Raw genomic sequence first — 72,089 nt, forward strand, 5'->3', positions numbered from 1 at the left:
CTTGACTTGACTTGAAAAATAAAAACTCCATAAAAGGGGGAACCAGATGAGTGTACCCCTTCCGGACCAACACTAGTGTGGTCGGATTGCAGAGAGAGCCCTTAATAATAGGGAGTAATAGATAATAATAAATAAAGAAAATGTTGGTTTAAAAATGATAAAAGCAATAGACTTTGCAAAGTATTATAGTAAGAGATTAATTAAAATAAGATTTATTATTTAAAGATTTATCTTAATAGATGAATAAATAAGATTGCACGTGCTTAAGAATTTAATATTTTATTCTGAAGATGGCTAAAATTTGTATCTTGTTTTCCCTGGGAGACAGTATGGAAGTTAATCCATTACAGAGTTTCAGAGATTTGGGGTTGAATTAACTAAAAGATAACTTGTGTACTGCAATGTTGAATAAGAATAAGATTGGGTGACCAAGTTAATAGAACCATATATATTAGTTAAAGGCCATATATATTTTACAATATAAGGGAACTTGGTGATTAAATATATGTTGGTTGGGAAAAATGAATTCAGCATTACTAGATTATTCTGAACAATCTATGTGAATGTAAAAGAAAAATGAGGATGGAAATCTTTAATTTACAACGCATGCCTTGCTGTTGTAGAAAGAAGGATTATTTTTGTTTATTATATAGATAATGGAGGTAGCTATTTTCTGCATTTTGCAAAGAAGAAACTGCTTGCTATTTTCGCAATGAAGAACTTGCTTTACTAAAATAGAATAAGGGAACTGCTGTTTTCAACCAGATGAAACTGACCATTTAAGAAAGATTTGGCTGAAAAGTGAAATTTAGTTAGAGCTGATTGCTCAGACAATTGAGGTCATCGTTTACTAAGATCCAATTTGATTAATGCAGTCTCTTGAGTGTTCAAATTTCAGATGACGTCTGGAACAGTGCCTTGACAAAGGAAAGCAAAGAACTGGAGTCTGTCTAACACTGTGGCAAGAGGCAAAGACAAGGCTGCCGAGAGAAGAAGAGGGAGGGGCTGATGGACTTTCAACCTCCTCCTGAAAGAGGAGCGCACACTCCTGTATGGAGAAAGGCTGACTTATTGCAGGAAAAGGTGAATCTTTCACTTGAGACTTTTCCTGAGGATGAAGAGAACATCCGGAAATGCAAAACTCTGGCAGGATCAAGCAAAAGCCAGATTGAGGAGAAGCAGAGAAACAACAGAGACCATACAACCCAACATCAGGCCTTTGGCTGCCATTACAGACTGACGACACAGTGCAACAGCTAAACAGCTTCAACAGACTGATGATCTACAGAAAAGAACTTCCATCACTTCCCATCGTGTGCACAGGTGCTGCATATCTAATGATCACTACAGAGACTGCTTCAAATTTGGTTAATTAATTTAGGAACTTAATATTGACTATTCACTGGTCTCACAGCAGTTCTTTGAATTCTGTGTCTTAACTAACATTCTTAATCTGCTTTTCATTAGGTACCAGTCCAGCCTTATGCCTTGAAAAAGGAATTTAGACAGAAGTGGATGTTTGACTAATCAATCAGATAAAAATGGAGCTGGATTTGGCATAGAGAGGGGTATTTCATTAACCTACTAGGGAAATATACAACTTAATTATCGATAACAATGCTGAGCTTATATGAAAAAAAAGGGGGCAGACAAGATGTCTAATAGGAAAAATAGAGATGATAAAATAAAAAGTTGGTCACTCCATTTTGTTTAAGGGATATTTTGGGGCTAAATTGAAAAACAATAAATAAAATAATAATAACTACAAAGTTCCAAAATCATGAAAATCACAAAGGCTGTCAATACTGGGGGAAATGAGATAGAAATGTTGATATCCATGGATCCTAGATTATGCAGAGATCTCTTATGCTCTTTTCAAAGAAGCTCATGAGCAATAACAAAAATTATATGACAAAAATTTAAAGCAGAAATTTAAAATTTGTAAAATCATTCAGTTCATGATGTGCTGAGCTTGCACAAAAATAAGAATTGGTTTTAGCCAAATAGGGGGATGTGTGAATGGATGTGAACAAGTATGAATGAGGGTGAGGGATTGTGTGATGTAGGGTGAAAGATGTGTCTGACGAGACACTGGAGCATATCAATTATTTTGCCAAAACAGCTGTATGCAAATATTGAAATGTGGGCCCACAGGGCAAATTATGCCCAGTAAAATAATGACCATGGATGAATTTGGTCAAGTTTCCTGGTCAGCACCTAGGTTATTGTTGTGGCAAGGAAAGAAAAATGCCACACATGCGCAGCGTATTATATGGGAAGGCAAAGCAAGTACAGCTTGCTCTGTCCACCCCACAGCTTACTTTCTTTTCAGCATATCATGATACAGCTGATTCTGTGTCAAAATGAAAAATATTGTTTTTGTGACTGTTAACATGAATAAAGTGGGTTGAGTGTTTTCCAGGTTGAAAGGCCTATGCTACTGAGCAAGATAGGCCTAAGAAATTATCCAATGGTAGTAGGACAATGATAGTTGTATAACAAAGTGAAAACTGAATTTGCAAAATTGTTGAGAATAAATTGGAAATTAATTAAAACTAGTAACAATGCAATTAATGTAATATAAACTACAATCTTTAGTATAAAAGGGGGTATTAACCCAGCTCATTATATTGATAGCAATGGATATGAGAGCCCAGGGGCCAGGACAGCCCTTAACCCACATGACATTTCCACAGGTCACACAAAGAATGATGACTGGCCAGATGGAAAATGAGCATGCAATGATATCACTAACAAAAATCTCTGAAGGTCTTCATTTACAGGCAACAGCAGTTCTATAAAGGCCAGGGAAAGGTTTGCCTCAGCAGCGAGTGAGCAGTTATGATCTCAAAGGAGAATCTTACAGCAGCAACATGGTTGCAGAGTGACACCTGGATCCAAATCTCCCACCTTAAAATACACCAACCAGTGTCAACAACCCTACACTGCATGAAGTGGGGGATTCGGGGCGTGCTAGCAACGATACTCCCTTTCCAACGAAGGAAAGACCATTGCAACGGCTTGCAAAGAGTCACCCTGGTGAAGATGGATTTATCAATAGATTTGCTAATGAAATTATCAAGATACATTGGAGAAGATGTAGGCCAACAAATAAAAGGAGGAAGTGGGAAAAGAATGAAACTTGGAACAGACAATGAAAGAGAATGCAAGAAGAGAAGACAAAGACGGAGAATGTGAGAAGGAAAGACAAAGACAGAGAATGATGCAGACATGTAAAATTGTGTCAGGAAGAACTTTTAATAGTATAAGGATTAGAGAGACAGGATCTTTTTACTTCTTCCCTGAAGTCAAGTATATGTGGAGGAGAAAAGTTTGGTCCTGCAGCACCGCCAGAGTGCTGTTCCATAATCTGGTCATTGGTAATAAAGCAGTGTGACCTACCTTAGTCACCAGATAGTGATACCGAATTATGAAGCTGCACTCTAAGTAAAGACATGAAAGGTGAGACTTAATAAGTCTCAAAGGGGGAAGGTTGAAGATTTTTATTGGTCAAACTAGAGAAAATCAGACAACATGCTTTGCATGCTGAGAAGCGAAGAGAGAGAAGAGAGAGGAAGAAGACGAGAGCGACAAAGAACAGTAAAGTGATTGACCAGCTGCCCCATGCCAAGGGGGACGTCTGGCTGACCTAGGTAAATGAACATACAGTGGTGTATGGGAGCTGAACACGCAGCAACTTCACTGTGTGGGAGTGATCATAGGTCAGTACAGGCCAACGAATGACAGCCACAAGGAAAAATACAATTAATGGCAGATCAAGAATTTGAATGTTATAAAAAGAAGGGGAATATTGATGCAGAGTAGGAAGATTCAAAGGAAAATGTATGGAAAATATGGAAAATACCGCAATGTAAAGAGGACTATTGAGAGATAAAGGAAGGCCCACCACCTATTTTTTATTAAATTGATATTGCATTGGCAGACATATGGTGGATGTGTGGACCAGAATATGGCCTCTTGTCAACATTACCATAAAAATGGTCAGGATTATGTACTAGGGTTATGCTATCACATAAAATGAGTTACATCGCTCTAGAAGAGAGAAAGAAAAAAGCAAACTCAGAAGAGCCTATGAAACAGACCCTTCTGTTTATATTGATTCAATTGGTCAACCTAGAGGAATACCCAATGAGTTTAAAGCTATAGATGAAATCAAAGCAATGTTGGGCTTACATAACAAATAATACTGCACCTGGAGGAACATTTAGTGAAGTTATGGTTAAGTTAAAAATTTTAAGAACAGAAGTTAAAACAAATGCCGGAAGAGACAGTGAAAATTTTTTGATTTGAAATTAGGAGCATGGGGAGCAGGGTTTGCCAAATTGGGAATGTTCTTAGGAATTGCTATAATGGTATGAGGATTATTATTTTGCTGTGTACTACCTTTATTCAAATCCCTAATAATCAAAGCCACAGTTAAACAAATGGAAATGATAAAGTAACAAGGTGATGAAAAAAATGAATCTGATTTAACACGAACGTTATCAGGACTTGCTTTACAAGACAGCATTAAGTTTGCAACTGGCAGATGAGGTTTTAAATACCTCCGATGAAGATTAGGAATGTATCTGTAATCCGAACCTTTGTATTATGATGTTATTTTGTTTCATATGTTACAAATTTGAATTTCTTTTACATTTACTCTGGATTTGCAAACATTCTACATAACTGTGACAGAAGGCTCAACCATTTGTGCGTACATGCTTTAAACAATTATCCTTTTATATTCAGTAGGAAAAGATAAATTAAGGCATCAGGGTCTTTTACTCCTTTCTAGTCAAATGTGAAGGGAGATGTTTGGCCTGATACCCCTTCAGAGTGTCGTGGCATGATTTAGCCCTTTGGTAACAAAACATATTGACTTTGGTTAGTCACTGAGTAGTAGTAACTGAAAAAAAAAAAAAAAAGCTGAATCATGAAACAGCACTATGGGAAAAGTGAGACATAAAACGTCTCAAAGGGGGAAATGAGGAAGATTTTTATTGATTAAAATCAAGTATAATCAATGTGACGATGCCCATTTATACATCAAGTTATTTCACTATTAAAATCATGCATTGCCTCTGTGAATGTGCAGATACACCTAATATGCTTAAGCTGCACATCCCTGGTTCGACCTTAGACACAAGCTATAGGAGGGGGGCCTCCACCTTAACTAAGCTGCACATTCCTGGTTTGACCTTAACGTAAATGGCTAATGACAAGTCAACTGGAGGCACGGCCTAAAATGGGAACATTAACAAGACAAGTAAACTGGAGGCACGGCCAAAAATGAGAACATTAACCATATGTATGAAATGTACAGAACACGCCTTGAAGAAAAATATATAAAAGAGGACACCAATAGAGATCGGGTAGATTCTCCTGCAGGGTTTCTCATTCTTTGTTACTTTGTTAATAAAGTCTTATCTTCTGGCTTCAAAACCCCAAGACTTATGTGATCTTTCAAAGTAGCGAGGGAAAAACCACCTCATGGTCTGCATGGTTTGTTCATGAAATGTGTGTAGATTTTAAGAAAGAAATCAGCTGGAGAATGGAACAGCACTGCAAAAATGCTTTTCGTCTTGTTTCCATCCCAAATATCTAAAAATTCTTAAATCAAGAAGGATTTCCTAAATGAGTAAAAATTATTTTCTTGTTTTTAGAAAAAACAAGTCAAAATTAAGTGAGTTTTTGCTTAGAACAAGCAAAATAATCGGCCAATGGGGTAAGCATAAAAAATCTTATTTTAAAAGGGAAAACAAGAAAAATTTTCTTACCCCATTGGCAGACTATTTTGCTTGTTTTAAGCAAACAATGTTTTCTGAAAATGAGAAAATCATTTTTACTTGTCTAGAATATCCTTCTTGATGAGAGAATTTTTAGATATTTGAGCTGGAAACAAAACAAAAAAATCTAAGTAAGAAAAGCGCTTTTCGCAGTTTGGTAATTTCTTACAAGACTTTTTTTTCAGTTAAATTAATGGCATTGCTTTTAACTTTAAAACACAATGCAATGCATAATTCAAAATGTGGGTAAAAAAAAACAGGTGAAAAATCATTATGAAAAATTCCTTCTTTTACAAACTGTTCTTACAGTTTATGACTGAGATGGAGGATGTGTACTGTCACACTGTAAAATAAATGGCAAAACAAATACAGAATCAGAATCAAAAAAGAGCACAGGCTTCCAGTGCACTGAGACAACAACACAGAGACAATAAATATAAGATAACAATAAATAACATGTTTCATTGAAACATTTTTATTAGAGAAAGGCAAAAAGTGAAAGTGCTGAACATGTACTCAGCCTCAGGCCATTCAAGATGTAGATGAGTTTGTTTCTTCATTAAACAGATTTAGAAAGTATCTGCAATAAATGGGAGCCGTCAAAATGACCCTAAACAGCTGATAAAACATTACAATAACCCACAAGTAATTCACACTCCAGTCCATCAATTAACACCTTGAGAAGCAAAAAGCTGTGTGTTTATAAGACCCTTTTCTAAATGACTCCATTATAGCTTTCCAAAGGGTAAATTTCAACTCTTTTTTTTTTTTTTTTTTTTTTGATAATTATTGACCTAGAGAGTCCAGGCCTACACTCTTAAAAATAAAGGTGCTTCACGATGCCATAGAAGAACCTTTTTTGAAGAACCTTTAACATCTGAAGAACCTTTCTGTTTCACAAAAGGTTCATTGTGGTGAAAGAAAGTTCATAAGATTATAGAATGGTAAGAAAGAGATGGTTAACTTTTGACTGAATGGTTCTTTGTGGAACCAAAAATGGTTCTTATATGGCATCGCTTTGAATTTATAAGAGTGTAGGACTAGTTTGCAAAAGTAGTTTTAACATCTTTTTTCATCTTTTTTACAAACTGTTTGATTGGCAGCAGTGGGTCTAGAGGCAAAGTTGTTCAGAATGAAGAGTTCTATCATAATAATAGTAATAATAATGCATTACATTTGTGTAGAACTTTTTCTAAGCACTCAAAGTGCTTTACATTGTGAGGAGTTGTCTCCTCATCCATCACCAGTGTTCAGCATCCACCTGGATGATTCAACAGCTGCCATAGTGTGCCAAACACCCACCACTCACCAGTTTATATGACATGAATATCGTGTGTCTGTGTGAAAAAACATGCAATATACAGTATTTTATGCCCTTAAAAAATGTGACTTTGCCCCCCAGTGGCCGATTTCTTCCAAACTTCTCACAGACCTTTAGGACCATTAGCCAAACAGGCCCACCAAGTTTTGTTCCGATTGACCTCCGTTAACCTTTTCTAATAGGTGCTCAAACTTCATCGGCCAATGGCGGCAATAGACACGTGTGCCACTTTGGACCAAGACCTTGATTTTAATGTTGATAAGACAAATGGTTGTGTAGTTATAGTCATTTTTATGTTTTTCCCCTCTTATAGCACCACCAAGTGGCTAAGTTTTGCAATTTTTTCATGTGACCTCAGACTGAGCTCTTACATAAGTGTTCTGAGTTTGGCAAACATATGTCATTCCACTCAGGAGTTATAGGCAGTTTTAGTAAAGTGGTCCTTTTTAATGTTTTGACCTCCCTTTATGATGGCTAGTTATTCACTCTTCAGAGAACATTTCTGCACTGGTTTGGTTTGTGCAGACTAATTTGCAAAAAAAAAAAAAAAAAAAAAAAAAAAAAAAAAAAATCTGACACATGCGTGTTTTTACAGCTTGAGTGATTTTGTACTTTTGATCGCTGTAGCACCCACATCAGGCCGATTGGGGTGAGCCTTCATGACCTCATAGACGCAAGTACAACCACCCCTCCAAATTTCAAGTCTCTATGACTTACGGTTTGGTCTGCCTGATCAGTTTTATGTAGAGATTGCTGATCCTTGGCCATTCTAACAATTACAAGGGTTTCAGTGCTACATGCTTGAACCCCTAACAAATCCATCATTCATTTTTTAAGAGTTGAGTAAATGTTCATCATATTTTCATTTTGGGATGAACTATTCCTTTAAGCTATATAAAGATGCGGACATGAACATGTAAAACTGTTTTAAATCTGCCCCTGCCCCAGTATACATAGGTGTTTGTCTGAAACAATTATACCTGTGAGGACAGATACGCTGATTAAATTTCTACTGGCTAAACTGGAATCACACTGCAGTTACACTTACATTTAGTCACCCACAGTCTCAAAGTCTTCAGCATAGCCAGATATAAGCACCAACAAGACCCCATTACACCTTTAGTCAACCAGCACTAAACCAGTGGCACCCAGCTACCTTGCCAAGCCCATATGTAATCCATCAAGACATTATTAAAAGGAAGTGGGCACCACCTTGCAAGACACAGACAAATGGGCAGATTCTGAGTGGAGCAACTATAAATAGCCAGAGGAAGAACTAATTACTGCTTATCAAGTCTCTTGTGTTTCATTCAGGACAGGGTGAAGCATTTGTTTCAGGATTTTGTGGATTTCAACAGTCTGGATTTGCAGGTTTTTTTTTTTTTTTTTTCTTTGAAGTAAAACAATTTGAGGGAAAACATAATAACTGAAAAATTAACCCAAATTTGATGATTTCTCACTATTTTGTTAGCTTATGTCCAACTTTAATGACAGCAGGACTCTCTATAACAATATATACCAATAATATATACAGTGGGTACGGAAAGTATTCAGACCCCCTTAAAATGTTTCACTCTGTTATATTGCAGCCATTTGCTGAAATAATTGAATTGAATTTTTTCCTCATTAATGTACACACAGCACCCCATATTGACAGAAAAACACAGAATTGACATTTTTGCAGATTTATTAAAAAAGAAAAACTGAAATATCACATGGGCCTAAATATTCAGACCCTTTGTTCAGTATTTAGTAGAAGCACCCTTTTGATCTAATATAGCCATGAGTCTTTTGAGGAAAGATGCAACAAGTTTTTCACACCTGGATTTGGGGATCCTCTGCCATTCCTCCTTGCAGATCCTCTCCAGTTCTGTCAGGTTGGATGGTAAACGTTGGCGGACGGCCATTTTTAGGTCTCTCCAGAGATGCTCAATTGGGTTTAAGTCAGGGCTCTGGCTGGGCCATTCAAGAACAGTCACGGAGATGTTGTGAAGCCACTCCTTCGTTCTTTTAGCTGTTGTGCTTAGGGTCATTGTCTTGTTGGAAGTTAAACCTTCGGCCCAGTCTGAGGTCCTGAGCACTCTGGAGAAGGTTTTCGTCCAGGATATCCCTGTACTTGGCCACATTCATCTTTGCCTCGATTGCAACCAGTCGTCCTGTCCCTGCAGCTGAAAAACACCCCCACAGCATGATGCTGCCGCCACCATGCTTCACTGTTGGGACTGTATTGGACAGGTGATGAGCAGTGCCTGGTTTTCTCCACACATACCGTTTAGAATTTAGGCCAAAAAGTTCTATCTTGGTCTTATCAGACCAGAGAATCTTATTTCTCACCATCTTGGAGTCCTTCAGGTGTTTTTTAGCACACTCCATGCGGGCTTTCATGTGTCTTGCACTGAGGAGAGGCTTCCGTCGGGCCACTCTGCCATAAAGCCCCGACTGGTGGAGGGCTGCAGTGATGGTTGACCTTCTACAACTTTCTCCCATCTCCCAACTGCATCTCTGGAGCTCAGCCACAGTGATCTTTGGGTTCTTTACCTCTCTCACCAAGGCTCTTCTCCCCCGATAACTCAGTTTGGCCCGACGGCCAGTTCAAGGAAGGGTTCTGGTCGTCCCAAACGTCTTCTATTTAAAGTTTATGGAGGCCACTGTGCTCTTTGGAACCTTAAGTGCAGTAGAATTTTTTTGTAACCTTAGCCAGATCTGTGACTTGCCACAATTCTGTCTCTGAGCTTTTGCTCTGACATGCACTGTGAGCTGTAAAGTCTTATGTAGACAGGTGCGTGGCTTTCCTAATCAAGTCCAATCAGTATAATCAAACACAGCTGGACTCAAATGAAGGTGTAGAACCATCTCAAGGATGATCAGAAGAAATGAACAGCACCTGAGTTAAATATATGAGTGTCACAGCAAAGGAAAATCTGCAAAAAAAGTCAACAATTCTGTGTTTTCTGTCAATATGGGGTGCTGTGTGTACAATAATGAGGGAAAAAAAATGAAATTAAATGATTTCAGCAAATGGCTGCAATATAACTGTCATAGTTCTGTCAGTTTGTCTCACTGGTTCTCCCATTGTCTCCCCCCATCGATCTGTCCATTTGGTTTAGTCCTTGTTAAGAGTCATCTGTATCACCTGTCACTGTAATCAGCATACCCTTTATAAGTCTGTCTTTGAGTTCAAATTACTGTCGGGCTTTATTCCGTTATTGTTACGTGTGTGGATGTTCCTGCCTGTCCAGTCTGAAAATTATATTAAATATATTGTTTGTTTTGTATCTCGTCTCACGTCTCGTCCTTCCAGCACCAAAATCATAACAGAAAAGACCGACCGAAACAGTTTAACCTGGCACTCTCCCCTGCGTTTGTTTTTCGTCTTTTTTTCCTCAGTGTTTTGTTTTTTGATTTTTCACCATGGACCCAACTGTTCTCCTCATCCTCCTGAGGCAGGGGGAATGCTCTCTTGAGGACCACACCCGTGAGTACCTCTTCCTGGCCGAAAACTCCCATCTTCCGGATAGCAGCCTCTGCAAGTTTTTCTTCATCGGACTTAACACCACCACCAAGGCGCTGCTATTCGGAGAGGGTCCTCAAGAGAGCTTGCCGGATTACATCGAGTGGGTGCTGGCAGCCTGTGGATCGTCATGAACTATCAACATCGTCGAGGAGGACGTCAGCCCCACTCCAGACCCAGAGCCCAGCCAAACATCACCCCGACACGCGGAATACGAGCCTGGATTCACCGCGGACGGAGAGCTTGAGCCCGGAGCAACAGCACTATGGAGCGCCGAGGAACTCAACACTTCCGACCAGGTGCGAGAGCCGGCCATTACATCTGCAACAGTGGAGTGCTGCGTGGAGCAAGAGAGGGCGGTAGAGAGCCCTGCCCACTGCACCACCACTGGGGGTGAGCTTGAGCACAACTCTGGGGACTTAACTGACTTCTTCACTGAAATTTCAAATTGTACTGAACCACTTGCCTGCCTGGACTTCCCACCCACCCATCCTCTTCTGCCTATGTCAGCATCTGCCTGGTCACCGCTGGTTCCGTCCAGCCGTCCTGAATCTCCGCTGGTTCCGTCCAGCCGTCCTGAATCTCCGCTGGTTCCGTCCAGCCGTCCTAAATCTCTGCTGGTTCCGTCCAGTCTTCCAGAGTCACCGCTGATCCCGTCCAGTCTTCCAGAGTCACCGGTAGGTCTGCCCAGCCTTCCAGAATCCTCGCTGTCATCTGTCAGTCCCCTTGCTCACCCTCAGTCCACCACCTGTGCAGTGGGCTCGCCGCAGGTCTGCCAGTTTCCACCGGTGTTATGGCTGGAGGATCCCTCAGCTCCGCCTCCAGCCTCAGAGTCCAGAACTCCACCTCGACCCTCCGACCCTGTGGTTCCACCACGGCTCTCCACTCCCTCGTCTCCAGTGTTGCCCGTCGGCCCACCAGCTCCACCGGGCTTCCTCGTCCCTCCGGCTCCGCCTTGGTCGGTCGTCGTACCGCCATCGCCTGCGGACTCTACTCCTCTGGCTGCGCCTCATCACTCCGAACCATCGGCTCCATTGGGCTCCTCCCTCCCCCCAGCTCCACCTCAGTCCTCTGTCGCTCCGGCTCCACCGCGGACATCCTGATCTCCGCCTCCGCCAGGATCTTCGGCTCCGCCTCGGGCTCCTCCTCCACCATCTCCGCCTCTGTCGGTCGGGTCCCTGGAGTCGTCAACCCTTCCTCCACGGCGCGAGGACGCACCTATTCGGAGGGGGGCGTAATGTCATAGTTCTGTCAGTTTGTCTCATTGGTTCTCCCATTGTCTCACCCCGTCGATCTGTCCATTTGGTTTAGTCCTTGTTAAGAGTCATCTGTATCACCTGTCATTGTAATCAGCACACCCTTTATAAGTCTGTCTTTGAGTTCAGTTTACTGTCAGTCTTTATTCCTTGCTATTGTTACGTGTGTGGATGTTCCTGCCTGTCCAGTCTGAAGATTATATTAAATATATTGTTTGTTTTGTATCTCGTCTCACGTCTCGTCCGTCCAGCACCAAAATCATAACAATAACAAAGAGTGAAACATTTAAATGTTATTAGCATGATTAGCAAGTTGCTAGCATTATGAAAATGTTGTTAGTATGTTTATAATCTAATTAGCAAGTTGCAAAAATGTTTCTTGCATGATTAGCAAGTTGCTAACATGTTTCTAACATGTTAGTAGCATGTGTCTAGCATGATTAGCACATTGCTGGCATGTTTCTACCATGGTTAACAATTTGTTAGCATATTTCTAGCATAATTAGCATGTTGCTATCATGTTTCTAACATAATTAACATGTTACTAACATGATTAGCAAGTTGCTAATTCTTGTTTCTTGTATTATTAGCATATTGTTAGCATGATTAAGAAATTTTCTTTCATTTTTAGTGACATCCAAGTCTTAACCTCTTAAAATCTAAATATTTTACTTTTTGTTGTTGTTGTTCTCAATGTTTCAGAATCCTAGCATGCTAAGAGTATACCTAACATCTACAAAGCCTGACCCAATGCGGTCTCAGACATTATGGCTTTTCTTCCAGCTGGTGTTCAGTTTTCAGCTGACACAACCTCATCTTGAGAATAACAAGCCCTAACCGTGATGTGCTCTTACTGTTATATGTATTTATGTTGATTTTTCAATTTCATTCTAAATATATGAAAGCAAAATTTTGTTTACGTATGCACCAGTAAGCAATGTATGGCTGTGGAAGATTTTTATGGAGGCTTTTATGGTTGTGACAGCTACTTGCTGAAAGCGCTAGCAAACATTAGCAGCGTGACTATGGATGCAAAGTATTTCTATAAAATGCAATCAACATAATTGAGGTGCTGCAGTCTGCAACACCTGGCAGAGCTCAGACAGTCAGTACAATTCTGACCGAGTCCCACACTGAGACGGCGTTTGGACCGATGTGGGCTGAGAGTGGACGAGCTCAACATAATAGTTCACAAGGGCTTACAAGGTCAAAGATGCTACACACACACACACACACACACACACACACACACACACACACACACACTTTGTATTCTCAGTCACCTACTTATGTGAGTGCATTTAAGTGTGGTATAACCAGATTCTTACATTCTCAAAGGGAAATGTTTTTGTCCATGCAAAATGGCACAATGTTAAGAAGTAGGCTGTTGCAATTGTATTTGCCTGTTCACTGCCAAGCAAAATAATCTGCCAATGGGGTAAGAAAAATAATCTTGTTTTCTGTTTGAAATGTTTTTATTTTTTTATTTTTTATTTTTGCTTACCCCATCGGCAGATTATTTTGCTTGTTTTAAGCAAACATAATTACAAGTAATTTTGACCTTTTTTTTCTGAAAACAAGAAAATAATTTGCACTTGTCTAGAAAATCCTTCTTGATTTAGGAATTTTTAGATATTTTGGCTGGAAACAAGACAAAGACAACTAAATATAAAAAGCATTCTTGCAGTTGTGGATATGGCCTATTAAAATGCATTAAAACTCATTTTGATATTTTTGGCAATAAACAATGTCAGGGTGATACAGTTGACCTAGTATGAGTATGATAATGAAGAAACAACTCTAATAAAATAAAATAAAATAAAATATTATTTGTTGTTTAAAACAAGAGAGAAGAAAGAAAAGAAAAAAAAACAAATGAAGAAAGAAAAAAGAATGGGGTGAAAAACTAAACTGATTCACTGCTTATTTGAAAAGTCTTGAAAATTAGTCTTTTGGTGCAACCAATGTGAAAATAATGGGGGAAAAACATAAAACAGCAAATTATATCATAAGGAGTTGATTATTTGAGCATGTTATCAGAAGGCAAGGTAAGTTGACGTTGTAAAATGCAATGATATTTACTAAGCAATAAATAATAACTTATGTCTTTATTAAGTGAATAAATAAATTAAGTTTATTTTTTATATTTAAAAACTAAAATGAAGATGAGGACACTGACATGCATTCAGAGTGAAAGGAAAATATGTTATTGCTTTATACTTAATGGTTATACCACATGACATTTTTAAGTGTAAAAAAATGTTTTACTCACTTAGATTTTGTGTCTTGTTTCCAGCCAAAATATCTGAAAACTCTTAAATCAAGAAGGATTTTCTAGACAAGTAAAAATTATTTGCCTGTTTTTAGTTACGTAATTACGTAATCACATAATTTTGACTTGTTTCGATATTTTGGCTGCAAACAAGACACAAAATCTAAATATAAAAAGCATTTTTGCAGTGCAGATATGGCCATTAAAATAAATATATTAAAATAAAACAAATAAAAACGCAAAACAGGGAAATATATCATAAAGATAAATAAATAAAGGTTTTTTTTTATATTTAAATACTAAAATGAAGATGAGTACACTGACATGCATTCAGTGTGAAAAGAAAATATGTTTTTAATTTTTACTTAATGGTTATACCACATGACATTTTTAAAGGATAACTATTGCCAAAATGCAACCTGGGCTGAATGGGAGTACTAGGGGCATAACTTTGAGCGCATCAAAATCAACATTTTTACAACACTAAGAAGGCTCGACACACCATGAAACTTTGCTCGAAGTATCGCCTGGGTCTCTACACATGAACTCCAGCATTGAGAACATTGTTTGTGTACACAGAGTTTACTACAAAGAAAGGTTTTGAACAACTCACTTTCACTGTTTGAGTTTCCGCTCGCGGCCGTCTTGCCAGTCAAGAAGTGTCCATCTCCGAATGCGAGGAGAGTAAAGATGGATAGCTCCTAAAGCATATTTCCATATAAATGCACGGCTAATTCGTTGTTTTTTCGCAAAAAAATAAAAAAATAAAAATAAAAACAGCCCAGGTTGCATTTTGGCAATAGTTATCCTTTAAGTTTGCGCTACAAAACATGCTTTTTTTTTTTTAGATTTTTTTGTATTGTTTCCAGCCAAAATATCTAAACATTCTTAAATCAAGAGGGATTTTCTAGACAAGTACAAATTATTGTCTTGCTTTCAGAAAAAAAAAAAAAAAAAAAAAAAAAAAAGTCAAAATGAAGTGTGTTTTTGCTTACAACAAGTAAAATAATCTGAAAATGGGGTAAGAAAAAATATCTTATTTCAAACAGAAAACAAGATAATTTTTCTTACCCAATTGCCAGATTATTTTACTTGTTTCAAGCAAAAACACACTTAATTTTGACTTCTGAAATCCTTGATTTAAGAAAAATCGAAGCTAGAAAAGTCCTCCTCTTGAAATGCTATTAAAGCTTGTTTCTAAACCATGTGAAAGGAATGAATAAAAATCTTTTAAAGCTTTTAAAAAGATCTTCCTTCTCGTTATCATGAGAACTTTTCCTGTACTGTAAACACGGCTGACCCAGCCCTCACTAATTGTCCTGATTGTCTGTGGCTGTCATCAGATGTTCTTAACATCAGACATGTGTATTTCTTCCTTTATCTCCATTTGGGTCATGTGGGGGCATCTTGACTTCTTTTTGAAATTCATGACTGTAAAATGCATAGCGGTTGACCTTTCTGAAACGAAGTCTGAGGGGATGTCAGCTTTTGAGAGGACATCTGAAAGGTGTGCTGTCAGGGTGAGTGGCAGGAAGGTAAATAGTCTGGGGATTTTTTTTTTAAAAAGCCTAGAGAAAAGGCTGAAGTGACATAGTCTGCTGTGATTATAACCCTCGGCTGGGATTGCTCAGACATTATCGTGACTACCTGCATGTCAAGAGCGCTGTTGCTGCATTGACTTTACACTGACCCCAGCGATTGTCTGCATGGCCTTTGACCTCCATGTTGACTCACTCATGAAAATGTATTGAATACACTTTACAAAGACACCCACACAGCAGAGTAGGGCAAGGAAAAGGATTTCTGTTCCAGTTCCCTTTAGAGGAACAATCCACAATGAAAATCTGACATAATGAGTGTGAGTTGCTAAAGTCAGCAGTTAAATGAAGAGGCATTCGACGGGACTGTCAGGAACCGCAGTGGAGCATTTTGTCAGTTTGTCAACATAACATAACAGCATCTGCCCCTGGATTGGAAGTGCTTGTGCAATGCTCCCCCCAGTGGATAAAGCTGTTATTAAGGCGAGACACTGCAGGTAAATAGGGTAAAAAATGAACTAATAGTTATGACCTTACTTACTCAGTTGATTGCTTATACTGATAATTGCAAACATTTTTTTGTATTACAAGTTTTCTAAAATGTTAGGTTTAAATATGCAAATAAGGCATTATTTAATCAAATATGTGCAAATTTGCATACATTTCTAGTACAAAAATCTAAACACTGGATGAAGTTTCAAAATTCATGTTGATTTTTTTTTTTTTTTTTTTGACATATTAGAGTCACATGTTTTTACAGAGGAGATTTTCAGAAGAATTCAGAATTCAGAAAAAAATTGGGGGGAATAAAATGTTGTATAAAATCAAGCAAATTATGAACTGTAAAAACCTTCAGGATATAGACAGGAATCAAAATGTAAAGTTTAGTGTGTGTAAGTGCCACTGAAGTGGAGATTTATAGCTCAGTGTAGGAGAAAAAAACTCATTTTGAGATAACAGCCTTTAAAAATGTGGATTGTAATTGAAATCTATTGACACAAATAGATAAAGTGCTATAAAAGAAACATTTAACAGTATTATAGTCTTTTGTGTGCTTTCTTTCCACTAGTCTGAAAAAAAAAAAAACACCAAAAAACTTTTGAAACACCAAAAAGCCCAAAATCTCAAACTGGACAGTTGCATGAAAAAAAAAAAATACATTTTTGCCTGCAGTGTCTCCCCTTAAAATACTGAACATGCTCATTCTGGCAATAGAAATTAAAAATGCTTTACATTTAAAAGGCCAATCAAACTTTGAAAATGCACTAATCAATCAATCAAATCAGTTGGAGTCCATTTTGTTGCCATAAACACATATAGTAATATTTAGTTTAGAAATAATTAATGTACTATTATAGATCTAGGAATCAGGATCAAAGGAGCTGGATAATGTTAAAACTGTTAACTCTTTGTGGCCTATGTCATCTTCATAAATGTAAAGTTACTGATTGTATGCACATTTTTTTCGTATCAATTTAAAACTTTTTATGCATCTGTCTGTTCTGTGAAGTTCACATTTTGTCATTCTTTATTTTAGTATTTTGTTTTTATTATTTCTTTTCTTTTTTTAAGTTTTTAAGGTACTGATTTGTATGCCCAATTTTTTTTTTTTTTTTTTTTTTTTTTATTAATGACTTTTTTATGAATCTCTCTGATCATCATTTAATAGGATAGCTGCTAAAACAAAACAAAAACTTTAGATTTTTTTTGTTTGTTTATTTATTTTTTTAGTAAGGGTTACTACGGTTGACATTTTATGCAATTTTTCTTTTTTAAGTTACTGATTGTATGGTCAATTTTAGTTTTGTTTTTTGTTTTTTTACTTTTTTATGAATCTCTCTGTTCTGTGAAGTTGACATTTTGTGTCATTTTATTTTTATTTAGTTAGTTTTTAAGGTACTGATTGTATGCCCAATTGTACTTTTGTTTTATTATTATTAATGACTTTTTATGCATCTCTCTGTTCTGTGAAGCTGACATTTTGTCATTTTAGTTTTTTTTTTATTATTATTTATTTAGTTTTTAAAGGTACTGATTGTATGCCAATTTTAGATTTTTTTTTTTAATTTAAGACTTTTTCATGAATCTCTCAGATCATCATTTAATAGGAAAGCTGCTAAAACAGCCGTATTGGTGAAAAAACATAATGACTTCAATGTAAGGGTTACCTCCTATTTATTCACTGAAGTTGACATTTTATGTCATTTTTCATTTTATTTTATTTATTTAGTTTTTAAAGGTACTGATTCTATGCTCAATTTTAGTTTTTTTTTTCTTTTTATTAATTTAATATTTTTTATGAATCTCTCTGATCATTATTTAATAGGAAAGCTGCTAACACAAAACAAAAATATTCTTTGAAGTTGATATTTTCTATTTTTCATTTTAGTTAATTTAATTTATTTAGTTTTTTAAAGATGTATTTATTTCTTGTTTGCATTTGAGATTTTATGTGTAATTTTTCATTTTATTTATTTTTTTAATTTATTAATTTAATACTTTTTTATTAATCTCTCTGATCATCATTTAATAGGAAAGCTGCTAAAACAGCCGTTTGATAACAAAAAAAATGACTTGGATGTAAGGGTTACCTCATGTTTATTCTTTGAAGTTGACATTTTATGTCATTTTTCATTTAAGTCATTTATTTATTTTGTAAATAAATATATTAAACTTGTACTTATTTATCCACCTTTTTTCCTGAACAGAAGTCTTGTCTGCCTCACAACAGAAAGATGCTTTTCATTTAGGGTGTTTCTGGTCAAATTAACACACAGGTTAACCCTGAGCACATTTTTATATTTACTTAATTTTTTTAAAGTTTTTAAATTGTTTCCAGTTTCATATAATATATATATAGTTTATATTTAATCGCTGAAACTACACTGAAATGCATTTTAACATTTAAAGGGGCAGTTCACCCAAAAATAAAAATTGTCATGATGCTTTTAGGAAAATGAGTACCCACTTTTTTTGTGCTCAACAGAAGACTATTTAAAGACTGTTGAAAAAGGAAGCTAAATGTATTTATCAAGGGTGCAGGGAACTGCTCAGAAAATTAAGCTTGAAATTTAATAATAATGTGGAACTAATGTATACACCCAATTACAAAGAGGACACCACTCTTCAAATGCAGATACCAATAAACGGTACAGATGTTAAATAACAGCCAGTCTTATGATTTCTTTGCCTCCAATATATAATCAATCACACAGGGTTAAAACCGCAATATGCACAGAGACCAGACACAACAACTGATCAAAATGTCCCTTACATTTTCCTAAAGCATCTGATCATAAACAAAAACAGTATACTACTACCTACTCAGAAGAGACATTTATCTTCGAGTAGTGACGACTATTTTTTGGACAGGTTTCTTACACTCTTAAAAATAAAGGTGCTTCACAATGCCATAGAACTTTGTCTAAATGGCTCCATAAAGAACCTTTAACATCTGAAGAACCTTTGTTTCACAAAAGGTTCTCTGTGGCAAAACAAGCTTTTTCAGATTATAAAAAGGTCAGAAAAAGATGGTTCTTTGAAGAACCTTTGACTGATTGGTTCTTCTATGGCATCGATGTGTACCGTTCAAAGCACCTTTATTTTTAAGGGTGTACACTTCACCCAAAGGTGCCCAATAATATCAAAAGATCTTGAGGGAGGAAGGGAGTAACTTGTAAATTAATTTAGAAGAATGCCCATATTTATGGGAATCAGAGGAAAATCAGCTAATACTGCCTGACCTAAGGCTCATTATCATGAATCTTAAATTGCCCAAACCTATGGTTTGAAGCAATGAACAATTACTCTTAAAAATAAAGGTGCTTTAACAGGTTGTTCACAGCGATTCCACAAAGAGCCATTCAGTCAAATGTTCTTTAAATAACCATCTTTCTTACCTTTTTAGAATCTGAAGACATTTTTCACCACAAAGAACCTTCAGATGTTAAAGGTCCTTTATGGAAGCATTTAGACAAAAAAAATAAAAAGTTCTATGACACCTTTATTTTTAAGTGTAGTTCAATGATTAAATAAATCACAAACATTTGAACTTAAACTATTCATTGCCCCATTTCTTCAACATACCTAGCTTAAACTGGGGAAAACACTTGGCAAACTGGTTCACATCGAGTTACATAACAGTTCAAAGCACTTTTCAGTGGCGCAAGAGCACACCATCTACACTAGAGGGAGACACAATCCACCTTATACCTGCTCTTCTATGACTAGGTAACACTTGGAATGGGTTTTTCAGGTGAGCTTCAGACTTCTCCACAACTTCAACCTTACTAGATTCAAATCATACGTCAAGTAACTTTAACTCAACATGAATACAGACTTCTCATTCACATTTTGCACACGGTAACACTGGAAAGCCAAAACTAGTTGTAGTACTTCTTTTATTTGGTACAACCATTAAGTTGACAAGTTAACTGTCAAAGATGCCAACAGGTATTGCTATTTTTTGCATTTCACATGTAAAGCCCTCTAATACCCAGTCTAAACTTGTACAAAGAACAGTCATGTGCTTAAAGCGAAACACACGCAAACAAGCTCTTAACCTCAAGAAAAGCAAAAAGCTCATGAAATACATTTACCAGCATGTTAAGCACGTCACACATGAGTCCCTACCAGGTTCAGAAGACAGCTAATATCAGACAATGGCAAAGCTGCAGTCTAAATAGCGTACAGATAAGCTGATCAAAGTGTAAAACCACTGCTATGTACAGATCAAAAGCTGCATTTGTTTGTTTGCTGAATATGGACCCATACTGACACCTCAACTTTTTTTTTTTTCCCTCTCATGTGAACTCAAAAGAAAACAAATCTTTGACAAATGTAAAAAAAAAAAAAAAAAACATCAGAATCCCCTATATGTCTAAGTTTTAGTTTTCTTCACAGTTGACCTCTTTGTTTTCTTTGTTTTTTCGAACCTCTTCCAGCTTCTTGTCCTAAAACACAAGCAAAATGTATTAATTTCTTTTAATCGCCATAAATGCCATCTATGAAAACAGTCACCTTTACCTTCTCTTTGAACTTCTCATTCATGGCTGCCATGATGGCCGAACGGTTTTCTTTGTTGGCTTCCATTTTCTGGTTCAGTTTCTCTTCTGCCATCTTGCTGAAATTGTTGTTTTCTTCTAGAGCTTTCTGGAGCACCTCCTTCTCATGCTCACGCTTCTCTGCTAAGTGTTTCAGAACCTCCGCTTCATGAGACTAGAAAAAAGTAGAGTAAAAAACAATTTAATCATCTATGACTCTTTGAAGCTAGAAATATAACACTGTCAGAATAAAAAGTCAATGTAAGTTTATTCCAGAAAATGACTAGATAAAATGTCCGTGCAACAAAACAAGTATAGAAAAGCACCTTGCGTCTCTCTTCTGCAGCGGCTAGTTTTCTCTGGATCTCCTCCAAGGAAAGATCCTTCTTCTTTGCAGGAGAGAGAGGGAACTCGCTCCTGGCTTCGGGAGTCGGACTCGCAAGAATGACCTCAAAAGCTTGTCCTGAGGCACGCTTGTCCAGCTCCTTAATCTGAATATCTGAAAGCAAGCTTTACTTGTTAAATGCAACATTCAGGGCTCATCCAGATCTCATCCAGCACAAATATATCCAGATCTAGTCACATGCGAAAATACAGGTCTTACCACTTGAAGACGCCATTGCTGCAGAAGATTAAAGGATCAACGTTTCCCTGAAAAACCAAATCAGCAATATTAGGGTTTCATGCATTGAATTTAAATAAATACACAAACAAACCATGGAAATAGTAATATTTATTTAAATAACAATAACCCTCTGGGTCTCTTCGTTTAGGAGTCACACTTGGCTCCTTCGCAGTCAAAAGTGACCCGAAGCCTTAAAAACTAACTTTCTTCCTCAGGAAAAACAACGAGATACATTTTTGTTCAATAATATTTTGTGATTATTTAGAATTTTGAGGAGTTTTTAAATGATACCGTGCAACATTTATATATTTTTTTAATTGTTTCCACAATTTTTTTTTTTTCAATAAATGCTACATTTCACATTAAAATAGCTTGATTGCTGAACTTTTTTTTTTTCCAATGACTGCAGTTTTTCGTGTTTCCTATTAATTTCCTGACTGTGAAGGAGCCAAGTTTGACATTTTTTTCAATCATGTCAGTGTGGTTTTTGTTTGTTGTGTGTGCTCACATAGACAATGCAACAAAAATCACCAAGTGTCATCTTATTCCGATGAAGCTACGCTTTAAATTTTCAAAGCATACAATTTTTCGTTCAAAAATGCCAGAAGAGGCCCAGATGGTTAACGTTTTGTCGATTGACGACGCTTTCTGATGTCCCCAACAGGAGGTTGTCACTTTTCTCCGCCCAAAAATTGTAACCATAAACTACAGCCATCAAAGAAAATATTAATTTTACGCCATATTGTGAATTTAGCGCGCAAAGCTTTGCTACAGCTTCGCGGGGAAAAAAAAAACTGGCGCGTATTCTTCAAAAACACACACAGCACCCCTCCCCTAAACACTCCACCACCTGCACGTGTGACAACCACAGACTTGGAAGAAGAAGAAAAAAAGTATACTCTGTCGTTATATACGAAGTACACCATCTTTACTTGTTCCTTTTCTAGAATGAGCCACAATATTGAAATGCCTTTTGCGAAAACAAAGACGCTTTTATCAGAGACATAAAAATAACTGATCCAAACAAAGACAGTCAAGCAGCACCGCGTGCACAGCTCCGCCCTGCTCTTACTACATCGCCATAACTCATGCACACTACCAAAACATTATGCAATCTGACTCTGCAACGCTCTGCTTTAATGCAAATGCTTAATAAGGGCGCATAAACACGGCATTCGTGCAGAACAATTACATTAAGACCAAGTTTTAAACACGGATTCAGATGCATGATTCAGCTTATAGTATTATAAACCAGATATCGTGAATTTTAAATATTTTTAGCAGATTATATCATTAATAACGAGGTTTGATTCGAATGTTTATTTAAATGTGACCTATATTAAGACATAAACCTATAAAAGAAGGTCCGCAGGTAACGTAAACCATACGGGGGTTGGATAAACCTGATGCATTGGCAATAAAAACTCACTGTACACTAGAAACAACTTATATGACACGCACGCCATGAAAACATATAGCTAACACTTCAATAGCCCCACGCATGCAGACGCACCGCTCAAATTAAACAGAAATCGCGTGCATTTTTTAAAAGTATTTATCATAACAATGCAGGCACACCCACCTTCAGACAAAAAGATCCAGGTTTGATAACAAAGCTCGCCTCGCGCCGTTTTCTTCTCACTTCTATGCAAGTCAAGTTCGCGCATAAAAGGATCGAAATTTATGTCGTCACATGATGTTCTTGACGCCCATTGGCTGCGCTCATCTTGGTGGTGGCTTCCGGAAAATGTAGTTCTAACTTAAACAGGGCGCTTAAACAAAACCTCACAGCGGATTAGTTATTTATTGCCATTTTTGCAACTGTTGATATTCAGAATAGCCCATATGTGCTCAAAATAGTTTATTCTGTTGATAATGAGTTGTTTGAGTCAGATGTGTTTTATTGAGACGGTTACATAACAGCGAGTGATGCTACTGAAGATGGTGAACCATGGTGTATTATGTCTACTGTGGTGGTGAATAAAACACATGTAAATGGATGATTAGCCTATATATAAGGAGAATTGTAGATACTATATGCTTAGGTCTGTGAGTTTGTCAGCTGTTTGCAGTTATTTTAAATACTAGGTTAAGTGTAAACATTAAGCCCACCAATATCTAACTTTATTTGTTTTTCACAGATATTGACCAGGTTTATAAGAAAAATCAATTGTTAAAGATTTCTCTCATTTGAAAGTGTATTACAGTCAAAGACGTAAAAATGTCCACATCAAAAGAAATTTACAAAAGTGATTTTATGTCCATTAAAAAAGGAAATGTCAAAATTGTGTTGAAATAAAGTTACATTGTCATTCAGTGTAACACAATATGTATGTAAAAAAAATCAAACAACATGATTATTATTCTGACTTGTACGTATTAAAGTATATAAAAGAACAAGGGAGCATATTAAATTTGATTGTGTTTTAAATGAGTAAAAAATCTTGCTGACAAATGGGCAAAACCTAGGATAGTGTCAAATTTTAAAAATGTAGAATTACAACAAATTAGTATTTGGGGTGAAAGTAATTTGTCCCAAAATTGATTTATTATTTATTATTACACTGAATGACATTTTAGTAGGTGTCTTCTGTAAATTAGGGAAAAAATATGATTTTTATTTTTGGGGGGGGGGGGGGGGAAGCAACATTTTAAATCCATATTACACTTACTGTTTTTATGCTTTGACCCATTAATTAGTTGATGTACACTTTAGAATATAAAATTAAGATATTTTATGAAAAATGTCAAAAGTCTGGCATAGGCTTTGGTATCTAACTTTATGTGTTTTTCATAGATATTGACAAGGTTTATACGAAAAATGAATTGTTAAAATGCAATATTTGTCTCTCATTTGAAAATGTATTAGAGTCAAAGACGTTCCACATCAAAAGAAATTTACAAAAGTGATTTTATTTCCATAGAAAACATTAAATGTAAGGTTTATTATACATTTAAGGTTTCGAATACGTTTTTGGAGAATAAAATGTCAACATTTGGTTGAAATAATGTTACATTGCCATTCAGTGTAAATATGTATGTAAAAAAAAATCTAACAACATGATTATTCTGACTTGTACGTATTAAAAACGAGTAAAAACTGACATATGGGCAAAACCTAGTGGCAAATTAAAGAAATGTAGAATTACAACTATTTTGTATTTGGGTGAAAGTAATTCATCCCAAAATTGATGTATTATTACACTGAATGACATTTCAGTGGTTGTCTTCTATAAATTAGGGGAAAAAATGTATGGTTTTAATATTTTTGGAAAAACAACAACAATTTGTTCAATCAATGTTGAAAACAATTGTGCTGCTTAATATTTATATGGAACCTGTGATATATATTTTTTTTTCTTTGATTGTTTGATTAATACAATTAAAAAATAGAAATCTCTTCTTAAAATATAAGTCTTTACTATTACTTTTTATTCATTTAACACATCCTTGCTGAATAAAAGTAGCAATTCATTTACAATTTACTGACCCCAAACTTTCGAATAGTAGTCTATTCTTTCTATTTTGAATAAACTCTGTTCTTTTTAACTTTTTATTTATCAAAGAATCCTGAAAAAAAATATTACAGGTCCCAAAAAATATTAAGCAACACAACTGTTTCCAACATTGATTAAAAATCAGCTTCACAGAAATAAACTATATTTTAAAGTATATTAAATTAGAAAACTTTAATTTTAAATAGCAATAATTTTTCACAATATTACTCTGTGAAATAATATTCAGTATTTTTTTTTAATCAAATAGAATATTTTTTTTTTAATCAAGGCTGCTTGATGAGCCTAAGAAACTTCTTTAAAAAAAAATGTATACTGTTCACAAACTTTTGGACGGCAGTGTATTATACTGTAAATATTTTTTTTTTCTCAGGTAACCTAAACTGTACATCATTTAGTTACATCAAGGGTTAAATCTAACATAAATAGCACATTAAAGCTAAAAGTTACACACTTTTTTTGTGTGTGTACATTGTACAGGTTTGGTATAAAGAATGTTTTTGCTCAGGTGGCCAAAATGTCCGCCCCATATAGAAAAGTTTGATTAAATATGATTAAATAAACTGATTTATCTTCTGGTAGTATTTCATGTCATGTTACAGACCAAGACTGCCATCAGTTTTTTTTTTTTTTTTTTTTTTTAGATAGATTCTATTTACACTTTGTTGAAATAGCAGGATTTTATTTATAATACTTATTGCAAATAGACACAGTTATCTGCACCTCAGTATTATAGTACATTAAAACAATATGCAGTAATTACGTACTGAGTGTAAATTAACTTACATTTAATTCAATTTATTAAAGGAGTAGTTCACTTCCAGAACAAAAATGTACAGATAATGTACTCACCCCCTTGTCATCCAAGATGTTCATGTTTTTCTTTCTTCAGTTGTAAAGAAATGGTGTTTTTTGAGGAAAACATTTCAGGATTTCTCTCCGTATAATGGACTTCTGTGGTGCCCCTGAGTTTGAACTTCCAAAATGCAGCTTCAAAGGGCTCTAAACGATCACAGCTGAGGAAAGAAGGGTCTTGTCTAACAAATCGATCGGTTATTTTCTTTTAAAAAATTACAATCTATATACTTTTTAACCTCAAATGCTTGTCTTGTCTAGCTCTGTGTGAACTCTGTGTAGAGAATAAAAAGTACATAAATTGTAAATGTTTTTAGAAAATAACAGATTGTTTCGCTAGATAAGACTCTTCTTCCTCAGCTGGGATTGTTTAGAGCCATTTGAAGCTGCATTTAATCAGCATTTTGGAAGTTCAAACTCGGGGGCACCATAGAAGTCCATTATATAGAAATCCTGAAATGTTTTCCTCAAAAAACACCATGAAGAAAGAAAAACTTGAACATCTTGGATGACAAGGGGGTGAGGACATTATCTGTAAATCTTTGTTCTGAAAGTGAACTACTCCTTTAAATGGTACTGCCTTATTGGGACAATAAGCCCTCCCTACCCTTACCCTAACCCTAACCGATAATTTATCTTCAACTTTTCAATTATGTCCTTAATTTTTTTTTTTTTTTTTTTTAACAAATGCTTTTCCAATATGATATGAGATTTGAAAAGGGAGAAAAAAAGTTTGCCACAGAAGGGGGATTCCAACTCGAATCGGTCGCATCAAAAAGAGTAAAACACTGGAGCTGACAATGTATTGCCGTCTTTTGTAGTGTTGACTATTCCAATCACACATTGGTGGGTGGAGTTAATGGTAATAGCCTCAGCTAACAAGGCGGGCTATTTGCACTTTGAGGGGCAAAGGGAAGTGACTCATCATATCACCATGAAATAATTCCTGAATTCAGGGATTTAGAATAATAGCTGTACCTGAGCGTGTTTAAATTTAGTCATCTTGCGCTCACTCATTTGAATCTGGAAGCTATTTTGAGACCATTGCTGCTGTGTTGTTCAAATATGTTTGAAGTGATCTGAAATAAAACACAAGTGGATTGTGAATGTCCATGCTACTGTATGTTCTCAGTGTGGCATCTGTGTCTGGCCTGGAAATCTGAAAATAGCTCCTGGTTGTTCTTAAACTCTTCACACTCTCTGACAGCTGTTACGGAGACGTTTGGGAGAGAAGGATGAAAGTCGAATTTGTAGCTGTTTAAGGTTAGGATATATTTAGCATCTCCTGTTCCCAGAGTCGGTGAATTTCAGTATTGATGCTGTGAATATTTACTGAATATTTGCGCTGGCGTTCAAAAGCTTGGGATCAGTAAGATTTGTAATGTTTTTTAAAGAAGTCTTGTATGCTCATTCAAGTTCCATTTATTTGATCAAAAATACAGAAAAGGTAATATTATGAATTATTATTGCAATTTAGAATAACAGTTTTCTATTTTGATATATTTTAAAATATAATTTATTTCTGTGATGCAAACCTACATTTTCATCAGCCATTACTCCAGCCTTCAGTGTCACATGATCCTTCAGAAATCATTATAATATGTTCATTTATGATCAATGTTTGAAACAGTTGTATTGGAACCTGTGATATTTTTTCAGGACTCTTTAATGAATAAAATGTTAAAAAGAACAGCATTTATTCAAAATAGAAATCTTTTCTAACAATATAAGTCTTTACTATCACTTTTTTTTAATCAATTTAACACATCCTCACTGAATAAAAAGTATTAGTTTCTTTCAAAGAAAGAAATGAAGAAAAAATTGACTGACTCCAAACTTTGAATGGTACACTGCAAAAAATGCTTTTCTTCTTTAGATTTTTTGTCTTGTTTCAAGCCAAAATATCTAAAAATTCTTAAATCAAGAAGTATTTTTCTAGATGAGTAAAAATTATTGTCTTGTTTTCAGAAAAAAAAAAAAACAATTCAAAATTAAGTGCATTTTTGCTAGAAACAGGCAAAATAATCTGCCAACGGGATGAGAAAAATAATATTGTTTTCTGTTGGAAATAAGATTTTTCTGCTTAACCGATCTGCAGATTATTTTGCCTGTTCTAAGCAAAAACTCACTTAATTTTTACTAGTTTTTGTCAAGAAGAAAAAAAGTTTTACTTGTCTATAGAAAAGCCTTCTTGATTTAAGAAATTTTAGATATTTTGTCTGGAAACAAGACAAAAAATCTAAGTAAGAAAAGCATTTTTTGTAGTGTATTTTTACAAAAGACTTCTATTTTAAACAAGTGCTTTTCTTTTTTAAAAATTGTATTCATCAAAGAAACCAGAAATATGTATAGTTTTCAACATTAATAAATCAGATTTCTGATTGGTCATTTCAAACTAAAGACTGCAGTAATGATGCTGAAAATTCAGCTTTGCATCACAGGAATAAAATCAATTTTAAAGTATATTAAAATAGAAAACCACTATTTTAAATTGCAATAATATTTTTCAGTATTACCGTTTTTTCTGTATTTATAAACAGCCTTGATGAGCAGAAAAGACTTCCTTAAAAACATTAAATATCTTAACTTTTGAACAGCTTTTGTAAATCTCTTGATTCTGCTTCTGATTTTGTTCACAGTTCATGTCTGAAGCACAAAGAATGCAGAATAAGTTAAGTGCTAAAGTTAAACTAGAAGTCAAGACCAATTTGTAGTTGTTATGCCCAAATGCCAGTAATTAGTGTACATACATGTGTTTATTATGCTAATTATCCCTAAAATCGTTTTGAGTGGGATATTCAGTGGGTATTCAGCATCTGTCAGTAGCGCTGCACAAGACCCTGCTGCATGGTCCGTCTGAGAAATGCTGATCAATATGTGTGTGTGTGTGTGTGTGTATCCAGGCACAATGGTGGAGGAACAGATGGTGTTGGGGTGCTCCATGCCAAAAAACCACAAGCCCTGTCTGTGTGGGACACAAACAGGCAGGCATAAAGTGAAATGCTGAGATGGTAATCTAGCACCTTGGACATGCAATGGTGACCCCAAACAGCAGATAATACATTGTGAATAATGTATGCACTCATAAAAACATAACATGTATTTATGTAATATAAAACTCTGTGGGACATCATTAAGTTGTCTTGAGAAAGCCAACTTATTGAAATCTACTGCTGAGACTAACATTTAACTCTACAAACTTCAAACTCAGCCCAGCTCTTCAGACTGATCTGACTCCAGTTGCTGTATCTTTTCTAACTGATTGGACTTACGGTTTTCCTAAAAATAACCAATAAAACTGGGAAAAATCCCATAGACTTACATTGAGGGAATGTTCAAATGATCAACACTATTCAAACTCTGACAAACAACTGACAAAACTCCCACAATCCCTTGAGACTCAATCAAACTTCCCTTCTATGTACTATATTTATAATCCATTTAAACTCATTCAAACTAACTTGCTAATCATGCTAACAACATGCTAGTAACTTACTAATCATGCTAACAACATGCTAGTAACTTTACTAATCATGGTACCAACATGCTAGTAACATGCTAATCATGATAGTAAAATGCTAACATGCTAATAAATTGTTAATCATCTTAACATGCTAGTAACATGCTAATTATGTTAGAATCATGCTACCAACATGCTAATCATGCTAGCAACATGCTAGTAACTGGCAAATTATGTTAAAAACATGCTAGCAACATGCTAATAACATGCTAATCATGATAGAAACATGCTAGCAACAAGCTAGTAAAATGCTAATCATGATAAAATCATGTTAGCAACATGATAGTAATATGCTAATTATGTTAGAATCATGCTACAACATGTTAGTAATTTGCAAGTGATGCTAACAATATGCTAGTAACATGCAGAATTCTAGTAACATGTTAATCATGCTGTAAACATGTTAGTAACTTGCAAATTATGCTAACAATATGCTAGTAACATCAAAGACTATAGAATACCAAAGACATGTCACTCATGTAGTTTTGAATGGGGAAAAATGCAACGGTCATCATGGCCGCGAAGCTCCGCCTTCTTAGTGAAAGAGCCAATCGTTGATTAGTAAAGTCAGCGCGTCACTGCAGCTACCGTGAGAAGTCCCGGTTGCTATAGAAACAGTCGGCGCTCTAAGACGTGCGCTCAGTACTGCGCATGCGCACTGGCTCATCCAGCCGGAAAAATAAGCGTTTTTAACGCTATTCAAGCACAAGGAACTATATTTATGAGGCAGTTCTTGTTGGATTTCTTTGGAGATTTCAAATATGAAATTTAATCGTAAGTTTGGCAAACAGTTTTGGAGAATTTGATGTTTCCCCATTCAAAGAGATAGGAGCTGCACTTGTATGCCCGAGAGGCGTTTCAAAGATGGCCGCCGAGTGACATGACTTGTCTTAAAAGGACTTTGGTAACATGCGGCATGCTAGTAACATGCTAATCATGCTAGCAACGTGCTAGTAACTTACTAATCATGCTAACAACATGCTAGTAACTTACTAATCATGGTACCAACATGCTAGTAATATGCTAATCATGATAGTAAAATGCTAATATGCTAATAAATTGTTAATCATGTTAACATGCTAGTAACATGCTAATTATGTTAGAATCATGCTACCAACATGCTAATCATGCTAGCAACATGCTAGTAACTGGCAATTTATGTTAAAAACATGCTATCAACATGCTAATAACATGCTAATCATGATAGAAACATGCTAGCAACTTACTAATCATGCTAACAACATGCTAGTAACTTACTAATCATGGTAGCAACATGCTAGTAACATGCTAATCATGCTAGCAACATGCTAGTAACTTACTAATCATGCTAACAATATGCTAGTAACATGCAGCATGCTAGTAACATGCTAATCATGCTAGCAACATGCTAGTAACTTACTAATCATGCTAACAACATGCTAGTAACTTACTAATCATGGTAGCAACATGCTAGTAACATGCTAATCATGCTAGCAACATGCTAGTAACTGACTAATCATGCTAACAACATGCTAGTAACTTACTAATCATGGTAGCAACATGCTAGTAACATGCTAATCATGCTAGCAACATGCTAGTAACTGACTAATCATGCTAACAACATGCTAGTAACTTACTAATCATGGTAGCAACATGCTAGTAACATGCTAATCATGCTAGAAACCTGCTAACAACATGCTAGTAACACGTTAAGCATGCTGCAAACATGTTAGCAACTTGCTATCTATCTATCTATCTATCTATTAAACTTTAATCTTTTAAAACTACTTTAGGCTTCAAACTTTCAAACTGAAAAGACTTTTTATCTCGTTATATGTGATACCAGGTGAAGTCTGGACCATAAATTTACAGTATATCATGGAACTTTAAACAGAGGCATTGACAGCCAAATTATTATAACTCAGTAGGTCTCCAACTAAATAATAAACTCTGTACAGCTGCACTATAAGGGATGTTGTACTCTTAAATCACTATCACTGAAAGTACAACAGGTCAGAAACATCTGGTGAAGGAGAGAGATGCCATAATGTCAAAGCCTGAAAACTGTGTGAAAGTTAACACACTGCAATATGATGTCTCCTAACAAAGGACATTACAGCTGGGAGGAAAAAGAAAAAGTGAGTGTGTGACCCATTTGTATCAGCATAGGCCAATTGGGAATGTTCAGGCTCATTTATTATAACCTATTATTGGCCTGTATACATGGTGGTCACATTTTGCTACACAGAAGATGCTCATTACTGTAAATGTGCAGGTTAAGCCCTTTTAAGGTGTAGATATCTCTTGTATTAAGTTTTGATGATTGTTACTTTGCCCATATAAATCAATGTGTTTTTATTATTATTATTTCTTCGGTTTGTATCCTGTTTGCGTGTGTATACACTTCCATTCAAAAGTTTGTTTTAGCAGAGCAATATTTTCATATTGATAATAAATTTCCCTCAGCAGCAAATCAGCATATAACAATGATTTCTGATGAATCATGTAATATTTAATACAGGAGTAATGATGCTGAAAATACAGCTTTGATCACAGCAATATTTTACATGTTACTATACAGCCAAACCAAAATGTATTCAGACACCTTCAACATCTCTCACATTATTACAATTAATTCGCTATAGTTTAGAAAATGGTAATAAAATATTATAAGAACTCAGAGTCAAACCGTCAGATAACTTTGAAAGAAGTAACAAAACATGGTCCCAATTTTTTTTTATCAATTTTACTGATAGTCCACTATATGAAGAGTTATTGGGTATAATGCTCACTTTATTTTGCCATTTATTTGGCTGCTATGTCCTGCTTATCCTGCAATCAAAGTGTCTGAATTTTTTTGGTTTGACACTTTGAATGCTGTATATGTAAATACATGCATCTGAACATACTATATAACATAATACTACATACACTAATAGTACAGTCTTAAATGCACCAGATTATTTGCTTACATAATTTACTAATATAGTGTCAGTATTTTGTCTCTGTTCTGTTCTGTTTTCCCAATGTTTTTCCCCTTCTGTTTCTAGTCCATATGGTTTAGTCCTTGTCTCCCCCTTTTGGTTTGTGTTTAGTTGGTTCAGTCTTGCCCATATTTGTATTTCCCCTTCGTCATCTCGTTATCTTGTTTGTAACCACTCCTTGTTTTCTGTGTATTTAAGTCTGTGTCTGATCACTCCCAGCTGTCCGTCGTTAATGTTACATGTGCTCATTTCTTGCTCCCGGTTTTTGTTTGTTTGTTATAATTTTCAGTGTTTTCATTCCCTCATGTACTGTTCCGGGTCAATTTGACCCGTTTTGATTTTTGAGTTGTCAGATATACTAGTTAACCTAGGTTTTTCTTATTAAATTTAGGTGACTTTTCCTCATTTAGTGTCATGAACATGCATGCAAAGTTTCAACACAATGATGTGTTTTGGCATGTCTAAAAAAAAAATGTTACATTCGTACTGTTCCCGGGTCAATTTGACCCACCTATTTTAATGTTCTAGGGCAACTCTACCGACCCAAAATTGTACAATTTCTTGGTTATATTTTGTTATTTTAGTTTTTTACTAGCCTATGAAGCCAAAAAATCTGATTTTCCCACTTATTTCAATGCAGAAATATATTTTGTCAGCTACAAATGGTAAAAATGAGCTCTCATTTATATTTGCAACTTATCTAAAATACGATTAAAACTATCTTGTTTTTCTTGATATTTTGTGTGTTTTTCTTATTTAGGGTCATGAACATGCATGCAAAGTTTCAACATGCCGATGTGTTTTGGCATGTCTAAAAAAATTTTTGTTACGTTCGTACTGTTCCCGGGTCAATTTGACCCACCTATTTTAATGTTCTAGCGCAACTCTACAGACCCAAAAAAGTAGTATTTATTGGTTATATTTTGTTATTTTAGTTTTTTACTAGCCTAGGAAGCCAAAACAAGGAGATTTCCCCCACTTATTTCAATACAGAAAAATATTTTGTCAGCCACAGATGGTAAAAATTAGCTCTCATTTATTTTTGCAATCTGTCTGAAATACCATTAAAACTATGTTGTTTTTCTTGATATTTTGTGTGTTTTTCGCATTTAGGGTCATGAACATGCATGCAAAGTTTCAACATGCCGATGTGTTTTGGCATGTCTAAAAAAAAAAATGTTACGTTCGTACTGTTCCCGGGTCAATTTGACCCACCTATTTTAATGCTCTAAGGCAACTCTACAGACCCAAAATAGTAACATTTCTTGGTTATATTTTGTTATTTTAGTTTTTTACTAGCCTAGGAAGCCAAAAAAAGGGATTTCCCCCACTTATTTCAATACAGAAAAAATATTTTGTCAGCTACAGATGGTAAAAATGAGCTCTCATTTATTTTTGCAATCTATCTGAAATGCTATTAAAACTATGTTGTTTTTCTTGATATTTTGTGGGTTTTTCTCATTTGGGGTCATGAACATGCATGCAAAGTTTCAACACGCTAATGTGTTGTTAAATGTACATACAGACAAGTCTATACGTTCGTAATGTTTGTGGGTCATTTTGACCCACATAGCCAGCTATTCAAAAGCACCTGTACAGACACAAAATAACATTTGCTCTTCAACTCCAGTCCAAGTGTTTTACTAATTTCAGCTCTAACCCTAACCAAACACACTTAAAAAAGTTAAATCACAGTATTTAGAATTAAGTGTAAATTACAGAAAGACAAATGTAAAAAAAAAAAAAAGTCAGACAGATAGTATAAAAAACAAAACATTTCTTTGATGTTTGTTTTTGTTATGTCTTGTTTCATGCTCCTCTGTGAGCGTCATTCACTTTTTGCCTAAGTTGGGTCATTTTTTGTTCTGTAGACTAAATTCATAAATTCAAGGAATTACTCAAGACAAGATGAGCACACAGCAAGTGCATGCTTTCTGCATACAAATTTCTTGCACTTCACACACATGGTTCTGGTTTTGCTGTCACGTTTGGATGGGCACACATCACATCTCTTCCTTTTTTTCCCGACATCTCTGCTCACTTTTTCGTTTTCTGTGGAACTGACTCCGGATCCACCTGCTTGCACTGACTCAACAAAAGCTGAAGCCGCTGGAGATCGAGGTGGACAGGTGCGTCTCTGGATCTCAGGCGTGATGAGAGCTCTTCCCACACTGTAAACCCCGATAAGTTAAGATAACTCAAAAGTTTTGAGGTAATAAGTTTCCTCAAATTTTTTAAGTTGATAAAATTAATTGTTTTAAGTCAGTTACACTTAAATTCATAGAACAGATTAACTCAAAATTATTTATTTCAATACACTTTTTGTATGTATTTTATAACTCAAAACTTTTAAGTTGATAAAATGTATTGTTTTAAGTCAGTTACACTTAAATCCACAAAACAGATTAACTCAATTATTGATTTGAATAAACTTTTCTTCTATGTGTTTTATAACTCAATTTTTATTGATCACAAATTAAAAATACAAAATCTTTGTTATACATTTACATACAATACATTATACAATTATACAATACATTTGTGTTCTGTGTTGGTTATGCATTGTGTTCGTTATACAATACATTTGTGTTCTGGAAAATATCTAAATTTGAGATAAGTACAACAGACTGTAACAATATTAGTCACAACAAGTGAAATAAAAGACAATAAACAGTCTCTTGTGCATCCAGAAAATTTAGACAGCAATCTGGGTGCTAGTGGCTTTCAGTAACGCAATCCCAGTAAATACTTCAATGAAAATGCAATTCTCCACTTCACTGGGAAATTTAAAATCTTAAGCTCAGTGTTTAATAGGGCAAATACTGTAGTCACAACAACTGAAAAGAACAGAAAATAAATTGTATCGCGCTCGTACATCCATTGCTCTTACTCCTTAATCAGTAGCTCATTTTTTAGACTCAGCAATCTGGGTGTTAGTGGCTTTGAGTCATCCAAACCCAGTAAGACTTTTTGGACGAAGTTAAAGGTGTGGGTCAGCTCTTTGGGGTAGTTGAGATGTAATGCATATATCAAACCAAAAATCAAAAGAAAAGCATCAGCCAACCTGGAAATGTCCCTTAGAACAATGTCACCTTCCAGCACAATAGCAATCCCAGCTGGTTCAAACTGAACATTGGAACTCGAGTCTCCATTCACCATGCTGACAAGAGCTACAGCTGAATCTGCAATGTCTGGCTCATCCACCTCTTCAGTCTGAAAAGCATTAGAGAACTTCATAAGCATAATCAGATAAATAACATTAAAATTCAAATGAGATGTATAAAAACCTACATTCCACATCTTGAAAAACACAGAGTCATCTTCGCGCAAGTAGACAGGGAGGGCTCGAAGTGCAGCTGTACGTCTGTTGTTAATATCACAGTGATCCTGAAAAAAAAAAACAGAACTGTCTTAGTGATGCAAGAGAAAAGAATAAAATAGAGATAAAAGTACATATGAAAGAAGGGAAGAAATTTAAAGCAAAAAAAGTTCAAAGCCAGATTTAAACAATTACCAGATAGCAGTAAAATACTTGTGCACATTAACCAATTAACTTGTACTATAAATGTAATTAACAAAATTCACCGTAAGATCATAGGCACTACAGATGCTTCTCAGTGCTTCTGCTGCCTTGCCTGTACGGCAGCAATCAGTCGAGGAGTATGGTTGTCCAGCTCTGCATAGAACTTGTTTTTCAAGCTGATATTAGTAATTCTGTGGAATTCTGCAGCAATCTGAAAGCAAGCATTCAAAAAAATAACATAAAAAAAGTTAAATAAGAAAACAAAAGTAACAGACACATTTGTGGTATACCTACAGTTTTTATATGGACATGTTACCATTTCATGACTTCTCAAATGCCCTCTTAAATGTCCAAAAATATTTTTTTTTCTGAAAAAGGTTGCTTGAACCCACATAAAGGACGTGTACACCACCTGGATTTCTTGACATGCGTGCCTCTTATCCTTCTCATTGTGAAATCCTGATACATTAATTTTTAGTGCATTGAATGAAACAAATGTGCAAATGCACGAGTCATAGAGACACAGTAAAGGGCCAACCTTTGAAAAATGGCTATGTTGCAAACCATAATGCCCAAGTAACTGTGCTCGGGTAAGTGAGGAGGAATCACATAACCTGCATTTCCAATCCATCATGAAAAATCATGACAATGACAAGACATGAGCCAACCCTGAGCTATGCCAACCTCTAAAAAAAGTTGTTATCAGTTTTAAAATGCTGCATACTTTTAAGTCTTTACATATGTATTTTCACCCCCAAATTCCAAATTGTAATTTTACTCACATATGCTCTGGTCTCACAAGTTTTAACCTGTAGAGAAAATAAAAACACAAATTAATAGTGAGGCAGAGACATGTCAAAGTCATACAACAATTTCAGAATTTAGAACATTCGGCTTCCATTGCAGCTAATTTACTTTTAAGCATTGGATAAAAAACAAGTAAGATTGAATGAAAGTGGTTTTAATCTTTTTTTCTTTTTTTTTCTGTTTCAATTTAGGTTGTGTAACCGAAAAGCTTCAATACAAGCAACTGCGATAACCAGCAGTAGGCCTACCACAAATTAATAACCGTGCAATGCGATTGCGAGCATACATCAACTATGTCCCTAAATGGTTAAAATTTAGATCAATCCCTCCACAAATAACATCAGGCCTAAAGTGTGCCTGATCATTTTAGGTCGTCTATTAGCTAAACTCAACAATAGTTTCAGTTTGATGACTATATTGTCACATTCTGATGCAGATTACTAGAATAACTTTTTAAAAAGTTTTAAGAAGTACTTACCAGATTATAGCCGCTAAACAAACCGCAGCAAACACAGAAAAGATGACGATGAACGATATTTCTACAGAACCACGTTGAGGCAACGACTCCTGCATGACATGGCGGGCTTCCAAGTTCAAATCCGAGCGCTCAATTTCAAATGGGAATTATTTTACTCCGTTGTTATTTTTTACAGTCATTTGAGTAAAACATGAAATAAACGGACATGGAATGATATGTTGACTCTTTGTTGCGTTTTGTATAGTTTTACCTGGTATGTTATGTTTTTAAAAACATGCAAATAAAGTGCACCGAGTAGACTCTTCTTTTTCGTTGGCAGATTGGAACGCGATAAAGCTCATTACTGCCACCAAGAGGCAAAAATAAGGCTTTGGTTATTCGTTTTACTTCGTTGTTATTTTTACAGTCATGAAATACATGATATGTCCGTGTGTAAACATGAAATAAACGGACATATCATGATGGTCATGTTGACTAGTCTGTTTTGGAGAGTTTTACCTACTATGTTTTAATGGCAAATAAAATGCACTGAGTACACTACAATTTAGATTTATGCATTTCAATAAATAGTAAAATTCCATCAAATTGAATTAAATAACCCATATTTTAATTGAATAACTAAACTATCCCTAATCAATTATTCAATTAAAATATGTAAAGGATCATTAAATTCAATTTGATAGAATTTTACTACTGAAATTTGTATATCTATTAAAAAGGCTTTAAAATGTTTTTGAGTGTAGAGACTCTTCTTTGTTGAATTGGCAGTTTGGACCGCAATAAAGCTTATTACCGCCACCAAGAGGCAAAAATAAGGCTATGGTAATAAGATGACGTCATGTTTTACTTATTTTATTTAAGTTCCTGGAAGTTAAAACGCCCAAATCGTTAAACAAACTTAAAAGTTTTAAGTTGAATGAACTGTTTCACAGTTTTAAGTACAGTTCACTTATTTTTTATAAGTAGGTTATACTGTTCGGGAATACAGTGCAGCTCTTCCAGGAACACCCGACGTTTGTATGCTGACATGTCCAGGATGTTGTAGAAGATGACCAAAGGCCAACGGACAGTCTTGCGCTGACAGCTGAAGGAGTATGTAACTGGGCCTGAAGCCAAAGGTGGAGTCGACAACTTGGACAAAGTTACATCCTCCTTCAGCTGTCAGCGCAAGACTGTCCGTTGGCCTTTGGTCATCTTCTACAACATCCTGGACGTGTCAGCATACAAACGTCGGGTGTTCCTGGAAGAGCTGGGAAGAGCTCTCATCACGCCTGAGATCCAGAGACGCACCTGTCCACCTCAAACTCCAGCGGCTTCAGCTTTTGTTGAGTCAGTGCAAGCTGGTGGATCCAGAGTCAGTTCCACAGAAAACGAAGAAGTGAGCAGAGATGTCGGGAAAAAAAGGAAGAGATGTGATGTGTGCCCATCCAAACGTGACAGCAAAACCAGAACCATGTGTGTGAAGTGCAAGAAATTTGTATGCAGAAAGCATGCACTTGCTGTGTGCTCATCTTGTCTTGAGTAATTCCTTGAATTTATGAATTTAGTCTACAGAACAAAAAATGACCCAACTTAGGCAAAAAGTGAACGTTTTTTTCATTATACAGCAATATTAAATTGTTCAGTTCTGATGTTTTGAGCAGCAAATGCAAAACAACAAAAACAAGTTAAAACAAACCAGCAAAAAAAGTCAGCATACTTTGTATTTTCAAAATTTGTCAAAACAAAACTGTAAAAAAAAAAAAAAAAGAAATAAAAATGTTTTGGAAACATATTCATACATCATATGTTCCATTTGATGAGTATTCATATAAAAAAGTTTACTGTTAGTACCTGAGTCTTTGTTGTTTTCATAGTGTGATTTTTGGCAAATTGTATTGAATCCAGTTAGGGTCAATTTGACCCAGACCGTACAGGAAGTAACTGAAATCGAACAGTACATGAGGGTTAATCTAGCTAGTTTCCTATTTTCAGAGTATTCAGGAGAACGATGGAGAAAAACCATGATGGCACAGGAAACAAACATGATTATATAAACAGCTATGTGTGTGCCACAGGTTTTTATGGCTTTGCTGTTGTATGCTTTGTTTTTGTTTCTTTTACATACTGCAGAAATCTTTCCATACGTTATGAATACAGACCCAAGTGAGAAGGTAAGAATAACCACAGTAGAAAATATTCCATAAAAATTATTAATAACCACACTGTCATTACAGGAAAGTTTAAACAGTGAGGCATTATCACAAAAGGGTTTTCAATTTTATATCGGCAGCGAGACAGTCGTACAGTGAGTCCTATTAGAATTGCCACTGCAGGTACTGATACCCCCCAGGCTAATGCTGATAGTTTAACCACCATTTTATTTGTCATTATGGCTGTGTACCGCAATGGATTGCATATAGCCACATATCTGTCAAAGGCCATGATCATTAGGACAGTGTGGCTTACAGTTGCAAATGTGTGAACAAAATAAGCTTGAACAACACACTCCACATATGTCATATAGCGCTCTGAGGCTTCCATTAAAATGTCTTGTAGTAATCGTGGCATAATGACAGTGGTCCCTAGTATATCATTTAGTGGCAAGTTACAGAACAAAAGATGCATAGGGTGATTCAGATTCTTGTCAGTTGATATCAGGATAATAAGTCCAATGTTACATCCCATTGTAAAAACATAAACCAAAAGAAGCAGGATGAAGACCGGATAGGAAGACTGACGTGTAACTTTCAGTCCCTCCACGAGAAGAATGTTGTTTGTAACTGACAGGTTGTCCATTAGTTGATCTACCCAAAACCTGCAAAAAGAGTATATGAAGAGAATATAAATCTGTTATGATGCATATTATATTTTAAACAAACACTGCTTGTTGTCTTTTCAATTATTAGACTCTAATCTAGACACTAATTGGCATATTTGTGAAAGCACACAATCATTCTGAACTCTATTAGCACCACATAGTCACCTGAAAAATCAAAGGTCCTGAAATCTTTCACTTTAAAATTATATATTACATTGTATTTGTATGTCTTACAAAATATTGTATACTTGCACCATAATTGTTCCAAGATTGAGTAATTCAATTACCAAAAATAGATGATCAAATTAACGGGTATTGAATAGTAGTCAACTCTATAAATATCCAGCATCAGATATATATCAACTTGTTCTTTGAAGAAACCTTGACCTGCCCTTGTCTTTTAATACTGTACTTTTTTTTTTTTTAAACGATGCCGTCATCACCCAAGAGGGAAAAAATGGTTTTGATTACTGATGATTCATTATTACTACTACTGATAACTGTGGTATTTATCTTTGCTGTACTTACCTGTAGGGGTCATGTGTCTCTTTGTTATTGCTGTCAGTATGGCTCAAGGCAAATGTTGTGTTCTGTGCATGAAAAAAGAGCAATATAGAGGGAAAGAAGCATAAAGATAGAGAAGCAGAATGTAATACAGTAAGATGATTAAGTCATGGTTAAGCAAGTACATAAGTTAAAGGGTTAGTTCACCCAAAAATGAAAATTAGCCCAGTATTTACTCACCCTTCAGGCATCCTAGGAGATATGTCATCCACCCGGAGCTGCTTCCATGTACGATCAGTTTGCCCAAGCTAGATTAAAGTGATTACTACGTTTTAAATATGGATATTTTTCTTACAATGCATCGATTCGCTACAGTAGGCCTTTATTCCACTTCCGGAGCCATGTGAGGCACTTTTTATTATGGATGGATGTACTTTATTGGACTTATTTTGGACTGATAAAGAGAAACACCTGCCCATGCATTCTGTAAATGCCAGGATATATTTTTTTAATAACTCTGATTGGATTCGCCTGAAATAAGGAATATACATATATACATATACACCTAGGATGTTAATACTGGGCTAAATCATTTTCGGGTGAACTAACCAGTGTTGGGCAGTAACTAATTACTTGTAATACTATTACTGTAATAATAATAATTGTTTGCAGTAACTAGTAGTGTAACTAATTACTAATAAGATTTCAGTAATAATATTACAGTTACCATCCATAAAATAGCTTAGTTACTTGGTTACTTTTGATGCCTCACCCCCGCTTATTTAAAATCCAACAAATAAATAATTCCTAGATTTTTTTTCTTAATTGTCATGACTGGCACATGTATGCGATGTCCCAAGTGCAGCAGGCAAGCTTGGAATATGGAAAAGCTTACATTCAGCAGATAGAAATATTGCATTATATTGATTTTGTCAAGAAAAACACATGATCTAAACACTGTTGACTAAGTTGTAGCTTTACTTTACTCTGCCATTACATCCCACCCTCATCCTTCTGATCAGCATTTGGTACATTGTATTACTATAATTAAAAATATTTTTGGAAAATTAAACAGTTTCTCACAAACTTATGTGATTTGACAAAATACATGATGAAATATATATGGGTAACAGAGAAATTACAATCAAGCTACACATGACAATTAATGAGAATAATACAACACTTCTACTTGAATGTCACTATCAATCACTGTTGATTGTTTGTAATAATGTATGACTGCGATCCAATGTGGATTTTGCAAACAGGAACATTCAGGGCAAGGCAAAAGCATAATCCAATAAGAAGGCGAAGGTCAAATCCAAGGGCAGTCCTAAGTAGCAAATAAAACTAAACTAGGAAACTAGGAAAGACTAAGGCTAAGACTAAGAAACAAAACAGAACTGGCTAGGGCTAGGAAAAACAACAAGGCAAATAAACTAGGAAAGAGTCTGCAAGAGCAAAACAATACTTCGCACTGCCTGTTTGGCATGGCCATCCTTATATGGCTGCCAAACAGGAAGTAACCATAGAAGGAAGCAGAGGGAGCAGAAACAGTCTGTAGAGCAAGGGCTCCCTCTGCTGGCCTGGCGTAACAGTAACATTCTAGAAGAATTTTACGTGGAAAATAAACCGTTACAACTTCTGTAGGGCGTGAAGAAATTGAAATGTAACTAGTAGTGTCACAAATGTCTGTTGCCAGAAAGTAATAAGTAAAGTAACAATATTACTTTTTAAAGGAGTAACTAGTAATGTGTAATATATTACGTTCTTTGAGTAACTAGTCCAACACTGGAACTAACCCTTTAATGAATGAAAAAGGTTCTGTTTTAGATCATCTTACATCATCAATACTATGATCCCTAACTGCTAAAAACAACAATTGGCATTTATGGCGAGTCTTCCTACACCTGCTCTGTTCCTGCCATGCAGTGCTGAACCACCGATACCCTTCTACATGTTGGCTATTAATGTGTCCAGAAGCTCTTAAACTGATGCTCACAGGGGACAGAAGGGCAATGAATTTCCTACACTTTGATTATTATCAAAACAGTGATACGACATATGATGAAACAATGTCCACTTTGGGAGCGCATTTCATTCTAAAAGTGTTTCCATTCCAATGTAGTTGTTGCCCATCATCATTTCGGACAGAGAGCTCAGTGTGCAGAAATAGGATAAATGACGATAAAATGCTGATTGACCAGCTTTCTGAGAAAACTATTACTGGAACACTGCATTTCTTTGGACGCAGTTGTAACTGCTGCATGCCAAATTGAACAAGCACTGCATGATGGAAAATTTGCTTTGCAACGCTGCTCTTGTACATGTGGTGAGTTCAAAGACTCCTCATTATAGATCGACTTTGAAAGACACACATAAAATAAGGCAGGATAAGTCTGCAACAGCACAGCATACTTGTTTCACATGTGGAACTAGTAAGAACTTAGTAAATGCCTTTGACTCTCCAGCTTAGAAAGCTAAATGTATTTCATTCGTCAAAACAGGACATTTTGCCAAGGCGTCAATTGTCAACATTAGTTCTGACATTAGAGTAATAATGCAATACAAAATGTGTCATTTCTACTGAGACAGGAAAGTTTATGAAAAGAAAAAGAAAGTCATGACGTATTGTCAAGTACGGTGACCCATACTCAAAATTGGTGCTCTGCATTTAATTCATCCAAGTGAGAAGTGAACAAACAAACACACACCCGGAGCAGTGGGCAGCCATTGTTCTAGCACCCAGGGAGCAATTTGGGGTTTGGTGCCTTGCTCAAGGGCATCTCAGTCATGGTATTAAAGGTGGAAAGAGCGCTGTTCATTCACAATTCCCACCTTCAATTTCTGCTGGTGCGGGAATCGAACCGGCGACCTTGGGTTACAAGCCCGACTTTCTAACCATTAGGCCATGACTGCCCCATGGAGTCAGAGTGGGTGTCATAGTGGATAGTGTTGCAGCTGTTTCTTGCGTCATGGCTTCTTCTCCTGTTATTGTCATTAGCATAGCTTGCCACATGTTTAGTCTGGCCTTCTCTGTCAGCTGTGAGGGATTCACTTGTGATAAATGACCCCACTGAGCACCCACCGAAAAACCTGGGTCCAGTTAAATGTCAGGATGTTTTTTGTAATGTTCTATAAAACATAAAACCACAAAATATAAAAGTAGTATGAGTGTTAGAGTCTAGGAATGTTTGGCACAAAGGTGTGTTACTGTTAAAGTCTCTGTGTTTAGATCAGCATGTTCCATAATGTGTCTTTGACCTTTACTATTTTTTTTTTATATATTAAAGGTTTTTTATTTTTCAAAAAGACGAATAACAACAGAACTTGGCAAATAGTTGCGTGGTCACCATTACATCTTTACATAGGTCATAACGGATACATAAAGAGGTCAAACTACAAGACATAAAGACATAAACACAATCCATTTTTCCCAGTATTGATAATATGTGTCCATTTGTAATCTCAGTGCAAAAGTAATTCTCTCCATATTTTGAACACTGGTTACCATGTCCAACCATACTGACTTTGTTGGAGGATCCGGTTGGAGCTACTTTCGTGTTACTGCTTTCTTGCTAGTTGCTAATAGAATCTTTAATAAATACTTATCTCTCACTGTCAGATGAGCTTGTAAGTTACCCAAATAAATTGTAGAAAAAGAATAATCAATTGCATCGTCAAAGATATTATGTATTACTTTTGTTATCTCCTGCCAGTATGACTGAATAGCTGGGCAGCTCCAAAATACATGAAAGTGATCTGCTAGTTGTTCCCCACATTTCCTCCAGCACAACCCCATACCTGTATCACCAGTCTGAACAGATTTTAACTCGGGGGTTATAAAGTATCTAACCAGATTCCTCCAGCAAAATTCTCTCCACAAACCAGAGCTAGTAGAAGTAGCCTGAACCGAACATATATTCATCCACTCTTTCTCTGAAATGGCAAGACTGGCTTCTCTCTCCCATTTTAATCTAACCTCCCTAGTTGAGTGTTCTTTATTGGATTGAATAGTTAAATAAAGTTTTGAAACAAGTTTCCTATTATCTTTATTTTTTATAAACATCAGTAAATAAATCTACTAAATTGGGGTCATGTTTCTCCAAATATTTTATTTCACTGTTGAAATAAGTCCTGGTTTGCAGGTACCTAAAGAAGACTATTTTTTCCATACCATACCTATCCGAGATCTCCTGAAAACTATCTAGTTCTCCTTTTAAGGCAATTGAACTTAAAGTAGTGATGCCAAGTCTATACCAAAATTGAAACCTCCCATCAGACTTTTCTGGTTTAAAGTCAGGGTCAAAGGTGACCCATCTCAGTAGTCTTGATTGTCTTTCCAGTGAGTGTGATTTACATTCTTTAAACCAGATTCTAAAAGGAACTTTAGTCCATTGATTTAAACTATTAAGATTCTGTTTATACAAAGTTTTGCTACCTAGTAATGATTGCAGTGGTATAGCTAACTGCGAAATTTCCAGATCTTTCCACTTTGCTATATAATCTGGGTTACAGCAGCATGCCAATGATCTTAATTGAGCTGCCTTGTAATAATCTAACAAGCAAGGCAGTGCTCTGCCCCCTTTCTCTTTAGACAGTTGCAGTGTTTTAAATTTAATTCTTGGCTTCCTACCCCTCCAAATAAATCTTGAAATCCACTTATCCCATTCTTTAAATTGTTTAAGAGGGACTTCAATTGGTAGGGATTGGAAGAGATACAAGAGACGGGAAGCATGTTCATTTTTATTGTATCTATTCTATTATGCATTTCTAAGGGCAGCTGGGACCACCTATCTATATCTGATTTAATTATCTTATTTACAGGGCCATAATTACTATCAAATAATTTTGTAGTATCTTTGGTTATTAATATTCCCAAATACTTGATACTTGTTGCATTCCATTTAAATATAAATCTATTCAACATATCTCTCTGAGGAGTATACTTAAAACTTAAAATTTGTGTTTTTTGAACATTTAGTTTATATCCTGAGTAGGTGCCGAATTTTTTCAGTCTAGGAATACTAACCTCTGGCGTTGCAACAAACAGCAAAACATCATCTGCATACAAACAAATCTTTTGTTCTAAACCTCTAACACTTATTCCTTTGATTCCCTGATCATCTCTAATTGACTGAGCTATGGGTTCAATAAATAAAGCAAAGAGGGCAGGGCTGAGAGGGCAGCCTTGACTGCAGCCTCTTTCTAAGTTAAAACTCTCAGTAAGGTGACCATTAATCTTTATTCTAGCATTTGGTAAGGAATATAACATTTTAATACAGTTAATAAACTCATCTTTGAAGCCAAATCTTTTCAATGTTAGATAAAGGTACTCCCATCGGACCGAGTCAAATGTCTTTTCAGCATCTAAACTAATAGCTACAGCTCTGATATTTTCTTTGGTGATATGATCAATTACATGCAGTACCCGCCAAATATTATCTTGTGTCTGTCTATCACGCAAAAATCCCGCTTGATCTAAATCCACTAATTCAGGTATTATATCTTCCAGTCTTTTAGCTAATATTGATGCATATAATTTGTAATCCACGTTTAAAACAGAAATTGGCCTAAATGCACTACACTCCTTTTTATCTTTACCCACTTTAGGAATTATCGAAATTATTGCCTCATTACATGTTCTTGGTGGTTCACCTCCCTTAAGCATGTAATTAAAACAGTCAAAAAGCATGGGAATTAATTGATCTTTAAAGGCCTTATACCACTCAGCTGGAAAGCCATCAGATCCTGGAGTTGTATTAACTTTTAATCTTGAAATTGCTTTCCCTATTTCTTCCCTAGTAATCTCTGCCATAAGGGCTTTATTTTGTACATTGCCTATAGAAGGTAAATCCAGTGATTCTAAAAAAAGTATTAATTTCTTTAGAGCTAGTCGTATTTGTTTCGCTATATAGATTCCTATAGTAGGTTTCAAAAATTTGGTGAATATCTTCCTGTTTGTGATATTTTTTTTTTTTTGGTTTTAGGATCTCTAATTTCAAATATAGCGCTCTCTGCCTGATGCTTCCTTAGCTTCCATGCCAACAACTTCAAAGCCTTTGGGCCATTTTCATAATATCGTTGTCTAGCAAATGTAGCTTTTTTTCTCTAATTCCTCCTCATACAATTTATTTATTTCCTTATTAACATTATTTAATTGATTTAGAATATGAGGTTTCTTTTTTCTGATATGTTCTCTCTCTAAGATCTTGAGATTTTCCTGTAAATCATTCAGCTTTTTAAGTTCTTCCTTTTTTTATGCGATGTAAGAGCTATTAGTTTACCCCTGATCTCTGACTTTGACGCATCCCATAAGATAATTGGCGATACTTCCCCATTGTTATTAATGTCAATATATTCCATTAGTTATTTTTGAATATATTCCTTATATGCACTATCATTCAAAATGCTTGTATTTAGCCGCCACAGTGAATCCTTCTTTTTATTATCTAAATGCATAGTCAGGTAAACAGGAGAGTGATCAAAGATATCTCTGGCTCCTATTTTGCGATCTGTAATTCTATACCTATCCGAGTTATAAACAAAAAAATAGTCAATTCTTGAGTATGTCACTTGACTCGCAGAGTAAAATGTGAATTGTTTGTCTGTTGGATGGAGAATCCTCCATACATCGATCAGTCCCAGCTCCGTCAACAGTTTTTTAGTAACCCTTGCTCTAGGAGTTAATTTCTTTAGTGTGTTAGAGGAATCAAGCTTAGGCTGCAATTGGGTATTCCAATCTCATCCGCATATTAGAACTCCAGATGCTTTAGAAGCTATTAATTGGAAAATGTCCCTAATACAGAAATTATCCTGATCAGGAGGTATATACACATTAACTAAAGTAACTTCCTTTTGATCTAAGAATCCCTTCACTAGAACATAGTGACCCTCTTTATTGGAAAACTCAGAAATCAGACAGAAGTTCACACTATTAGAGATCAGTATTGCTACCCCTCTTCTATTCCCTTTCCTATAAGATGAATAAAATACATTCTTAAACCCCAATTGTTTAAGTTTTTCGTGTTCTACACTATTAAGATGGGTTTCCTGCCAGAATATGACATGCAACTTTTCCTTTTTCATCTTTGCAATAGCCTTGCTTCTCTTTATTGGATTGTGTAGACCATTTACATTTAGGGTAACCACCCTATACTCCTGAAATTGCATTTAAGCTTGTAGTAAAACACTACATATGAGCTGCATGTTATTGGTGACCAAGCCTGAACTATATCTGAACTATAGAACAAAATTAAAACATCAGTGTAACAGCAAAACAAAAACATAAATGGATCGCCATTTTGAAGTAATGAGCACTTCTAAATGTGGGGGAACAGTCCAGCTAAACACCAGGGCCCCTCTACAGTGCAAATTAATTCCCAATAGGGTGTTCTCTATGCACTTACAAACGTCAAAAACAAATATTTTTCCCATGTTTGTCGGTCAACTACATTCTCACTGAGGGCGATTCTATCCAGTCGTGAATAAGGTATTAAAACTCTAATAGGAGTGAAGACTTGTCATTCATTACATTCAATATAAGAGAAAAGAAAGAAAAAAAACTACAAGGTAAATAAACAGATTAACACTCTTAGTGTCTTCCTTTTTTTTCTTTCCCTCCTCCCTAAAGGAGAAAGTAAGAGTCGACATAAACTGCAAGTACAGTAGACTCCCACGCTTTGAGGGCAATCACCGACCTTGGCTGCGCATCACTTGGCGGTCTAGGGCCGAGCGCTCTATGACATCTTTGTATTCCAAGATCAACTTCGACCAGATCCAACTCTTTTTTGATTAGGTTTTCAATAAACTGATGAATGTTGCCTGTCTCAGCTCCCTCCACAATGCCATAAATACGGACATTGTTGCGCCTTGAGTGGGCTTCCAAGTCCGTTAACTTCATCTGCAATCTCTCCTGTGCTTGAAGTGACTGGCTCAGAGCCTCTCTGAAATCCACAGACCATTCTTCAGCATCGGTGATCCGGGCCTCGGCCTCGCTCATTCTATCATTTGTAGTTTTTAGGTCGGCGGTGATTTCATTTAACTTCTGTTGAATTTCCTGTCATGTTTCTGCTAATTCCTTTTTCAGATCGCCTCTGATTCTGTCTCGGAAATTGTTCAGATCAGACTTCATATCCATGGCAATCAATTTTATGTCTGCGCGGATGCCAGCCACGTTATTTTCCATATCTCCTTGTCCGCCATTACCGTCTTCCTGTTCCTCGGCTATGGCGCCATCAGTCGCTATTTTATCACTTTTCTCCGGCTTCCCGGGCTGTTTTCCCTTGCCCTTTCTACTTTTCTCCCCTTCCATCGTCAACTCAATCAAAATATAAATCTTATTTTTTGTTAAAAATGGGAAAATAAACACAGACTGAACGGGAGAGAGCAATTAAGCGGCCATACACTTCAGCTTACCACCGGAAGTCCTCGACCTTCACTATTTTGATATAAAATTGTAAATAAAATACAAATAATCCAAACCCTCATTATTTGAATCTCCTTACATTCTTTCTTACCTGACACTCACAGTGATGGGCTATTTGGGGAAGGCCCTTTGTCTCTCAGGTGTGAATCATTAAATATTCATGGCCATTGTCACTCCCTCAATTATGGCCTTACATTCATGCTGCTCGATTATTACTGTAGCACAGTTTGTGCTGATTACAGTGTAATCAGATTTTAGCCATTATTATGTTTTTAAGATACTGGAAAAACACAAATGTCAGGGCATGTCTAAACTTCTCATGGGTCCCAAAACTCCCTGAGACCCCAGAGGGTTAACTGGGGAAAAAAAAGACTGTTTACTTGTCCTCTTTTACTGCTTTACAGCAGAATTGATTTTTTTTTTCAATTCACGTTTATTTGTGTAGCGCTTTTTTTTCGGTACAGAAAATTTAGGTTACTACAATAAATTTAGTAGCTTACTAGTGATGACTACTGTATGTCAAGTTGATGTACATATGGTATAGATGTATGTTAAAATCAGTAATGGTGTAATCAAACAGACGATGAACACCATTAAAAGTAATGATTATGTGATGCAATCAGACTTGTAGCAAAAATTTGTAGTGCTGTATGTTGTTTCAGGGCTGGCATCATCAGAGGTCCTCTGGGGGGTTGGCATCATCTCTTGTCGGGTATTCTGAATCCAGACTGAAGCTTGTGTAATTTCTAGTTACCACGGGATGTCAATCCCATGGCAGAAAAAGAGAAAAACAAATAGAGAAATAATTAGCGTAGCTGCTGTTCCAACCAAGTGTAGCCAAGCCACTAGGAGGTGATGTTGTACCTGCGGTGATAGGCAGGGTCCCCTTTAAATGCGTGCTTCCGATTAATAGATGAGTGGCATTTCAATTGTTTGGCGTGCAGGTGGTTTTCCGTCGCTGGAAGAACAATCTCTGGTAGGCTTTCTCTTGTTTTGTGGCATGTTATTCCTTTTTTTTTTTTTTTTTCTTTCTTTTTTTTTCTTTTTCTGTTAGGATGGCAGATGAGGATACGGCAGCTCAGCTTAGGGCACTCACTGAATTGGTGCAACAACTTCAGGTAGAAAATGCAAGACTTAGGTCAGAGGTAAGCCAGAGTTCATCCTCTGTTTCTTCAGATGTTCTTTCGATGGGGCAACAGCAGCCCCCCTCGGCCAGTGCTTGTGTTACAGATGGTGCGTCTATAGCAAGTCCTGTAGGTACCTTAGAACGTTATGTTTATATACCCAGGGAACGTAAATGCTCTAGATTTTCTGGGAAAATATCCCAGGACTCTTTGACCGTAGAGGATTGGGTCGAGGAGGCACGACGTCATTTATCTATGCGCCCAATGTTACGTGCTGAGCAGGCTTTGGCAATTTTTGATCTACTGGATGGCGAAGCTAGGACAGAGATTAGGTTTCGTCCAGTTTCTGAGCGAGATGACCCTGAAAAAATCTTCAATGTCCTGATTAGCATTTACGGGTGTTCGCAGTCTTATATTAGTCTTCAGAAGCAGTTCTTCCAGCGACGACAACTTGAAGGAGAATCCCTGAGAGAGTATTCTCATGCTCTCATGTCACTTATGGATGTTATTAAACGGAAGGATCCAGCATGTTTTGCTAACTCTGATACTGTTCTGCGAGATCAGTTTATTGAATTTGTAAGAGATAACATGCTTCGTCGTGAGTTGCGGCATCAGGTTAGATTAGACCCTACCTTGAGCTTTCTAGATGCCCGAAAGGAAGCCTTGCGTTGGGTGGAGGAGGGTGAAAATCCCTGTGCACAACGACCTCGTGCACAGTCTTTTAGCATCACTAATGTTACAGACCTTTCAGCACAGTCTAATGCCATTTTAAGTAAGCCCACAGATGAGTTGACGGAAGTCAAAGAAAGCCTTCGTAAACAGCAGGCTCAGTTAGATACTATTCTTAAGCGTTTAGAGTCCTCTGTTCCTCAGGCTGTTTCAGGAGCCCCCTTGCCACCAGTTTCTTCCATTCCAAGGGTTGGGGCTCGTAGCCAGCAGTATTGTTATCACCCAGATGGTAGACCTATATGCTTGCGTTGTAATCAACCAGGCCACATTGCAAGATTTTGTAAGACCGAATTAGGTATGACGTCAAGGGTATCTGCAGGGCCTAGGTCTTCTACTCAGTCGTCGGAAAACTAGTGCCCCCCGGCAGCATGGCCCATGCGCCGGGTGGGGAATCTTTGGGCGGTGACTCTGTAGATGAGTTTCGACTTTTAGGTACATGCCCAACAGTAGAGATTATGATTGGCGGGGTCACTATAGTATGCCTGTTAGACACAGGATTAGAGGTCTTCACGGGTCCAAAAATTCATACCCGAACCCGAAGAGACCCGTAAATGTCCTGGACGGAACCGACCCGGACCCGTATTTTATTTTAAAGTGGGACCCGAACCCGTGAAGACCCGAAATATACCTTAAATGTACTAGTTGGACCCGAACTCGGCTGGGAAGACACAGACCCGACTGTACCCGATCGGCACATATTGCACAGCAAACTGCTAGTTCTATAAATAAGTTGTGAAGGGAAAAAAAAACTTTTTTGGCGTAAACTACTGTTAGTAGCGTTGCATACAGACCTCCTTCAGTACATTTACATGTTAGGCTGTTCTTCTCCCTTGCCGACAGAAAGACCCTTTTTAATCCACTATTCCAGCTTTAATAGTTACTTTAGGGCAGGCTACTCGCGGTCACGGTCGGTGACGAATGACCAATGCAATACTTTTTTCTCTCTAAGTCAACTTCGACCGTTGTGTTTACCCTTTTGAACTACAATACTTTTGCAGATTGTAATAAAGACTCGGCGCAATTGTTTTATTTATTAGTTAATTTATTATAATTAGTTATATTTATTAATTTATAATTAAACATTTTTTTTTCCAAAAAGGCACAGAACAATGAATGCGGTAAACTTTACTGCGTGCATCTTCAATAACAGTATCTTCTTCAGTAAGATAAAGCAATACAAAACATATGTTTAGAGCTCCACCTAGTGGTCATCTTATGAAACTTAAAGGAGGAATTCGCACGTATAGCACGAGACAGCTTGATAGCGTAAATAGCTTATTCTGAAAAGAGTGTATTTTTTCCACCATATTTTCTATTATCACTGTGCTCTCTAAGCCGAGCCTGACCAAAAAATTTAAATATAACAAGATGGTTCTTCCGTATTATTATAAACGTAAGAAAGAATGCTATGTGTACTATGGCAGAGTAAAAGCAAAGTCCCTTAAGGGTATTCTATAGTATTTGGCAGAGTTTCTCTATGGCTCTGGTCTTTGGTAAAAGTCGCCAGCTCTGGTTGCCATAGAAACATTTCATGCGCGTTATTTTAATGCAGTGTAAACATCACAGACAACATTAATGTGACTGTTCATTTTCGATCTCATATTTTGTTGCTCATGTGAAATAAATAAATGTGCAAGGCTTTTTATTTCACATCACTCATGAAGGAATCCATGATCACCGACCGTCCGTTTACGTTAACTCCTCCTGCGCTCTGCTTCTCGCTGCTGCGGTCACGCGACACGCGTTTTTATTTATTTATTTAATCTTCTTCTTTTTTTTTTATTTCCTTCTCACACTTTTCTTATCATAATTTTACAAGATGCAAGTTACAAAACACGTGCAAAGTGGTGACTGACACTGGAAGGTGCGATGTTCTCCGATCGACTCGGGTATTACACACAAGTTAAACATACCCGGGACCCGAAGTAATAGACTTGGACCCGACCCGGACCCGGCTAACCATTTAAAATATAGACCCGAACCCGTACGGGTCCCGGGTCGGGTCCCGGGTCCTCGGGTCTCGGGTCCTCTGTGAAGAGCTCTACACAGGATCTATGGTGACCACGATTACCCAGCAATTCTATGAGCAATATTTGCAACCTCAGCTCCAGTTTCAGTTGCAACCGTGTCAGTGGCTTAAGCTTAAAGCAGCCAATGGTCTGGATATTCCTTATTTGGGGTATTTGGAGACTACCGTAGGAATACTTGGTAAGACTTTACCCAAAATGGGCATTTTAGTAGTTAAAAACTCTTCTGATCCTGCTACCCAGTCGAGGAGAGAACAGGTGCCTGGATTGTTGGGAATGAACATTATTAGCAGTTGTTACCAAGAATTGTTTTTGGAGCATGGGGCTAGGTTATTTGAGGATGTTTCCATTCACGCAGGGAAAGTATGGCAGAGAGCTTTTTCTGAGTGTCAACTCCGGGAACGTGCTCTAGAAACTGGGTATGTGGGTCCAGCTCGAGTTCAGAGGGGTCCAGCTGTGCGAGTGCCAGCAGGTACCCTGAAACTAGTTTCTGCGTCTTGCCATCAAGGGTTAGGAGCCACATTCAGTACCTGCTTCTTAGAGCCAGTGTCCGTTGTAGATGGTCGCTTGCCAGGGGACCTTTTGGTTCCATCTGCTTGCCTTGCCGTTGCCAGTGGGATGGTTAAGGTGCCAGTCATTAATGTGGGGAGTCAGGATCGTTGGCTGTGGCCAAAGACCATACTTGGAGAGTTACATATGGTTCAGTCAACTGTTTTGAAATCCTCTGTCCAGTTTCATGTACAGAATGATGATTCTGAGAAGGTGGCACTTATTCAGTCAGCTGAAGTTGACAGTAATCCTAATACAGATTTTTCCCATCTCACTTGGCCTACGTTGTCTTGTTCAGAACACCAGCAAGCCCAAGTTTTACTTAAGAAATATGCTCATGTATTCAGCCAGGGTGATGGAGATTTGGGCTGCACTGATTTACTTCAGCATACTATTCCATTGCTAGATGAGGCACCCATACGACAGCGGTACCGCCGTCTGCCCCCTTCACAATATGATCTTGTTAAGACTCATATTCAAGAGTTGGTTGAACAAGGTATAGTAAAGCCTAGTTGTAGTCCATATGCCTCACCTATAGTGGTAGTTCAGAAAAAGGATGGTTCTATTCGGCTATGCGTAGACTATCGTCAACTTAATGCAAAAACTCGTAAGGACGCTTTTCCTTTGCCTCGAATAGAGGAAACGTTGGATGCGCTTAGTGGGGCCAAATGGTTTAGTACTTTGGATCTAGCTAGCGGCTATAATCAGGTTTCCGTAGCCCCTCAGGATCGGGAAAAGACAGCGTTTTGCACACCCTTTGGGCTATTTGAATTCAATCGTATGCCCTTTGGGTTATGCAATGCGCCAAGTACTTTTCAACGGCTCATGGAGCGCATTTTTGGCGATCAGAGTATTCAGGCTCTTTTGTTATATCTAGATGATATCGTAATTTTTTCTAGTACATTTGATCAACATCTTGAGCGGTTAGAGATGGTAATGAGCCGGCTTCAAACTTACAATTTGAAGCTAAAATTGAAGAAGTGTCATTTTTTCCAAACTGAGGTAGGATACCTGGGTCATGTTATCTCAGCAGGTGGAGTGGCAACTGATCCCGAAAAAATCAGGGCTGTCGCGGAATGGAGCCGTCCTAATTCGGTAAGGGAGCTACGGTCATTTCTTGGATTTGCATCATATTATCGTCGGTTTGTGGAGGGGTTTGCAAGATTAGCGGCTCCCTTGCATAAATTAGTTGGGGTTCTACAGGGTACCCGAAAGCGGGCTGCATTCCTTGGGCAGAGTTCCTTTGAACAGCATTGGAATGACACTTGTGAAAAGTCATTTAGTGACTTAAAAGAACGACTAATCCAGGCTCCCGTTTTAGGATATGCTGATTTTGCTCGTCCGTTTATCCTAGAAACGGATGCCAGTAATTTAGGCCTGGGTGCGGTCCTATCTCAAGAACAGGGAGGGCTTCGGAGACCAATTGCTTTCGCTAGTCGAGGACTTAGGCCAAGTGAGAGGAATATGACTAACTATAGTTCCATGAAACTGGAGCTTTTGGCTCTTAAATGGGCAATGACAGAAAAGTTCAGAGAATATCTCCTGGGTAATAAGGTGACTGTTTACACTGATAATAACCCATTGCGTTATCTTGAGTCAGCAAAATTGGGGGCGGTCGAACAGCGTTGGGTTTCTCAACTTGCCTTATTTGAGTATGAGATCAAGTACCGTCCAGGTACAGCAAATCGAAATGCAGATGCACTTTCAAGACTCCCTTTACGCTCTGTAGATCAATCTGTCCATGTGCCACCAGGTATTGCTGTTCCTTCATTAATTTCTACGCAGGAGAGACCACCTGGGCTGGGCCCCCAGGTGGTGGAAGCATCAATGGTGGATGCTGTCCCTGCTCGGAACAGGGCTGATCTGAGAGCATTGCAGGCTGCCGATCCATGTATTAAGGTCTTTCTGAAATTTTGGGTACAGGGGCAGCCTCCTACAGTTGCTGAGTTAAAGGAGATGCCAAGGGAGGTTCAACAGTTGGTAAAGCAGTGGCCTCGGGTGCGTGAGAAGGATGGTGTCCTGTACAGGTTAGTTCAGATACCGCCTTCTAGAGAGTTGGTGTGGCAGTTGTTATTGCCTAAGGGGCTTCAAGGAGAGGTGCTGACTTACCTGCATGACAATCATGGTCATCAAGGCATCGAGCGCACTACAGCTCTTATACGCCAAAGGTGCTATTGGCCTAATATGTGGCAAGATGTAAAGAAATGGTGCACTGAGTGTGAGCGTTGTAGCGTGGCTAAGGCCTCACAACCCAGAGTGAGAACATTTTTGGGGAGTTTGTTAGCTAGCAGACCACTGGAAATCATTGCAATCGATTTTACAGTCTTGGACCGTGCTAGTAATGGGCAGGAGAATGTTTTAGTCGTAACTGATGTCTTTTCCAAATTTACACAAGCTTTTCCTACACCTGATCAAAGAGCAAGTACAGTGGCTAAGATCTTAACAGAGAAGTGGTTCTACGTGTATGGAGTGCCAAAAAGAATTCACTCCGACCAGGGGCGCAGCTTTGAGGGAGACTTGCTGAGGCGTTTGTGCGACCTGTATGGCATTAAAAAAAGCAGAACGACTCCATATCATCCGGAGGGTAACGCCCAATGCGAGAGATTTAATCGGACGTTACATGATCTGCTTCGTGCATTGCCATCAGAACAAAAACGAAAGTGGCCTCAATTGTTGCTCACAGCTTCACAGCTTCTTTTCGCATATAATACAACTGTGCACCAGTCCACTCAACATTCTCCTTATGAGCTGATGTTTGGGCAGAAGCCTAAATTACCCGTTGACCATTTGCTTGGCGGTAATGATGAAGTTGAGGTAGAGTGTACTCCATCAGACTGGGTTGCTCAGCATCAGGAGTATTTGACTTCCATCTACACTAGTGCCCGAAGGCAGTTGGAGACTTCGGCAGAGCGGCGTAGGGCTAACTTCCCTGAGTCGATACCTATTTTGCCCCCAGGCACCTTAGTTTATTGTAGAAATCACTTTCAGGGTCGCCATAAGATCCAAGATATCTGGAGTTCTACTGTATTTGAAATCGTGAGTGGTGCTGATGAAGTAGGGACGTTGTATAAAATTAGGCCTCATGGAAAAGACGGTCCTAATAAGGTTATGCATCGTTCAGAGCTTAAAGTAGTTCCCCATGGCATAGATGAACCTCGTCTGTCTACTGGCAATATATCGTTCTCCTCTGTTCATCCCACTAGTGAAGCAAGTTCTAAGGATATGGAAGTGGGAAGTCCACCACAAGTAGTGGTGGTCCATACTAGAGTTAATGTCCAGGCTGAGTCTGGTCCACAGTCATCTGGCCATAGTGACAGCGGTGTAGGGACAGTAAGGTATGGTTCTCCAACCAGAATAAGAGAACCCCCAAGAGTGGAGCCCCCAGCAGCCATGCAGGAGTTTGAGTCCGACTTATTTATTAATGTAGATGATCCTATAGAGTGTCGCTTAGATCAGCCAGTTGGCCAGTCAGGAGTAAAGAGTCCTCTTCCTAGGCGTTCCAATCGTAGGACAGCAGGCCGAAACCCAAATCCTTTTCACCTTCCTCAGTCCATAGCACAAAATGGGTCTATTGGAATAGCCGAGGTTAGTGCTCTTACTATCCCTTTTAGACCTTGGCAGTAGGAGTTACTTGCGGTGGCTCACCGGGACGGTGGCCATTAAAAAGTTGGGGTATATGTAGCCAAGCCACTAGGAGGTGATGTTGTACCTGCGGTGATAGGCAGGGTCCCCTTTAAATGCGTGCTTCCAATTAATAGATGAGTGGCATTTCAATTGTTTGGCGTGCAGGTGGTTTTCCGTCGCTGGAAGAACAATCTCTGGTAGGCTTTCTCTTGTTTTGTGGCATGTTATTCCTTTTTTTTTGGAGTGCTAAACTATAATTGCTTTTACAGATGATTTTAGATGTGTGCCTTAGACGTTTTTGTACTGGTAATCCTAAAGTGAATCACTTGTGGAAGCTGAACGAACACCACTATATAGTGCACGTGAGTGTTAACATTAACATCTGTTAAAGTTAATTATTTGGTGGTAAAATGACTTATAATATTGTCTTTCGTAGAAATATATATATATTTTAATTGGACATGCCTTTAAGTTTCTCAGGCTCGTTAATTTGGGCTGGATGAGTGGTAAATGCTGAATGAGCAGCACAGTATATTGCACGTGGGGATTGACGATCTATGGTAGGTCATTTTATTGTGTAAAATTAACCGTATCTTTGTACGCACTCATTTGTAATCCTTTTATACAAATACTAAAAGCGTTTCCTTCTCTTAGGAAGCGTGTGGTGATTTATAGCCCTGTAACGGTGTATGTGTGTGATCAGATAAACGTATAGAGGTATCTATTTTTAACTTTTATGGGGTGGCTAATATAGCTAGCATTTTAATATTGATTGCAATAAAATTATAGATAATGGTTTCTATTTGAAATCGTAAGGGTTGTCGTTGTTGTTTTCCTTTGTTATGGTTATTGTTTAATTGCTTTGTTTAAGAAAAGGTTGGATTGTCCAATATGGATTGACAAATTGTGTCTGTCTGTTTAATGCTGTTTTCTCTTTTTAGAGTTTCTCAGTCCAGCTCAATTGATCACTGTTTTTTCCACCTTCATATATTTTATTTTGTATTTTGTTTTGTGAATTAGTACATTTTGCGTGTTGCCCATGTCTTTTTTGTATCTCTTTATTTTGACAATTCTGTTGTGCTCTGTCGAAACCTTGACATATAGTATTGCTCAGTGTGATTACAGAAGAGGGTTACATTCACTTCCACATGCACAAGTGTGGGGTGTCAAGAGTGTCTATATTTTCTTTTTTTGTAAGAGTCTGTGTGCTGTGTAAGCCAATTGTAATTCCCTTTGGGCTTATTGTATTTTCTTTTTTTCCTTTTGCTATTGTAGTGTTTGGTATGATGATTTTTGGAAGTGTTGTCACCCTCTAAACTTTTGTACTTCCAGCTCATATGAGCATCACTTGTCAGCTTGTGAGCAAACTCAGATACGAATAATTTATTGTATTTAATAAAGTAAATGGTGATTTATAGTAATTCTGCCTGGAGTACATTCATTTATTTGGATAGCCGTGCGGGACCCCCTTAACTGTGACCTTGGGATCTCCTACCCAGAATAAATTGGAGTGGCGTAGTCAAAGATAGTTCCAACAAAGATAAACTTATTTATTCGCCCCGTCATACAAGCAACAATTATGTGTTTAGCCCAAGCTGAAGAATGTTGATGTGTATTTGATCAGATGTAACTGAAGTACAAGGTTATGAGATATATTATGTGAATGCTTGGCTAAAGAGATGAGTCTTTAATCTAGATTTAAACATAGAGAGTGTGTCTGAACCCCGAACGTTATCAGGGAGGCTATTCCAGAGTTTGGGAGCCAAATGTAAAAAAGCTCTCCCTCCTTTAGTGGACTTTGCTATCCTAGGTACTACCAAAAGTCCAGAGTTTTGCGACCTTAGGGAGCGTGATGGATTGTAGTGTGGTAAGAGACTAGTTAGGTATGCAGGAGCTAAACCATTAAGGGCCTTATAGGTAAAAAGTAATATTTTGTAACTGATATGGAACTTAGTTAGCCAGTGCAGAGACTGTAAAATTGGAGTAATATGATCATATTTTCTTGACCTGGTAAGGACTCTAACAGCTACATTTTGGACTACCTGTAGTTTTTTAATTAAAGATGCAGGACAACCACCTAGTAGTGCACTACAATAGTCTAATAGACAGGCTAGACATCAAGAATGCATGAGCTAACTTTTCTGCATCAGAAACAGGTAACATCTTCTGTAGCTAGGCAATATTTCTAAGATGGAAGAATGCTGTTTTTGAGAAATATGATTTTTAAAAGACAGGTTGCTGTCTAATATAACACCCAGATTTTTGACTGTAGAGGAAGTAACAGTACATCCGTCTAGTTGCAAATTACAATTCAAGATATTCTGTGTACTGTTTTTTGGTCCAATAACTAATATCTTGGTCTTATCTGAATGTAATAGTAGAAAATTACTGGTCATCCAGTCTTTTACATTTTTAACACACTCTGTTAGCTTTGATAAGTTAGAAGTTTCATCTTGTCTTTTTGAAATATATAGTTGAGTATCATAAGCAAAACAATGGAAACTAATCCCATATTTCCTAATAATATTACCAAGGGGTAACATGTATATTGAAAATAGCAGAGGACCTAGAACAGATCCTTGTGGCACTCCATACTTTACTGGTGATAATTGCGATGACTCCTCATTTAAATAAACAAAGTGATAGTGATCGTACAGATATGATCTGAACGATCTTAAAGCCTGCCCTTGAATACCTGTATTGTTTTGTAATCGATATATATGAGTATGTCATGATCTATAGTGTCGAACACAGCACAAAGATCAAGTAAAACTAGCAATGAGACGCAGCCTTGATCTGAGTCATTTGTGATTTTTACAAGTGCAGTTTCTATGCTACGATGGGGCCTGAAACCTGACATTCCTGAAATTCTTCAAAGAGATCTTTTTTTTGCAAGAAGAAGCACAATTGAGCAGACACTTTTTCTAAAATTTTAGACATAAACGGAAGATTAGAAATGGGTATTGTGACGAGCTTCCCGAAGGATCATCAGCGTCGCCCTGGAAACAGACGAGCTCAACTCTCTCACGCTCATCACATGCAAATCGGTCTCAGCTGCGGCTCATCAACTGGCGTCTTTATAAACGGCGTTCTGCCGGCTCACTATGAGAATAGATCTCCTCAGAGCTCGCAAGCAAACATTTCTCTCTCCTTTACCCTACAGAAAGCAGCTGAAGACCGATTCCTACTTCACCGTTCACTGGACTCACCACAGCACGAAGACTTTACAAGCACACCTCACCACAAGCATCGTTCACCGTATCTCATCTTCTTTTCTGTTAAATAAATCCACCCTCCGGGGCTTTAAGTGAGTTTTCTGTCCTGTGATCCTTTCACCCCGTCACAGGCTGGTGGAGAATGCGGGCAGATTTGTGAGGTTTCACGGACAGAATAAACTCATTTCACTCACCCGAACTTTTTTTTTCTTCTCTCCCACCATGTCCCGATCAACAGCTGTAAGCGTGCGCTCCTCCCCAGAGATGGATCAGCTTCTCCAGCGGCTCACCGAGGTCAGCATCCGCCAACAACAAATTGTTGAGCACCTCGCCACCCGACAGGGAGAGACGGAGCAGGAATTAGCGGCTCTCCAAGCCACCGCCACCGCCGCCGGCCAACGCACTCCGCTACCCGATCCTCGCGCTCAAGCCGCTCGGCTGCTACCAAAACTGACGCCGCACGATGACATAGAAGCATTTCTGCAGATGTTCGAAAACATCGCGCTGTCAGAAGATTGGCCGCGAGAAGACTGGGCATGGGCGTTGGCGCCCCTCCTCACTGGAGAAGCACAAAGAGCGTACTTCTCTCTCCCTCCTGCCTCAGCTGAACGATACACAGAAGTTAAAGGGAAATACTCGGTCGGCTCGGACTTTCCCCGATCTGCGCTACTCAACTCTTCAACGAGTGGGAGTATAAACCTCGTCTTCCCGCCCGTGCCCAGGTTGTTGAACTCGCCCGTCTTGCCCGTCACTGGCTGCTTGAGGGTGACCCCACCGCCGAACGTGTAGAGAGCGCGTTATAATTGAACGTCTGCTGCGAGCCCTGCCCCGCTCACATTGCCAAGCCGTTAGTATGAGGAACCCTGCTAATCTGCAAGAACTCATTGAGGCCGTTGAGTTGGCGGATGCTACCCAACAACGGGATGCCGGGGAGCGAGCGCCGCCTTTTCCCCGGAGGGTGGAAAAAGTTTATTTAAGAAGGCGGTTGGGCAGCACCACAGACCGTGTGTTCCTCCCTGCCAGCGTTTTATTGTTGGTGGGGATACACACGTTCTGTGTGTAGTCTGCCTGGGAGCGGAGCATGCTCAGTCAGCCCTTGAGGGGGCTAGCTGTCCGCAGTGTGAGCGTCTTCCACTGCGATGTGCTTCGTTCCCGGAGGGCTCTCTTCGAGGAGGGAGCCCTCGCCAGCGTTCCTCGCGGGTCTGGCCCCGCTTCTGCTGAGGCGGAGCGGCAGCTGCACTCGTGGGGTTTGCAGCTCGATCTGTTAGAGGGATTTGAGATGGGTGATCCCCTATCTCTTTCCTCACCTAATAGATCGGATGACCTCTTACTGGATGAGGAAGCCCGCACTGCGGTTACTTCCTACCAGGAGGAGGTCTCAACGCTTCTCCTATCTTCCTCCGAGGAGGTTGATGTGGAGGACGTTGTTGAAAGTGCACAACCGCCCCCCCCCCCCCCCCCCCCCCCCACCACCGCTATGAGGAGCTTATGGGAGTAGTGACACGGTTGAAAAACTAAATATAGACTGGCCCGAACCTTCATCTAATGAGCCGCAGAGAAGCAAGTTAGATGAACGCTTCCTGCGGACAAAGTCACACTTCCAGAGAAGGAGTCTTCCGTTTTTCCCTGACCTCCACACCGAGGTGTCGAAGTCATGGGGAAAACCATTCTCATCCCGCCTCTTCACCCCATCATCCGATTATTATGGAAACATCATGGGGTTAGAAGGGTGCGGGTATAAGATGATGCCACAGGTAGAACGGACGCTTACGGGCTATCTGTCTCCTGGATCGGCATCATCTTTGAAGGCTCCTTCCTTGCCCACTAAGCCTTTAAAAGTAACATCAGCTTTGGTGGGCAAGGGGTACACGGCAGCAGGTCAGGCCAGAGCATGCTTGCACACGATGTCTCTTCTGCAAGCGTATCAGGCTGACCTGCTGAAGGACTGAGATGCGCCGCACAGCAGATCTCGCTCTCCACGCCACCAAGGAGACCGCTCGAGCAGTCGGGCGGTCTATGGCAGCCCTGGTGGCGGCGGAGAAGCACTTGTGGCTGACCCTGTCCAATATGAAAGAACGGGACAGGGTCCATCTCATGGACGCCCCACTTCAGTTTTCTGGTCTCTTCGGCGACTCAGTCAATGAGGTCGTCGAGAGACACCAGGAGGCCAAAAGACAAGCGGCAGCGTTCCAAAAATACCTCCCGCGCCGAGTCTATTCCTCTGGGGCTGCTTCGGGAGAGCAGTCCCAGCCGTGTGCCAGCTCCTCATACAGGGAGATACAAAAGAGGAGCATCCCGTGCCCCTCCGGAAAAACCTATAGGGCGGGGTCGGCAACGCTCCAGGCCGGGGTCCTCCAAGACTAAGCCCGATCTGAGGGTCGTGCTTCAGTCGAGGAGGTCCCAGGCTAAACGGTCCTGACAACCACGGTTCAGGGCCGATGAGGGTAGCCCCTCTCGAGGTGGAGCGGTTCTCACCACAGTTCATGGTGCCCGTTATTCTTCGAGGCACTCAGGAGGTCGGTCAGCTAACCCTGCCAATGTTTCAGGGCGTGACAACCTCCCACGAGCAGGTTCTTCTAGTCTCTCCGCCTGGAAAAGTAGCGGAGCTAGAAGGTTCGCCACCCCTACGGGGGTCCTCAGAGAGATTAGTTCAGGTGTTTCCTGCCAGCGTGCTGTCACAGGGCACCGAATTAGTACCTTTGATAACATCAGAGACCAGTCTCGAGAGGCTGGTCCCCTTAGTAGACTTTCTGGCAGCGTGGAAACTACTGCCAAATGTATCTACATGGGTCCTGCGTACTGTAGAGAAAGGTTATCACATCCAATTTTGCGCTCCGCCGCCACCTTTCGAAGGGGTCTTTCCTACTCTGGTGAGCTCCGAGCAGGGTCTGATCATGGAGCAAGAAGTAAAAACTCTTCTAAGGAAGGAGGCCATCGAGGTGGTCCCTCCTCTAGACAGGGAAGCCGAGTTCTACAGCCGGTACTTCATTGTTCCGAAGAAGGATGGAGGACTGAGGCCCATCTTAGATCTCAGACGGTTGAACCGCTCAGTCAAGAAACTGAAGTTCAAAATGCTAACTGTCAGACAAGTTGTGTCTCAAATCAGATCCGAGGACTGGTTCGTCACAATAGATCTCAAAGATGCGTATTTTCACGTCTCCATCCTTCCCCTACACAGGAAGTTCCTGAGATTCGCTTTCAGGGGCAAAGCTTATCAATACAGGGTTCTTCCTTTCGGCCTAGCACTATCTCCCCGAACTTTCACAAAGTGTGTGGATGCTGCACTGGCTCCACTGAGACTCCAGGGCATTCGCATACTCAATTACATAGACAACTGGCTGATCCTAGCCAGTTCAGAACAACTAGCGGCTCAACATCGAGATGTTGTTCTCGCGCATATGGAAAAGTTAGGGTTGAGACTCAACGCCAAGAAGAGTGTGCTGTCTCCATTACAGAGAACCATTATCTAGGTGTAATTTGGGATTCGACCACGATGCAGGCACGAATGTCACCTGCTCGAATAGAGTCGATCCTTACTGCAGTCAATAAGGTCAAGCTAGGCCTGTCACTCACTGTCAAACAGTTCCAAGTACTGTTAGGTCTTATGGCAGCAGCAGCCAACGTGATACGTCTTGGTCTACTGTACATGAGGCCACTACAGTGGTGGCTCAAAACCAAAGGGTTTTCCCCGAGGGGGAACCCATTTCGCATGATCAAGGTCACGTGGCGATGCCTACGCGCCTTGGACATGTGGAAGAAACCATGGTTTCTATCTCAAGGTCCCGTCTTGGGAGCTCCTTGTCGCCGTGTCACACTAGCGACAGATGCGTCCCTCACCGGCTGGGGGGTGGTCATGAGTGGCCGCTCAGCCCAAGGCCTGTGGAGCGGCCACCATCTCTCTTGGCACATAAACTGCCTAGAATTGCTGGCTGTATTCCAGGTACTGAAACACTTTCTCTCAGATCTAAGAGACCGTCACGTGCTGGTCCGCACCGACAACATGGCGGTAGTGTATTACATAAACCACCAGGGGGGTATGCGCTCACGCCCCTTATACAAGCTGGCGTACCATATCCTCCTGTGGTCACAGGGAAAATTCCGCTCGCTCAGAGCTGTTCACGTCCCTGGACATCTCAATGTGAGAGCAGACGTCCTGTCGAGGCAGGGGCCGAGGCCCGGGGATTGGATGCTCCACCCAGAGGTGGTGCAACAGATTTGGAGAATATTTGGCTAGGCTCAAGTGGACCTCTTTGCGACTCGAGAGACATCACAATGTCCCCTCTGGTTCTCCCTAGTACCTCCAGCTCCTCTGGGTCTGGACGCAATGGTACAGACGTGGCCGAGGCTACGTCTGTACACCTTTCCCCCGATCGCTCTGCTCCCCGGAGTTCTGGAAAGAGTACGCCGGTACAAAGTACGGCTGCTGCTAGTAGCCCCGTACTGGCCGGCCCGAGTATGGTTCTCGGATATAATTGCCCTCCTAGACGGCTCTCCATGGGAGATTCCCGTCAGGAAGGATCTTCTCTCTCAGGCCGGGGGCGCGATATGCCACCCCCGTCTGGAGATATGGAAACTATGGGTGTGGCCCCTGAAAGGGCACAGCTCATAGAAGCTGGTCTCTCAACTGAGGTTGCAGAGACCATCCTACAATCCAGAGCTCCCTCCACAAGGAAACTCTATGGCCTCAGATGGAAGCTATTCACTACATGGTGTAATCAACACAATTTAGACCCAGTTCACTGCCCGATTGGTACAGTTCTGGAGTTTTTACAGTCACGCTTCTCTGCAGGGTTAACCCACTCCACCTTGAAGGTTTACGTGGCGGCGTTATCGGCCTACCACGCCCCTCTCGGTGGCCTCTCAGTAGGCAAGAACTCTCTGGTCATAAGATTCCTTCGCGGTGCACTCAGGATGAGGCCTCGAGTGAGAACCCGAGTCCCTGCATGGGATCTTGCGGTGGTGCTCGAAGCCCTCTGTAAGCCTCCATTCAAGCCTTTAGAGGAGATTTCTGATCGCTGTCTTACTATTAAAACTGCGCTACTACTCGCGTTAAGATCATTAAAAAGAGTAGGAGACTTTCAGGCCCTTTCTGTGGCCCCTTCATACTTGGACTTTGCGCCTGGTCTGGCCAAAGCCTTCCTGTACCCAAGAGCTGGGTATGTTCCGAAGATCCCGACAGCAACACCACAGCCGGTGACTCTCCAGGCCTTCTATCCTCCTCCATTCATGGAGCCCGATCATAGGAAGTATAATTGTATGTGTCCAGTGCGAGCACTGGACATGTACGTCCACAAAGCTGCCATGTGGCGAAAAGCAGAGCAACTTCTGGTTTGTTACGGCCCCCCTAAGAGGGGGTGCCCCGCTTCAAAACCTACCATCAGTAGATGGATAGTAGATGCCATCACTACTGCATACGAGTCCTCTGGCTTGCCATCACCCTTGGGGGTCAAGGCTCACTCTACTCGAGGCCTAGCTGCCTCTAAAGCTCTGACAGAAGGTATCCCTATACAGGATATCTGCAGTGCTGCGGGTTGGTCCTCACCTCTTACATTCGTCAGGTTCTATGAATTAGACCTGAGAGCCGCTCCAGGCTCCTCTGTTCTTGGGTAATAGCAGAGTACTCACCTCGGGTGCCTGAGGGCCGAGGCATATATTGTCCCTCTTGTCCTGGTAGGAGACCAGACAAAGGACTACCATCTCCTCGCGTGCCTGAGGGCCGAGGAGCGTTTTTCTTCCTCTTGAGCTGGTTGGTGACCAGACAGAGGTCTATTACCCTATCCTAGTGGGCCTGAGGGCCGAGGTATATATATTTATATTCCCTCTTGAATCTGGCAACAGAAGGTTTCCCAGACAGAGATGTAATTCATTGTCCTGGCAGTGTACCAGGCACTCTTTGTGTCCCTCTGGACTACCGTCTCCTCGTGTGCCCGAGGGCCGAGGATTATTCTCCCTCTGGTTCTGGTAGATGACCAGACCAAGGATTAATTTATCCCTCTTGTTCTGGTAGAAGACCAGACAAAGGACTACCTTCTCCTCGTGTACCTGAGGGCCGAGGAATACTTTTCCCTCTGGTTCTCGTAGATGACCAGACCAAGGATTAATTTCTCCCTCTTGTTCTGGTAGAGACCAGACAAAAGAGTACTATATTCTCCTCGTGCGCCCGAGGGCCGAGGGTTATTCTCCCTCTGGTTCTGGTAGATGACCAGACCAAGGATTATTCTTCCCTCTTGTTCTGGTAGAGACCAGACAATGGACTACCTTTTACTCGTGTGCCTGAGGGCCGTGGAATACTTCTCCCTCTGGTTCTGGTAGATGACCAGACCAAGGATTAATTTCTCCCTCTTGTTCTGGTAGAAGACCAGACAAAGGACTACTTTATCCCCGTGTGCCTGAGGGCTGAGGAATACTTCTCCCTCTGGTTCTGGTAGATGACCAGACCAAGGACTACTCTCCCTCTTGTTCTGGCACCACTGGTTCCCGGACAGAGGTGTAATACCACTCGCGCCCTGGCAATTTCCCCAGGCGGAGATTCTTTCTGTGTTCTGGCAAGATTCACCAGACACTACTTTTTCCACCCTTGTCCTACAGACACTAGGCAGGGATTTGGAAATTATGGGGGCGTGGGTATCTCGTTCCCCATAGCGTTTGATGACGCAGCGGGAGTTCCCGGAAGTCGACTTCTTTTCTGTTAAATAAATCCACCCTCCGGGGCTTTAAGTGAGTTTTCTGTCCTGTGATCCTTTCACCCCGTCACAGTATGTAATTTGCCAGTTTACTAGGGTCTAGCTGGGTCTAGCTTCTTAAAAAGAGGCTTAATAACCGCTAGTTTGAATGGCTTTGGGACGTGACCTAAAGATAATGAGTTAACAATATTGAGAAGCGGTTCTTCTGCTACAGGTAACGACCCTTTAGTAATTTAGTGGGTACAGGATGTAATAGGCATGTTGTTGGTTTAGATACGGTGATAAGTTTATTTAATTATTCCTGTTCTATAGTTGTAAAGCACTGCAGTTTTTCTTCAGGTGCAATAGTAGTAAAGCTAATAGGACTAGATGCTTCAATCCCTTTAGTAGGAAACTCTTGATAATAACAGTCGGTATAGAGTGGTTAAAAAGAGGGTAAGGTATGTCATTGGGGTCATCAGGTGGGCACCCTGCTTCATCGACGTTTCGTTGATTGAAGCCCACAACGTCTCCAGAAGGTTCAACGGTTTACCCAGCGTCCCAGGTACACCCCCCTCCATGCCATACCCTCTATCTCCCTGATGGGCTCTGCATGGCAGGGGCGTCCTTCTCCCTGAGTCGGGCCTAAGCCTGACCGCATACCATCTATATCTACCTTGCTGCCCAAATGGGGTCTTTACGGTTGATCCAGAGCCAGTTACTGCTTTTTTCAGCAGCACTTGATATGGACTTAATGGCCTGTTGGAGAGAGCGACCCTTCACCCCTATTTTTCTCAGCAAACTGGTGGTAGATGTTGCAACAAATCCCCTGCATGCTAGTCTTCCAGCCGTTCTGGGATGCTTCAGCTGTCAGGTCGGAATATTTGTTCTTTTTCCTCTCATAAGCCTCTTCAACCCCATCTTCCCATGGTACTGTTAATTCCACAACATATGCCAGCTTTGTTGTTGAAGACCACAGGACGGACCACAGGGAGTGTTGTAGCCACTATCTCTGGGGGAAACACAAGCTTCTTATTAAGGTCTACTTCCAATTTCCAATCCCATGCTGACTGCAGGATGCTCGCATCCTTAGATGTTGTACGATGCGCTTGATGTTGGCCAGCTTGTATGAAATTTGTGAAGTTGACTTGTCCTGTCAATGTTTGTGGGAGATTGTTTGAGGTGGTTCGCTTCTGTTCCAATATTGCTGCCAGCTCTCTAAGTACTTGGTTATGCCGCCAAGTATAGCGCCCTTGGGTGAGATTTGTAGTGCACCCTGATAGAATATGCCTTACGGATGCAGGTACTTTACACAGGGAACAGGCGGGATCTTCTCCATACCACTCTTTCAGATTTTGGGGGGAGGGTAGCAGGTCGTATGTGGCTCTGATGACAAAACTCAGCCCCGCTTCCTCCATTTGCCAGATGTCACGCCAGCTGAGCTTTTTCTTCTCCAGGTCCATCTCCCCTGGTCCATCTCCCCTGCTTAGCCATTGAGACAGCTTTGGCATGTCACTCTCCCTCCTCCTGTCTCCTAACTTCTTCTACTACTAGCTGTCTCTTCTGCACTGATGTTGCTTTGTGCCACAGAGGAGTTTTTGTGATGAGTCCGAACCCTGCCCTCCCATGCTGTACTTGTCTGTACTGACGTCTGAAGGTCTGGAATTCATGGCAGCTTTAATTGGCCAAGGCCCGCCTATAAGGCCGTTTGACCGACATGTCAAACAGCCAATCACAGTTCGTTTCGTTCAGCGTCACGTTTCGGGGCATAGAAATGTCCCCACAACAACAGACTGGCATGCAACAAGTCAGACATTGAAATAACCAGCATTGAAAGTTAACGAAGAAGAGGGAGAACAAGCAGTAAGTCAGTAATTTGTTCGCGAACGTCGCAAATGTGTTTAATAACAACGGCGTCTGCATAGGCACCTTTTAGCAAAACGCCGAGTAAACCAGTCTGCGCTTTGTTTCCCGGCGGACCGAAAATAAACGCGACACTCGCGTGTTCCGGAAATCCGGTCAAATTCAACTAATCAGATGATGACTTCGACATTCCTGAAGTGTTTCCAGTTAAGTGTACCATATGCATCAGACGTTTAGCCAACGTTCCGTGGGCGTGACGTCTGAGGCTGAGACTATGGAATTCCAAGCCACTGCTTCAGCTGTATGCTTATCAGCCGTTCCAACTTTTCAACCTTGGTGAACAGAATCTCATACACAGTTAAGGGCCACAAAAGTTTTGGGAGTATGCCAAACTGAAAGCAGCACACCTTGAGTTTTCCTGGCAACAATATCTTGTTGATGCGCTCCATGTACATGCTGGTATCATTTTTTAGCTGTTCAAACAGGCTCGGTGTCTTTGAGTTTTGCATCATACCATCTCCCCAAGCTCTTTACTGGCATCTCTTAGACTGTTGGGACAGTTGTCCCACCAACATAAAATCTTTGGTCTGTGACTTGGCCTCTTACGATGGAGATGCTTCTGCACTTATTGGGCTTAAACTTCATTCTCGCCCATGTTATATTTTGATGAAGTTTCTCCAGCAGTCTCTTGGTGCAGGGGACAATTGTTGTGAGTGTTGTTAGATCGTCCATATAGGCTCGAATTGGTGGTAACCTCTGATTACCCTGTAATCGTTCTCCTCCCACAACCCATTTTGAGGCTCTGATAATTACCTCCATTGCCATCGTGAAAGCCAATGGGGAGATGGTACACCCCGCCATGATACCTACCTCCAGCGGTTGCCAACTTGTGGTGAAGTCTGATGTTGTAAGGCAAAACTGTAGATCCTGAAAGTAATGCTTTACTAGATTTGTAATTATGATCGGCACCTGGAAGAAATCAAAGGCAGCCCACAGAAATTAATGAGGGATTGAACCATAGGCATTGGCCAGATCGAGGAACAAGATGTGGAGATCTTTCCTTTCTCTCTTTGTACTCTGGATTTGATGCCATAAGATCCTGTTATGTTCAAAGCATCCAGAGAAGCCTTGCCACTTTCATGTTTTTCCACAGGATTTTTAAAACATCTGGAGCATTCTTGTAAACACTATACGGTACACCATTAGGGCCTGGTGCAGATGCCGATCTTGCCTTTTTCACTACCTGCCTCAGCTCCCTCAGCTTAGGGGGACTGATATCAAACTGATGTTGTGATGGTGATATTGGAGGGATGTAGGGGGGACAACGATCTGTTCATCTTTTTTCTCATAAGTATAGATGGTTCTCAGATGCTCTTCAACCTGGTCTTTTTATGTTTTCAGGGATCCACTCTTCTCCTTTGTGAATATGCCTTTCACAAACTTAAAAGGGTCTTTATAGAAATCAGTTCTGGCTTTTTCTTTCTTCTTCCGATGCATCCGTAGGCTTTCTGCTCGGCGGAGTTTTGAGAGCCTGTGTTTTAAGTCCTCTTGAAGGAAGTTGATGCCTTCCCTTTCTTCTACTGTCGCCTTTCTCCACAACTTTTTAAGCCGTTGCCTTTCTTTCACAAGTTGTTGGATTTCTTGCAGCCGACGGGACTTGGGGGTGGGAAGTATGTCTATCTTTCTTACTTGCTCCTTCACTCCACATTTTTCCTCTCCATATCTGTAGATAAGGTCGTCCATCTTCTCTAGCTTCTTCTCGACTGATCCTATGATGTTACTCAGGATAAGGCTTAAGTCTGTGTTGATGGTTTCCCACTCTTTGCTGTTAGACTTCGGCCATTTCACCAATGGCTTACGTCCTTGCATGTTTTCTTTTTTGCGGTGGGCTGGTTGTTGTCTTGGACTGGTAGTTCTGCCTGAAGCTTCCTCCTCATTCCTTGGGGTGCTGATTCTCTGCGGACTGTGGGTTTCTTCCTGTCGTTGAGTTTCATCCGACTGACTTAACCTTCTTCTTGACAGAATCTGGTCGATGCGGGGCCCTGGGTTTGTGGTCTTCAGGCATTTCTTCCATCCTTGATGTACCTTAAGACCATGGGTTGATGTTACTTTTGCCCATCCACACACAAAGGTCTGAAGAACATGTCCAGCAGCTAATTTCTCAAGAGTCTTACTACTTCCTTCTTTCGATGTCATGTCCATTCCAAGGGTCATTACCGGGAAATCAGTCTGTGAGTCTGATTGATGATTGATGCTGAAGTATCAGATGCTGAAAAATCTACATTTGTTATTGTATTTCTGATGTTGTCTATTTCATCAGTAAAGAATTTCATAAAGTCATTACTATTAACCCCCTGGGGTCGACAAACGCGTATACGCGTTTTGTGGCAGTTTCCCAAAAGGAACTTCAATTACTCTGTCATTTCTCTGTCAGTACATCAATCGAATCTGTAAAGGGTCTACTTTTATTTGTATATACTCACAAAACCAAAAAAATATTGTGATTTTGCAAAATAAAGAAAACAAAAAGGGTGTGCTGTCTGCCGCGTTGATCTCTGTGATCTTCATTCAGAAACGCATCATTAAAATAGACTATAACTCAGCCAATACACAACACAGAGACATGAGCAATATATCTAGAGAAAGCTTGATATCTATACTTTCAAATGAAGTAAGGTTGATCGAAATCAAATATTCTGTGATAAAGTAATCCGTATGAAACCAACACGATGTCCAGTCTCTCCTGTCTGCTTCATTAGTTTTAATTAGATCACGCCAAAGAGCTATTCTATCTTTTCATATTCAAATCGTCCACATGAGGGCGCCGTGCCAAAAGTAGACGCCCACATCACAGTAAACAAAGGAGAAAGCAGTTTCTTTTCTTTCAAGTTAGTCCTTTCTGGAAGAAGACGGGCTGTCAGGAATAAAACTTACTTCAGAAGATAAACATTATATGAGACACGGCGTGAACCAGCAGAGGAGATATTTACACAAGTACGTTTTTTTCTTTTATTAGCCTACTTGTTAGTTGTTACTTCGACAGAATGTGCACACATTTTACCAGTTAAGACTTTTTGCCAACTATATTTCCTGACTATAGCAAGTGAAACATTATAAAGTATGTTTCATTACACTGCATCTAAATGTCTCATGATGATAGGATGTTTCGACCCCCTTTGGTCGAAAAACGCGCCGGCGCGTTTTGAGGCAAGCTTTTGTAATAACGCCGAAAAGAATGTAAAATTCTCCGTCAGTTATGATCGTACAAATACAACCAATACATCATTCGAAACTGTAGAGTGTATATTTTTATTTGTATACACTGTGCTTTTATGAAAATAAGAAAACAGACAGGGCACGCGCTCTGCCTTCACTGTCTCTGTTATATCTTTTCACAGACACATAAATGAAACAACCTAAATCTCAGTGATTACGTGCCTCACAGACACAATACATATACGTGTAGAAAGCTTGAAATGTTTACTTTTACATAAACCAATTCAAATAAAAAACTAATATTCTCTTTTTAAGTAATCTGTATGAAAGGTAGAA

At 39.0% G+C, this 72,089-nt stretch overlaps 1 protein-coding gene, 1 long non-coding RNA gene and 1 pseudogene across 2 annotated transcripts; all 3 read right to left on the reverse strand.

The window, feature by feature from the left end:
* Positions 1–20,070: 20,070 nt before the first annotated feature.
* Positions 20,071–23,018, reverse strand: LOC141292433 (stathmin-like). The gene is made up of 5 exons (XM_073824448.1): positions 22,937–23,018; positions 21,334–21,380; positions 21,056–21,228; positions 20,713–20,904; positions 20,071–20,639 (listed from the first exon to the last, which is right to left on the reverse strand). Exons 2-5 carry the CDS (start codon positions 21,347–21,349, stop codon positions 20,574–20,576), a joined length of 447 nt encoding a protein of 148 aa, XP_073680549.1. The 5' UTR covers positions 21,350–21,380; positions 22,937–23,018; the 3' UTR covers positions 20,071–20,573.
* Positions 23,019–34,774: 11,756 nt separating this feature from the next.
* Positions 34,775–37,271, reverse strand: LOC141292613 (uncharacterized). Its single transcript, XR_012340546.1, has 5 exons — positions 37,016–37,271; positions 36,513–36,539; positions 35,793–35,941; positions 35,499–35,594; positions 34,775–35,420 (listed from the first exon to the last, which is right to left on the reverse strand). It is a non-coding gene; the product is annotated as an uncharacterized lncRNA (long non-coding RNA).
* A 689-nt stretch (positions 37,272–37,960) lies between these two features.
* Positions 37,961–39,793, reverse strand: LOC141292859 (olfactory receptor 5B17-like; annotated as a pseudogene).
* Between the last annotated feature and the right edge of the window lie 32,296 nt (positions 39,794–72,089).

The sequence above is a fragment of the Garra rufa genome, chromosome 19 (genome assembly GCF_049309525.1).
Source record: "Garra rufa chromosome 19, GarRuf1.0, whole genome shotgun sequence".
Taxonomy (NCBI): Eukaryota; Metazoa; Chordata; class Actinopteri; order Cypriniformes; family Cyprinidae; genus Garra; species Garra rufa.

Bases quoted from the DNA above. Each gene is read 5' to 3' on its own strand.
- LOC141292433 (XM_073824448.1), bottom strand. The intron at 20,905-21,055 runs GTGCTTTTCTAT...ACTTTTTTCTAG, and splicing joins CTGCAGAAGAGAGACGCAAG to TCTCATGAAGCGGAGGTTCT. The intron at 20,640-20,712 runs GTAAAGGTGACT...CTTGTGTTTTAG, and splicing joins ATGAGAAGTTCAAAGAGAAG to GACAAGAAGCTGGAAGAGGT.